Here is a 72,089-nt window from a genome sequence, read left to right on the forward strand (position 1 = left end):
GGACCGGTCGGCTCGGAGTCAGTATGTCTGGTTGAGGTATTCATGTTAAACTGCGGCATGGTATAACAGTGTGCTACAAATCGGCATCAGTCCGGACTAGTACAAGCAGACACACACACACACACACACACACACACACACACACACACACACGTACGTCGCTATATAAGTGCAATAATCTTGGACGCGACGTTAAACCCCATTTCACCTCACCCCCACCGTAACTGAAATACTAATAAAAAAGGTGATTTTTCTTTGAGGCAGGATATATTTCGGTCACTGCTTCAAACCAGGCAGTTAACTTTTACCGAAAAGAGCCAAACAATTTAAATTCAATTCACTTACACGTTGATGTGTTTTTCTCTCCACCATGTTTGTAACCAATTAATTTCCGGATTAGTCACAGTCCGGTTGACACAGATACCACTGTAGTACGTAACATTAAGGTTATGTACTTTCCGAACCAACGCGACGTAATTGTTCTTTTTTTATTAATGCGTTCGTGTTTTCGTGACCATGACACATTTGTTCTACTTGTCAGATGATCTTTAGCGCGAAAATATCCGAGTATCGTCTTGCATTATTTGTGCCCCGTGAAGATCCGGGGTCTCTAGCAAAAAATGCTTGCCGTAAAAGGCGACTGTGCTTGTCGAAAGAGGCATCTAATTATAACGGGGTCGAAGGGTCAGGCTCGCTGACTTCGTTGATGCATGTCATCGTATCCAAAATGACGTAGATCAATGCTCATGATATCAGTCACTGGATTGTCTGGTGCAGACTCGATTATTTACAGACGGTGTCATATAGCTGGAAGATTGGTGAGTGCGGTATTAAACAACAAACCAAACAAACAAAACTTGTATTGATTGAAAATCTTGACGTGGCGTGGCTCTCTTCAGCGTGGTGTGTGTGTCTTTCTGTGGGTTTCTAGGAATGTTGTATGTGAAGCGAAGTGACTTACAATTTACCTGGAAGCAGTATAATGTGGGGTATAGGTGGTTTTATTGGTCCCGCGTTAGGAATTATACCACGAGCCGGAGGCGCATATATCCCGGGTGATACAATGAGAGCTATAACGAATTTAGAGAGAGAGAGGGGTGGGGGGTGGGATTGGTGAGAGAGAGAGAGAGAGAGAGAGAGAGAGAGAGAGAGAGAGAGGAGAGAGAGAGAGAGAGAGAGAGAGAGAGAGAGAGAGTTCTAACTCTTAGCACAATGTAGTAAACATTAAGTTAGTGGAGTAAGATTGAACTCACTTTTAATTGGCATATTTTATTTGAGAAGGCAGAGTGGACCAGGTGTTTTAACCGCAAGGCGAGAGAAAGAGCCGCTTTAACGACTAGGCTTCTTAGCTTATCTTTTTACTTGATACCGTTTTCATCGGATAAAAAGAGTTCGCCTCCAAAACAAGGTAAGTCGCTTCACAGGAAGTTAAAAAACCCACTGTGCTCCGCCCTCCGCCCTTTGGTGCCATTGTGGACTAAACAACCTCATGTGTTAGAAGGTACATATTTCCTGATGTGATGGGAAATGACTAATTATAATTAACAAATGAAGTTACATAACATGTTTCCTTTAATTAATATTCCATACATATATGTATGTGTAGAACATATGGTATCTTGAAAGTCCTGAAAATATCAACTCACGATATATGGTTAAACGCACGATGATATAAACACGTTATTGGCAAGGATCGGCTGCTCCCCCTACCCCCCAACCCGACCCCTTCACGGATTCATAATATGGATAATAGCCTCCCTCCACCCCCACCCCCCACCCTGCACAAACACACACTATTTCATACAGCATCATCATCAGCATACTCATCGTCGTCATGAATCAATTATTTAAATGAAACAGCATGTTAAGGTTTTAGTATAAATGACAGGATCTGTTCTCATGTTGAACTGCGAAGATTGAGATAACAAATCATGCTAATGTACTTGTTAGACCGGTGAAGATTCCTGGGTAGAATAGGTCTTCAGCAACCCATGCTTGCCGTGACTACCCTTGTCGTAAACGGCGACTAACGGGATCGGGTGGTCAGGCTCGCTGACTTGGTTGATACGTGTCATCGATCCCAATTGGGTGGTTAGATGCTCATGATATCAATCACTGGATTGTCAGTTCCAGATTCGATTATTTACAGACTGCCGTCATATAGCTGGAATATTGCTGAGTGCGGCGTTAAACAACCAACCAACCAAACCAACTTCCTTGTTAGAGCGTATAAAGTCCCAAACACGTCACCCCAATGATCATTCAGAATGGCTGCGGGTGTATTGGTAGTTTTCATGCTGGCTCTCGCTGTTAGACACTCTGTTCAATGGAGCGGGTAAGATATATAATTTAATTTAGATGATTAACTTTTTTCACGAAAATTGAAACAAGAAGTATTCTAAAAGCAGAATTCGTTTTAGCGTCCTACTGATAGTGTTGTGTGTTTACTTCAGGCGTTTAAAGAGAGACTACGCCCAACTGTTCAAAGACCATTTTCATTCCTAACCGTTGTAATATATGTCGTATATCAACCTGTTATATGACTGTGATTAATGGCGGCAATGGTTTGTCGAAAATTGTTCTACAATTTTAGATTTGTGTTAACAGACAAAAACATTGATCGTTTGTACGAATTCAATCAAATGTGCAGATCAGTCAATCAGTCAATAAATCAAGCAAGCAAGCAATCAATCAAGCAAGCAATACTTTATTCAGTATGAAGGCCATAAGCCCATATACAAATAACAGTTTACAAGAATGGTAGAGGCAACATACATAATTTGAAACATTGTTTAACAAATACTTTCTTCTTTCATACGCATGATAATTAAACAGGCAAGTTGATTTTATTTTGTTCTGTATCGTCTGTGGCAATTATGGTTTTAAATGTATGCATACTAACATTAGTTATACATGTCTTTGGTAGATATTTACTTCTGCTGGCATCAAAAGTTGCAGATACAAGTAGCAAATGAAATTCGTCCTCTATACCTCGATGACATAAAGGACAGTTTCTCATGCATATATCGATTTTTTTTGCCATCTACATTCATTTTATCTCAACCGTAATAGTCCACCTCTAAACTCCACTAAAATATTTCGAAGCTATAATTCGCTAATTGCATAAAGATATTTTTCTGGTTCTAACAAACTTTTAAATTATCTATAATGGTTATAACATGAACTGTTATAATAGCAGATATACAATTTTGATAAAACATTATTAGCACCCCATTTCTGGTGTCCCCCCGCCGTGATATTGCTGGAATTTTGCTAAAAGCGGCGTAAAACCGTACTCACTCACAAACTATTAATAGCACAATCCATTAACGTTCTTATTGAACATGTTTTTATCTCCAACTGTTTGTGACATTCAAATAAAATTAAAACCATGAGAAAAAAGAAGATATCTAGTATACGAACCGCAAAAGAAACGTCACCTGGTATTTGTCCAAACACTGTAATGATACTTTGAGACATATCAAAAAGATGAAACTTGGCAAAACTGATCATCAAGGTTAAAATTAAAATGTTAAATATTCTTAAAGTGAAACACAACACTAGTCTCTGAGAAAATGGCATCACAAGTCAGTATCTCGTGTGTCAGCCATGTGCATTGATGACTGCCGTGCAACGTCGATACATGGAATGGATGAGGCGGTTGATGAAGGCCATAGGCACTTGAGCACACTCTGAGGAACGCCTGACATAGTTCAGCTGTAGTTGTCGGCCTTGGTCGGACGTCATTCAGCCGTCCTTGAATCTCGTCCCACAGGTGCTCAATGGGATTTAAATCGTGATTGAGGACAGGCCACTGCATGGTTCTGATGCCATTCTGCTGGTGGAAGTCTTTTGTTGCTCTCGCAGTTTTGGCACGGGCGTTTTCATGCTTCAACTCGTGGTTGCGGCGACGTGCCAAATGAGGAATGGCGTGTGGTCCCAAGACTTGATCAATGTACCGAGCTACTGTGACACCATTGCCTCTCCCTGGACCGATGTTCTGGAAGACCACAGGGCCGACCTTCTGTGCAAGACCAATTCGACCCCACACCATGATTCTCGGACCCCCCAACGAGTCTCTCTCAACAACACAAGCATCCAAATAACGTTCCCCACGGCGTCGCTAGACTCTCACTCTGCTATCTGCTGTTGAAATGCAGTAACGGCTCTCGTCTGTGAAGAGGACTCTTCTCAACTGCTGGTGGCGCCAATGCTAGTGCTGTGTTACCCACTGAAGACGGTACTGGCGATGATGTGGTGTCAGAATGGGTCCTCGGTGTGGCCTGTGACAGTTGAGGTACCGCTCGTCAATCGTCGACGCACGGCCAGTCGAGCAGTTTCCGCAGCAGTAACAAAGCGATCTTGAAGATGCTGTCGCACAATTTGACGATCCTGACGTCGGTTGGTGACCCTTGGTCTTCCAGTACGTGGTCAGTCATCTGTGGTGTTGGTGGTCCTTACCGTTGCTGGAGCCTGTATATGGTCCTTACGTGGACTTGAAATGCATTGGCTACTTGCCGGGCGGTTTGTCCAGCTTGCAATCGTCCAAGGTCTTGGTGTCGCTGATTTCTTGTCAATCTTGGCATGTGGTAGCAATTCAATAACGAATGCATGTTTTCGGATCTGGGTGTATTTATATAGGGCATGAAATAGGGGAACACATGTGCATTTCAATTTGCATGGAACTCACGTGCATCGGGTTACCATGGCCGTTGCCGTGATGCGTTTGGTCGATCGGTTTTATTGTCATCTGCTTTGTTTTTTTATCATCAAATTTCATTTTTTCCGGACAAGGTATGTTAAATTTTAGAAACTTTGACAAATATTACCCAGGTATTTAAATGACAACTGTCCATGCAATGTTACTTGGGGTGACGTTTCTTTTGCGGTTCAGTATATTTGAAGCCAACTTTTTATATCTAAATAAAGTAACATGTTGTACCCTTTTTTATGGAGGGGTCATCATGCATTGATAATATTTTACACCAGTATCCAGCACTACGAGCCAGTGAGTTGATATACATTGGATATCGGTCATATTAACCAATCACCATAAACTATATCATGTTGTTTTTGTGGTCCTATGTGAAAGTTCCTAAAGGAGATTGTACAAGGCAGTCAGTGGGTTTTCGCTATACTCTCAAATCTATTGATTGATTTGTGTACAAAAGAATAGGACTTATCTGACATCCAATAACTTTAAGCGTGTTAACCAAGGCCAGTTCCACGGACCTATCTAAGTGTTAAGACGATCGTAACCACAATACTTTAACGTAGACTTATTACAGTCATAACGCTAAAATGGCTTTGTAGGACGGAACACTGAGCTCACTTTGATCCAAAATTATTGTTATTGCCCCCGTGACTGCGTTTTTACAGAAATTATATGGTAGACATTCAGACAAATTAAAATTTAAGTAAAAATGATACATCACGTGTCAACATGCTATGTTATGCTGTCCCATACTGTGACCGTTACATGGACTTTACACACATATTTACGCACTGGAATTTACAACCCCTAAAGATCCGGTTTAGAAAAGGTCTTCAGTAACCCAGGCCTGCCGTAAAAGGAGACTATGCTTGTCGTTATAGACTCAACTGTTCACAGAGCACAGTCACATGGCTGGAATATTGCTGAGTGCCGCGTGGAAAAACAAACAAAATCAAAACCCCAAAATACAACCTGGTACTGACGTTAGAGCATTGCATGCTTACCATTTTGACGAACACCTGATGTCGTCACTAATTCATTCAAATAATTTGCACCATATTTTCCTTTTAACGCCATATGAAATCTGATTCGGCAGATATTCGAGAGGCTCGCTGATTTGGTTGATGCATTTCATCATATCCCAATTGCGTGGATCGATGCTTATGATATCAATCACTGGGTTGTCTGGTTGAGACTCGATTACTTATTGCCCAGTGCGGCGTTAAACAAACAAACAAACAAACAAAGATATTCGAGACTGATTATTCTCTGGCGTTGACGTTTTGAATTAGATATTTCATTAGTCTTGTGACTGCATGTCCTGCCCTGTTGACTATGTAAATGCAGTATCTGTTAGAGGTAACTTACATTTGTAAAAGACCCGTGAAGATTCCGGGATAGAATAGGTCTTCAGCAACCCATGCTTGCCGTAAAAGGCGACTATGCTTGTCGTAAAAGGCGACTAACGGGATCGGGTGGTCAGGCTCGCTGGTTGATGCATGTCATCGATCCCAATTGCGTGGATCGATGCTCATGATATCAATCACTGGATTGTCAGTTCCAGACTCGATTATTTACCGACCGCCGTCATATAGCTGTAATATTGCTGAGTGCGACGTTAAACATCAAACCAACCAACCAACCAACCAACCAACATTTGTGAAACCGTATTAATAACTGGCTTTTTGAAGCTGTAGTATCAATGATTACAGAATTGACTAATGGATTATAACAGTTCTTCTTGTTGTACATGCAAGGAAGTGGTTATCGTTTGGTAGCGGAGCGATACTACACAAAGTTTGCTGAGGATCAAGTTTTGATGATATTGAAAAAACATCCCACAAATAATCACTGCTAATCACAGACTGTGAAACGTTGGAAGTTTTGGCCACTGCACGCTGATTTCTGCTAGTTTCTAGCATGTCAATAGCCAGTGGACGCTCCATGCGCTGCAGATGCGCCCGTCGCTCGTTCAAACACAAACAATGAATTACATCTCAAGTAAATCACAACTGTATGATAAGCAGATTGACAGAAATAATGATCCACAGAGATTAGTCGATCTTCCTTGAATGTGTCCAAATCAGGAATGACACATTACGCACGTGTATGGCGCTACTGTTGGGTGTGTTTTGGTGTTATGTTTTACAGATATAAACTTTCTAGCATCGTTTTGTTGTTCTTATATTTGGTTTTAGGATTTGTATTTCATATCTACTTTCTTTTAAGTGTATATATGAGGTTGGCGCATGGGTAAAGTGTTATGCAGGGTGCCGCCAAGTGTTTGACGAGGCCGGAAGTACTTAGCAAGAGTGAAAAAACCCGGATGTTGAAGGTAGCTTTCGAGCGTCCATTTTGTAAAAAGCACAGATGTACGCTTTATGTAACAAACACTCAGGGCACTATACAACGTTAAATGGAATAAATTGTTTGGTCTGGGGGACACGTTAAATCATGATGGTGTACTGCTGGTCGATGGCCGTTCCGTATCGTAACTGTCGACTACGTTTATGGACTTTCTGTTTCATTGTTTGTTTGTTGTTTAACGCCGAACTCAGTAATATTCCTGCTATATGACGACGTTATGTCAATGATCAAGTCTGGATCAGACAATCCAGTGATTGGCATCATTGATCCACACAATTGGATCAACCGAGCCAGCGCGACTAACCCGATCCATTTAGTTGCTGAAGACCAATGCTAACCCAACTCTTCTCGGAGATGTTCTGTTTTAAAGTCGCGCTGCTTATGAAATGTATTTGCTCTAAATGGAAGTGATTTAATTCAAACGAAAGTGCGTTTAACCTTCATATGATTGATTGGTTTGTTGTTTAACGCCGCACTCAGCAATATTCCAGCTATATGACGGCAGTTTGTAAATAATAGAGTCTGGACCAGACAATCCAGTGATTCATATCATGAGCATCGATCCACGCAATTGGGATCGATGACATGAATCAACCAAGTCAGTGAGCCTGACCACCCGATCCCGTTAGTCGCCTTTTACGACAAGCATAGTCACCTTTTACGGCAAGCATGGGTTGCTGAAGTCCTATTCTACCCCGGAATGTGTGTGTGTGTGGATGTGTGTGTGTGTGTGTGGATGTGTGTGTGTGTGTGTGTGTGTGTGTGTGTGTGTGTGTGTGTGTGTGTGGCTGCTTGTACCAGTCCAGACTTATGCCGATTTAAAGGGTTAGCTCACTGAGAAACCATGCCACAGTTTAACCTGAAATACCTAGTACTCATACACAGTATACTGTTTTAGCCCCTTAATGTCGAACGCCAGGGAGGGTAACAATAAGTGCCATCTTTTAACGTCTTTTGCTATGACGCAGCCGGGGATCGAACCCCCGACCTTTCGATCTCCGGGCGGACACTCTACCACTAAACCACGGAGGCGGAAAACGTTAGAACTACGTCAATTCTGGACTAATTTCCTCTCACATGAAGCTAACGTGCAATGATATAACAGATATACTGCTGTAATGCAAGCGGCATAATCCACACTCACACACTCAATATCAGAAATGTGATTCAAAATATTATATTGCAAAACAGTGGATGTATGAAGTAGAGTGAGTGAAAAGGTGAGTATAGTCTTATGCCGCTTATAGTGATATTTTCCCTTCAGTGATATATTGTACGATAAACAACCCCGATTCGTTGTTTATTTCTTAAGTAGAGGGGGCGGTCGGGTAGCCTAGTGGTTAAAGCGTTCGCTCGTCACGCCGAAGACCCGGGTTCGATTCCCGACATGGGTACAATGTGTGAAGCCCATTTCTGGTGTCCCCCGCCGTGATATTGCTGGAATATTGCTAAAAGCGGCGTAAAACCATATTCACTGTTAAGTAGAGTATCTTACATGAATAAGTCCCACGTGTATTGCACATGCGTTCCTGTGTTCACTCAGTACATTAAAAACGAATTCTTTTTCCAACAGTTACAAATTCTTCATTGAAAATATTGTGTTCTTTTTACTATCCATCAGTCAATAGTGCCAAACCGCAGTTTACCATGGATACCAGCAGGCTTAAAATACATTTTAAAGCGTATTTTGGTATGACAAAATAGACACTATTTATGGACTGAGAGTCTTTCATGACAACGGTATAAGGATCTATACCGAAATGTCGCTTTTTAGAGAATTAAAGAAGTTGTCATCCATAAATTGTGTCAAGTATGTCATCCATCAGCTTCTAAGTAATGCCTAATATCAAACAATTTATTTTGGCATGGTTCGGCCAGGTAGACACATACGCGGCGTGAGCTATATCGACCAGGCAGAGTATATTTGAGATAATTGAGTTTGGATCCGACAACCAGTGACTGATATTACGAACAACGTCTAACCCCATTGGGTATGACTGTATGTGAATGTATATGTAACCGTATGCGACTGTATGTAACTGTATATATGACTTATGTATCTGTATGTGTCTGTATGTGACTGTATGTGACGATATGTGACTGTAGTGATTGTTCATGTGACTATATGTGACTGTATATGTGACTATGTGACTGTGTGTAACTGTATGTGAATATATGTGACTGTATGTGACTGTGTGTAACTGTATGTGATTATGTGACTGTATGTGACTATATGTAACTCAATGTGACTGTACATTTGACCATATGTGACTGTATGTAACTACATTACATGTGACTGTATGTGCCTATATGAGACTGTATGTGACTGTATGTGACTGTATGTAACTGTATTATATGAGACTGTATGTGACTGTATGTAACTGTATTATATGAGACTGTACATGTGACTATATGTGACTGTGTGATTCTGTGACTGTATGTGACTATATGTAACTCTTTGTGACTGTACATGTGAGTTATGTGTCTGTATGTAACTATATTGGACTGCATGTGACTATATTTGACTGTATGTAACTGTATTATATTTGTCTATATGTGACTACATGTGACTGTATGTGATTCTGTGACTGTATGTGACTGCATGTAACTATATTATATGTGACTATATGTGACTGCCTGTGACTGTAAAACTGACAAATGTGTGAATGAGGATGAAGTTGCATTAACGCAGGTAACGTGCACGATCTCCCATATCCTCCTGCAAATATTGAAATAATCAGATATTTGATGTTGGGGGTCACACATTTATTGCACATCTGAACACATGAGTGATGACATATTTCACACAGGACAGCAGTGGACACTGTCCAATATGAAGACATTACGGAAGGAAATGGACTGATCACACGTTGGGGAATGTTAGCCAACCCAGGCTGTAGTGTACGTACCTATTGCACCGTCTCTGGTTCAGGATGACGATGTCGCACCAGTTCATCCCGCGTGTGTTTTTGTTAGGTTCCAATCTGAGGCTACGTGGAACCTATATGTTTTGGTTCTCAAATAATGCTGCTTGGACTCGTGATGTATAGCGTCTAGCAATGTTGTGTTGAAAGTGACGTCAGCCTGATTCACACTAGAAACAACGTGCGGCTGTAGGATTTCATAACACAAGCGTTGGACCAGGGCATATCAGTAATACCAAGGCGGTACTTTTTTATGAGTATTATAAACTGCCGGACAAAATATTTGACCACAACAGGACAGACATCATCAACACGTTACTAGGCTGAAGACAGTCATCGAAACACTGCAAGCTTATATAAGGTTCCAAACACAACCAAGATACCTGTATCAAATACATCACCATCGAATACCATTTCTTGTTTGTTTCATTAATAACCACCATCAAGCATGGGTGTATATTTTCTTTTGCACGACAGTATACTTATTTTGGTTTGCAATGACCTTTTCGACGGTCTGACCTTTCAGTATACTATTTTAGACTATCCACACAATAACTGTATTGATAAAATACTGCTAGTTCGTAGAAACAAATTGTTATGTGAATTAGAGTCACAATCCCATCACATGATTTAGGCTTCATACAATAATATCAATTGTATAAAATGAAACACTGTCACATATATAAGAAAGAAATTTTGAATTTTCTGACATTTGATTTTGGAGTCAGGCATACATTAAGCTTCACAACAGTCTTGTACAACGCGTATATAGTGGGCATCATCCACATTCACCTCTAACAACATCATTTGCAGTTGTAGATTTACACTCTGCAGGCGCTAACATGACAACATATGTACAGTTTCAATTTCTTGAAATAATTCACGATTTACACCCCATTCTGCTGCCCCATAAAGTAAAATTGGACTCGTCTTTGCGTCAAATATTTTGAAAGAATAAAAGAAACGGTAACGGTTTTAGTATTGACACACATTTAAAAACACCATATAGAATCCTTCTAGCTTGCAAGGGAACATCTTTAACATGTTTGGACCATGATATAGATTTAGTAAACGTAAATCCTAAGTATTTATATAGGTACACAAACAAGCGGGTTGTCCATCATACTTCTTCCTCCATTCTCACTCACCTTTGTCTTATCAAAATAAACACAGAAACGGTAATTGTCACAACAAGATTTTAAAGCATTGATGCGTCTTTGTAGCTCGTACACTATATCAGAAATCATGATAACACAATATGCAAATAACAATAAAAACAGGTTCAGGGTGGAACTGGCACAGGAAGCCAGTTGCTACTTCATTTGTTAAAAAAGTGAATAATAGAGGACTTAAAACACAGCCTTGTCTTTGTCCTAAAGGACACTCAAAAGTATGGGAAGTAGCTAGCAAAGCCTTTAACACATTTGTAAATAGATTGCGAAGCTCGAAGTCATTTTAAATATATTCCATAATTTGTTAACATATTCCATTATTAATTAAGTCTATATACAAGGACAATGCCTTCAAAAAGTCAACAATAATTTCATATAATTTCCACTTTGTTTGACAGGTAATGTTGGAGGACCGCTTGTAAAATATAAATATTGTCAATATTACTATAGCGTTGTAAAACCTGCGTGTGATTCCACAATATTATCTCAAGCGTTGGACCAATAAGCTAACCTATTATTTAGTACTGCTGTAAATGTCTTTCTAAAAACACTTAACAATGTTATTCCTCTGTAATTGATCGGGGAGACGAACCTTTTCCATGCAATGGAATAACTACGCCAGTGCACCGTGTAAAGTGGCCTTACTTACAGTATATTAAATACATGTTCCATATATGGTAAAAAAATGTCTTGGGCAAGTCTGAAACAATTCTGAGATTACATATTCATGCCTCATTTAAATCATGTTCAGGAGTGTCAAGTAAAGTTATAAAATGTTCAAACCACTTTTCAGTCGTTATTGGCGATTTATATGGAACTTTGAATTGTTTTAGTGTCCGACAAAACGTTTAGGCAACATGCATACAAGAAAAATAATTTATCTTTCATATTATCAATGGATAATTATTATCACAGATATATATATACTCACACGCTAAAGAAACGCAAGTGGTTTTAAGCAAATAGGTAACAAGCACGGAACCATAAATTGATACGAGTTTTAGCATTTTGTGAAGCCTGATGGTGTTATCAGTATTTTTGGTTGCATTTTGGAAGCCCCGAGTAAAAACGCAACATAAAAAACGAATCGCCAAAATGCACCATTTCAATGAATATGTGGGTATCATGCACCCATTTCTCGCGAAATCACTGTCACAAACTGTAGTGGGTATAAAACTGTGGCCGATGCTTGGACCTACCACTCCTTGGTCAACAATGCCACGCCTAACTCAAATTCAGAGAAACCAGGCTATCGGACGTTTGGAAGCTGGAGAGTCTGTCCAAGGCCGTCATTTCAACGTTAACATATCCACAATTTACCGTCTCCTGCATCGATACAGTGCTACACAGACCACAGATGAGCTTCCTCGGAGCGGTCGTCCTAGGGTCACCACACCTCAACAAGATCGACAGATTACCCGTCAACACCAGCGACATCCGTTCCTAACTGCAAGTGCTCGAAAGACCATAGGAACATATAATCGACACATTAGCCGGGACCCTGTGATTCGACGTCTCCGTACCAACAACCTCAGATGTCGCCGACCAGCACGTCGTCCTGTTCTCCAACCACGGCATCGACAAGCACGACTTCAGTGGACACAGGGTCATCAAAATTGGCGTCATCGTGAGTGGAGGCGTGTCATCTTCTCTGATGAAAGACGCTTTTGTATCTCCCATGCAGACGGAAGAGTCAGAATTTGTCGGCGTCGAGGAAATCGTTTCGCAGACAGAAACGTTGTGGAAAGGGATCCATGGGGTGGACCTAGCGTCATGATATGGGCACGGATTTGACTTAATGCGAAGCTTGGACCCATATGCTTTCTGAATGTTGGTCAAGGTCGGGGACACGGCTTCACTGCTCAACGGTATATCGACCAAGTGATCAGACCCCACGTTGCACAACATCAACAACATATTTTCCAGCAGGACAACGCTCGTCCCCGTGTTGCCAGAGCTACCATGGCCTTTCTGCAACAACACAACATCCGTGCTCTACCGTGTCCAGCCCTCAGCCCTGATCTGAACCCCATCGAACACATGTGGGATGAGGTTAAAAGGCGTCTACACAATGTGCGCCCAGTCCCTACAACTGCCGATGAACTACGGACAGCTGCTCTGGATGTGTGCAGGAGGATCCCTAGGGCCTTCACAAATCTGATCCACTCAATGTACAGGAGATGTGTGGCAGTGATTAATGCTAATGGTTGTCACACCAGGTATTGACTGACATTTTGGGTATTGACCCGAAACTGTGTAAGCCCTTAACATTTGAATTTTTTTTTATGTCATCTGCCTTTAATCCATTAAGCTGTCTTCAGTCAAATTGTTGTGAATCTTGCCATATTAGTATTTCGTGTCTCTACTGTTGAAAATAAATAACATTTATACTGCATACTCGACTTGCGTTTCTTTTGCCTGTGAGTATATATTCCGAGATTTGATGTACAATTGTAATGAGACATTACCCTTGCAACACCTAAAACATTTAAGCAGCCTGTCTCTTTTCGTCCTATAATATGAGAACATTCATTATCATTTGATTGTTAAGGATACAAGATAACTTCATCTTCATTGATTCCGCAGCGTTACATAGTGCTGGTAAATAAATGCACATAGCCATTAATTTCAACTAAAGCTTTTTCAGAACACAAGAGTCGGATTCTTCTATTGAAAAAGTCCTACAGTGGGTGGGTTCAAAGTTAGGATGATCCCGTGACTGACACGTGCACGAGATCGGCAAATGAACGGACTCGCCACATGAAACCACGCTAAAGTTGTCACATTTATAAAAAAAGGTTGCTGGATACAATAACGTAATCAATAGAGGTTGTTCCTGAATAGTCACATAATCACTAAATGTAGATGAATAGTGTGTACGATCCAACATGGCATCTTTGAATAGTTCGAGCGTGATGCCCATTTTCACTTACGATCTTTCCTAATGCATGATTGACATATTCACGCTGTTTACATTCCTTGGTGAGATCATGAACATTTATATTCAGGAAAATTCCCCGGAGCTCTGACACCGGTGACTCAATCAACAGAGGAGGTAATCGAATACTGTTGCAAGCATAGTATTATATTGGGGGAAACATATTTATTTAATTAATAATAACATGAATGTTCTTCTTTCAGACATGCATGTCCCTACACTATTGTCTCATACACATCAAGCTACGTGTGTAGTTGTCCCTGTTGGTGGTGGGGGTAGGTTTCCGTTTCTATATTTACCATTGTTTATTATCATCGAAAGGACTTTGTCGCTTTTGTGAACATGTTGCCACGGACTAACTACAGGGATAGTAATATATTTCGGGTTTCCTTGATTTTCACTTTGAAACATGGTCATGTTTATCAACAGGAACCAGCGATCAGCTTTGTCCCGAACATAGACTATAGCTAGAAGTAGTGTCCCAAAACAATGTCAAGTGATTGTGGACTATTGTCTCTCGGTGCAAACAAAGATTGGAGAGATCTTCAACCAGAGTGCATACTTTGATATTAATGCTATCAATATTCCATGTTTCAGTTGCTGTGCTCACGCATTGGTACACCAACCCATTTACACTACAGTGTACAAGTGTTGTCCCGGGTGGAGGGACGATGGAGATGAAAACTGCAATATCGGTTTGTATGGTTTTAGAAAATATGAATAGGTCAGATAAATGCATGTTCACAGTGAAAATGACTTATATGCAGATGTCATGCCATTTATGTACAAGCATGTGCTTCTGAAGTTGTTGTTGTTGTTTGTTGTTGTTTAACACCGCATTCAGCAATATTCCAACTGTATGACGGCGGTCGGTAAATAATCGAGTCTGGACCAGACAATCCAGTGATTGACATTATGAGCATCGATCCACACTATTGGGATCGATGACATGCTTCAACCAAGTCAGCGAGCCTGACCACCCGATCCTGTTAGTCGCCTCTTACGACAAGCATAGAGGCCTTTTACGGCAAGTATGGGGTGCTGAAGACCTTTTCTACCCCGGATCTTCACGGGTCGGGCTTCTGAAGTATTTCAAAATGAAGAATTAGCTCTGTTTGCTTTTCTTTTTGAAATACAGTTCTTCACTTGTTAGGTCAGTGAACACGTGGGAAAAGATTACATTTTCAGACTGATGAATGGTATGTTGTGAAATGACCTTAAAATCACAATTAGTTCACTTCGATGAAACATTACCTTTTTTGTTTTGGAGCAGTTTCCAAAAGTCATATAACAGCAACTTCACCCGTGCATTGCCTTGGCCTTACGTCGTTTAAAGGCCTGTTAAATACAATAGCCACTTTGTCGTTTCTTTTGTAAAGTACTCAATATAGAAAGTCACAATATCATACAAATGAGAGTCTGTTTGATGAGAGGACATGGGCAAGCAGGAATTGTTGCATAAAGACATGCACCATAACTTCATGAAGTTAGATGTTGCAGAAGCTGATGACATTGTGGTGAACATCATCCATAGTCAACTTCTTTCAGTGGCATTTAGAAGTTGGTGTGATGAAGTAGGACGAGTTCTATGGATGAACAACTTCTTTATTACAATTAGTGCGACGTTTCGGTGTAGTTCCTAACACCTTTATCAAGCAAGTACAATTAGTGCGACGTTTCGGTGTAGATCCTAACACCTTTATCAAGCAAGTACAATTAGTGCGACGTTTCGGTGTAGATCCTAACACCTTTATCCAGCAAGTGCTTGATAAAGGTGTTAGGATCTACACCGAAACGTCGCACTAATTGTAATAAAGAAGTTGTTCATCCATAGAACTCGTCTTACTTAATCCATAGTCAATTTCTTTCAGTGGCATTTAGAAGTTGGTGTGATGAAGTAAGACGAGTTCTATGGATGAACAACTTGCACTTGCTTGATAAAGGTGTTAGGATCTACACCGAAACGTCGCACTAATTGTAATAAAGAAGTTGTTCATCCATAGAACTCGTCTTACTTAATCCATAGTCAACTTCTTTCAGTGGCATTTAGAAGTTGGTGTGATGAAGTAAGACGAGTTCTATGGATGAACAACTTGCACTTGCTTGATAAAGGTGTTAGGATCTACACCGAAACGTCGCACTAATTGTAATAAAGAAGTTGTTCACCCATAGAACTCGTCTTACTTAATCTATAGTCAAGACGTACAATGTAGTTTCTCGCTGGTAATATTACAACACACTCTCTGCTGAATTGCTTTCAGCAATCTGCTACCCTGGGTGCAGTAATGGAGGTACATGCACGTCCCCAGGAAGGTGCAGCTGCAGGAGCGGATATACTGGAGCGACATGCATTGGACGTAAGTGGGATAGTGGTTCGTGTTGTACAATATCAACTCGATCGAAATTGTATCAGAGTATATCGTTTACTCAAAAACGTGTCCTTATCAATAAATTATACATGGTTTTTATATTGTGTAATTGTATGCAGAAAGATTTATAAACACCGTGTCGGTTTTGTTGAATTGAGCACGTTCCGCAACACTTACAAAATTCACCACGAGAAGGTCATAATCGTTTTGAAGGATTTGGTATTTAATCAATATCATTGTGTTTCCTTGAAAATTATTATACAGCAAAGATCTAAAATTAATTGTTTCCAGTCGACTGTAATAATGAGCGACCATGCTATCCAGGAGAATGCCAAAGAAATGGTGCTGCGGTTGTCTGCAACTGTATGGATGACTTCGATGGAACGTTTTGCATACGTCGTGAGTCAGTTTTGATATTTTGCCAACTGACACGTGGGCAAGGAAATATTATTGACATTTCAAAACACTGCCTTCACTTTGTCTCCATGTGTCTAATGGATAGACAATATACACACAGTTATACAGTAGTTATTACACTTACATCTTTAGAATCAATAATCGAGGACAGTTTTCTTTCTGTTCATTATGTGTGTCTTCTACACTGGTTAGTTGGTTGTTTAACGCCGCACTCAGCAATATTCCAGCTATATGACGGCGGTCTGTAAATAATCGAGCCTGGACCAGACAATCCAGTGATTGACATCATGAGCATCAAACCGTGCACTTGGGATCGATGATATGTATCAACCAAGTCAGCGAGCCTGACCACCCGATCCCGTTAGTCGCCTCTTACGACAGTCTTCTACACTGCAACAAAATAGTCCGTCACAATTAAACTAATTTAAACATATGATTAGTAAGATGTTAAATTTCTACAGGACCATCTAATTTATGTGACGCAGTTGATTGACCTAAATGATGAATTGTACTGGCACTTCAGCTAGCATATCATTGATGTGGGATGCTGCAATACACATTTGTGGACGCTTAGTTACATTGAAAGAAACTGTTTTTTCGCATTTAATACGTTCAGCATGAGTGAGTGAGTGAGTTGGGTTTAACGCCGCTTTTAACATTATTCCAGTCATATCACGGCGTGTCAGCTTAATGTGGGAGGAAAGCCCGAGGTGATGCAGGTCTCAGACGTTTACCACTCCAGATAAGATACGGATGTAAAATATTCCACAGGGTCATTCCTTAAAAATGCCTTTGCCTGAAGTCTCAGTCGCTCACATATACGTCAAGGTAGTGACAAGGAGTCAATGTTGAAAGTGTGCATTGACACATTCCAGTGAATGTATTAATATTATTGGATTCATTTGAATGATATTTCATCATACAGTAAAGGAGACCCAGGTACCTGAGGTCACACAGATACGGGCACAGTTTTCATACATGGAAGATGACGGTCAGATGAGCAAGGACATCTATAGCCTCATAGCAGATGGCACGGAGGAGAAGGAAAAGGTCATCGTATGGACAAATCGCCAACAACTGAACAAGCTGAACGTGACGGCCAGTGCTATGTTTAAAGGCAGAGATCTGCCATATCCCCCTGCTTATATCCCCGAAGCTAAGACTGGAATTGCGAGAGCATTTTTCAAATTGAGTAAGTAATCAGTAGTGATCGAATTCTTGCTGATTTTTAGCGACTGATCCATTTATATAGTGTTCACTGCTATTTTGGCTTTTACGCTTACGGCTTTTACGGTTATGATCTGACACCAGGTGTTCGCGAAAGGCATGTTAACAAAGTGAAAGTACTTTCAAGTCTAGGTTCTGTCCAGTGTTTTCCCTAGGTGTACGTACATCCATCATTCAGTGTGTTTCCTATTTCAATCACTAACTCAATCACTCACTGCAAATAGGGGCGGTCGGGTAGCCTAGTGGTTAAAGCGTTCGCTCGTCACGCCGAAGACCAGGGTTCGATTCCCGACATGGGTACAATGTGTGAAGCCCATTTCTGGTGTCCCCCGACGTGATATTGCGGGAATATTGCTGAAAGCGGCGTAAAACCATACTCACTCACTCACTCACTCACTCAGTGCAAATAAGCCAACAACCGTTCCCGCTGCCGCGTTATTATCGTTGTCTAAAATGAAGTACATTCATGTAACGTATTTATGTTTTGGCAAGGTGGCCCTGCTGTTAACTCACAAGACAAGGAACACCAATGTGATGATGCGGTTGGCTCCGAAAACCCCAAGGAAACTGTCACCTGTACCTTTACTACAAGTTACACTAATCCTTTGACAGATGGTGACAAGTAAGTCATACTGCTACATCTACAGTGGCCTTGCAGGCCTTGCAATGTGTGTGTGTGTGTGTGTGTGTGTGTGTGTGTGTGTGTGTGTGTGTGTGTGTGTGTGTGTGTGAGGTGAGGTGAGGTGAGGTGGGGTTTAACGTCGCGTCGAAGATTATTGCACTTATATAGCGACGTGCATGCACGCGTGTGTGTGCGGCTGCTTGTACTAGTCCGGACTGATGCCGATTTATAGTGCTAGCCCACTGAGATACCATGCCGCCGTTTAACATGAATACCCCACTCAGACACAGTATACTGGCTCCGAGCTGACCAGTGCTTGTTTTTGCCCCTTAATGCCGAGCGCCAGACGCGGCCGGGGATCGAACACCTTGCACTCTCCGGGCGGACGCTCTACCACTAGACCACGGAGGCTGTCATGTGTGTGTGTGTGTGTGTGTGTGTGTGTGTGTGTGTGTGTGTGTGTGTGTGTGTGTTTTGGTGGTCAACCCACTTTACCTTACTCCTCCCTTCAGTGTTAATATGTGTATGACCATAAGGACGTGACAATACATATTCCCCAAATGCCCTACATGATAACTGTACATTACACTGTTGCTCACAAGTACTTACTTTTTTTCATTGGAAATTATTTACGAGAGTTTGGCGATACCACAGCGGTACAAAGCGGAAAACATACTACTTTACTTCCGTAAATGTACCGAGTTCCGCAGTCTTGCACTGTAGTGCGATACAGAGGTAAGTAAGTTGTGAGCAGTAGTGTAGTACTACAAAGTCATGATCTGATTAAACTCATGACATTGGTAAGATACTCACAAACCGAGGGGGAAAGAGGATTCGAGGTCACGATCATTAGACCCTGGCATGCGTAAGGGACGCAACTCCACAGAATGAATTATGGTAAAAAATCCAACGTACTTTCTGAAAACCAATGCCTCTAAACAAAATATGTGTTTATCAAGGTTGACCTTGACCTTCCGAGTTTCAAGTGGTGGCTTCCGGAAGCTAGTCGGAACAGGTACTACAGCCACACAACACTATACCGGAGAGGATGCTGTCAGCACTGTAGCCTTCCACGTTGACACGGGTGAACCGGTGTACAACAGCCCCAGTGATGCTTTTCAGATTCACCCAGAATTCACAAATGTAAGACTGTTTATCGTACTCTTAACCTCACATACAGCATAAATGTATAATAATTATACCATCAGGCGAATTTCTTTTGGACTCAACATTAGTCAACCAATGTGAAAACGACCTTCAACAAAGGCATATCTGGATAAGACATTGGTTTTGTACTGAAACCATGTGACGGTAAGAATTGCCCAATGATTATAATTAATTGAAATTCGATTACATAGGAGTAATGCATGGCCTTTTGGAGAGATGGCAGTGTCTTTCTAAGCTACTAAAAACCGCATCGTTTGAAAAAAGCTAGGTAAGTGATTCAAAGATCACAGTGATGATATCGGTTGTTTTACCGCATGCTGGTTTTTATCATATAATGGGAAGGATTTCGGCAGGATAAAGCCAACCGATAAAAACGGTATCCGTTGGGGCCATTATGGATAAAGATGCAAATATGAAAGATCAGGTAGGTACTACTTTCAGTACTTACAAACAAAGGTGGCGTCGCCCTTGTCAATCGGCGACCGAATCAGAATGAACCATCGTGAGTCTGGGGAAATTACTGGGATAAGTATTATCATTATTAAAACAATAGTATAATATGCTGAAAATCAGGGGCTGACTGGGACACAGCTGAGGCATTTTACAAGGTTTGGTCACTTTAGAGATGTAAATTGTGAAACTATTTAGCCAGGATACTAGACTGACTGGCCTTGCAGGATCAGTTTCCATATCTGTGCTTGGGACCTCTGCGGCTTGGTGCCTTTTGCTCAATTTCAAATAGTTGGGTTTGGCAGAAATTTCCGAATTTCGTACTTTTTACATGTTTCGCTGTGTGTCTTACACAATATTGTGTCCTTGACCTTTGTAACCAAGTGACATTGTTAACTTTCTATTGTTAAATGAGTTCTTCAAACACTGACAATCGAAACTGGTAACTTTCGTTGATTGCAGCTAACTTTTATTGATGATTTTGAATATATAGAAATGTTTGGTTATAAAAAGCAAACAATTTCATTCAGCTTCCAAATAGTTGACTTTAAACCTTTCCATTTATTTTTTACAAAACAAACAACACATTGATTTTAAATACTTGCCAGGACTTTTGAATACAAAAATACAAAAGTCTTGATAATCATTTTCTTGTTTCAGGGAAAGGTTTGATGACATTCTGTCATCCTGTAAGGAATTGGATAAAGAAAATTTATTGTTGTGTGCTTTATATAGATGCCAGTCACCATGAAGTGGGAAGGGTGGACCGATGCTAAATCTAGAATGGACAAATACACATGGGAAGCCTTCAAACTTGAACCCACTGGGAACGGAAGCTTGACGGAAGTAGACAAATTGAGACCTTTTGTTCACAGACAAGTTGACCACACCGACCCCATCTCCAACCCTCTCCCCTATGCCCCAACAAGACCAGGGATGTACTCCTTCGTCCTTGAAGCCGTGGACAAGGCCAATAACTCTGTATACATGAGAAGGTTTGCACTGTACGACAAAGAGTCAGAAGTGACCACTGATCCAAACCATGCCCTGTTCATATCATCTGCTGTACAAGACCAGGGCTTCCAGTGGATGACCGATGCCTCCAAGCCACTAGTGATCAACTGGCAAAACCATTTTCTCAATTATGTCCATGAAAGTGGTAAATTCCTCAACAACATCCTCCCCTTCAAGGTAAAGGTTGTAGAAAATCCACCAATCTACAAGGAAGTGACGTATGAAAATGATGATCATGATGGCAGAAGAACCACAGCAGCTATCTCCAATGTACGTGGCATTGTTAGGTTTGAGTGGACACATGCTGTTAATAAGACAGGGGGTAGCACACAAGCCACACCTCCCAACTGGGATGAGATCCCTGGTCTGAACACTACAATGCAAAAAGAACTTGGTGAGTACATTATACACAGTAGGTCATCAGTTGTTCAAGATAGCTATGAAACAGCTACTTCATTTTATGCATTTTGTGTGACATTTAGACAAAGACGATGTTTTTTCTTTATGTGCATGTATCGTATGATCGATCTTGAGTCTGAACAATGCATTGGCCCTGGAAAAATACCTTCTGCGAATATTCTGTGAATTGCTTCAACTTGTTATCACATAGGGTACATCAATGTATCGTCATTCGGACCCCGACTATCCGTAACCCCGTTTTTCGTGATATTACAGAAACTCGTGATTCGTTAACACTGAATTTTGTCAATACGGACGATTTCACCTGGAGCATAGATGTCCGGATTTATGGCGTTTCGCATATTTCAGACAACGTTACCAGCGGGAGCACCGTTACTGTGTGGATAAGGGCCAGGGACGTCGTCGACAACAAGAAAGTGGACTTCACAAGAGTAACCTATGACTTGACTGAACCACAGTTCAGCAAAATGACATTCCATCAAAACGAACTATCAACCATCCCTTTCAGCTCAGGGTAAACATATTGATTAAACTATACTCTTATACATGTTTTTGCTGAATTTTATGTTGAGCGTATTGTGATATTGGCTAGTAGGGTTTGAAGGAAATGATTAAACCAGTGGAATATGCAGTCATCCTTCAGATGGAAAGCTTGTAATTAACTCTCAATCCATGATTTAACAATCTTGGAAAGAGAAACTTTGAGCTGGGTTTAACGACTCGTTGAACAGTATTAATATTATAGCAAGTCACACAATTTCACTCATGTCTCAGAAGTTTTTGTTTTTTTGTGAAACCTACCATTCTGTTTTTGAGTCTAAGGTCGTTGGATATTGGGACAGAAAAATGTCATTGGTCATTCGGGATATCTGCTTCAACCAAGTCTAGATCTCGTTCTCCGAATTGTAAATGAAGATAGTATTTTGCTTTTAATGTTCCCACTGTTCACAGGTTAGAGGTGACAATGAAAGACCAGGAGAGCGGGATTGATCACCTTGCAGTCAAAGTCACAGAGATTGGTGACGGCCATTTAATGACCCACAAGAACTTGACGATTGCTTCTATTCTGGTGAATACAGCCTTTTTAATGATGGAATCGTGAAGCTATGCATATCATAGGCGCTAACATATTATATGATAGTTGAGACATTATTGTCAAATTATTATCATATTTAATGGTGTTTGTTTTAAAAATCACGTTCTATAATGTTACGCATATTAAATTAAACATTCATGAGTCCATATATGTCCTTTCGAAACGCTGCTATATGTGCCTCGTATTCATGCTTTAAAGCTTAATATTATTCTTATTATTAGTAATTCATAAAAAAATACATTGTGGGACCAAGAACCCGTCCATCTTCTTTTTCAATTGAATGTACATAAGTGTTCATGTGATTGTAATCACTGCAGCCGCACAAATGCACGGACAGAGTACACGACTGCTACTGCCCTAACGCCCTGAACGTGTGTTACAAACGAGTGTACAAACTGTTCATCAGCAACTGCTGGCTGATGGTGGCCAAGGACGCCCTCGAGACTGCCCATGTTCAGATGGAGGTGGGCGTGGTCAACAGGGCGGGGTTGACGACACGCAGGGTGCACCCGGTGAGTACTGGAAAACATTTGAACTACAAAGAGAATAGCAGATTTGCACATTGCGAACCGGTTGATGTGCCTTTTATATTAAAGTGTTAAACAATAGAATGTCATTACTGACTGTCGTCTCAACTGGAAGCGCTCGTAAAATCTAGTTAATTAAGACCATTGTTACGTTGTGAATGCAACCAACGTAACGGTTATATAAACAGGTGGTACGAGTTGTAGTTACCACAAATCCAATCTGGTAATTCGAATAATCATTAAACTATTTCATTATCATAGATAAGGAATCTCATGCAGCTCAACGGAACAGAAGCATGTAAGTGGTACCATTATACCATTATTTAAGAATTCTACAGCGATTTAAAAATATAATACTTGACATTTCAACGCAACACCCCTCTACCCTCCCCCTTTACTTTCCATAATATTATGCATGATTAATTTTTGTGCATGACATCCTTATAAATTGTACCTTTAATACTGATTTTACACCATCTTAAAATACCATTCAAACCATCAGGGTTCCGAGTAAGAATATATAGTTTCGTTTGTTTGGTTTATTTGTTGTTTATGCCGCACTCAGCAATATTCCAGCTATATGACGACGGTCTGTAAATAATCGAGTCTAGAACAGACAATCCAGTGATTGATATCATGAGCATCGATCCACGCAATTGGGATCGACGACATGTATCGACCAAGTCAGCGAACTTTGACCACCCGATCCCGTTAGTCGCCTCTTACGACAAGCATAGTCGCCTTTTATGGCAATCATGGGTTGCTGAAGACGAATTCTACCCCGGATCTTCACGGGTCAAGTATATCTAGGTCCCCATCAACCTATGCTCGTTTTAAGACAATATGGATTGGGTGGTCAATCACCGTTGCTTGGTTGAATGCATGTCATCGAATCCTAGTTGTGTGGATCTATTCCCATGGCAATCAATGAATCGTCTCATCCAGACTCTATTATTTACATACGGCTGGAATACAGCCCTGAATCCGGCGTGAAATAACCAACAGACAAAATTATTCCACCCTTCATTAAATATTACAATTCAGACAGTGCTGGTAAAATTGGTGTCACACTCTTGTCTAATATAATTTGGACCATACTTGAGATTAGAAATACGACTCTCTTGGACTTTTTGTGACGTTTGCCGGGCCTTTTTTTCTAGTCTTCGGCCTTGAGAATGTGAAAACAGAGAGGGTGAGGGACACAACGGTGCGTGTTACCTGGGACCACGCCCCAAGCTGTTACGAGAGGACCGCCATCTTGGTCAGCTACGAGTGGGACTCGGGAGCGTCTGATCCTGTGCGGGTCTTCAAAGACGCTAAATCTTACGACATCGTAGGCCTTGAGCCCGGCACCAAATACAGAGTCTCTGTAACAGCAGAGTATGGAGACATTAAGAGTGTACCAAAATCATCATATTTCACCACATGTAAGTTCTATTCTGATTTCGTTCTAAATGTTTCAACACACAAAAATAACGTCGTCCAATACTCGACGTCTGCGTGTTGCAAGCGCATATTCGAATCTCCAGAAATGAATCATGATAACACAATATATTATCGTGAAATAATCCACACTTCGTTCTCCATTGTTCTTTGCGATTTATCGCGTAGCTATGTTATATCATAAGAACGACTCTCTTCTTAAGTAGAATTACGCCAGACATCAAAGGGCGACAACTATAAGGGAGATAACTCCAGCGAACAAGATGCAACTCCTATTACATATTGCGTTTTTACACGTTACATCATGCCATTCAAATGTTTGAATTGTGCACTTACAGCGGATCTGTCAGGCATTGGTGCAGGCGCTGTAGCAGGAATTGTTATAGGTATGAGCAGCTGTTCATGATTAAATTACTATAATAAAAAAATAAAAATATATAAATATTTATTGAAGATGAAAGGCAAGATCAGCTTATTTGCCAGGTGATAAGGTCAACAGGCTTTATTTCGCAGCCATGAAGGAACTGGTTAGGCAAAGAAAGATAACTCTTCCTTGAAATTCTGGGACAAAGACAAACACTTCTGAACACAAAATGCTCTGGCACCTTAAATGGCCAGAACTGTGCTGAGAAACATTTGTGAGATAAATTTAACTAAACTGTTTTATTCCATATTTTGGATCGTTTACTTTCCTTGAGTAATGCCTCTGACAACATGTATTCCCCAGCGCTTCTCCTTATACTTGTTGTGCTGGGAGCTGTGTTCCTGCTGTGGAGGACCGGCAGGCTGGCGGTGCTCATCAAGCAACGTGAGAACAGACAAAGTCGACGTGAAGGAAACGTGACTGGGAGGATCACCAACAATCTTGGAACTTCAAACAATAGAGGAGGAGTTTTGTCCTATCAGGTAGAAGATACAGTGATGAGTGAAAGCGTGATTAACACCATATTTAACATTCATACAGCTTTAGAACGGCGGTTGATTATTAATGGAGTCGGGATCAGACAAAAGCAGCGAATGAAGGTCAGACTAATGATCCATGTCATCTGGAAGACGACGCCACGTAATCGGTCTGGTCACAGAACCTGACCTCGGGCCCCTTTCTGCTTTATCACTGTAGAGGACAACGGGCCAACCGTGCGAAAATCTGATAATGTAATTAAGAAGCTTTGCTAAAAGACCACAGGCACACAATTCTGCGATATAGTACAGGTCATCATGGGCTTACGTCGCTGTTCGACTTGTCTGTCCCCGTGATCTAATGTATCCTTGGTAACAGTTTTCTGTCATCCAATCAAGATGGCGCATCCACGTCACTAATTGATAGGATAGTTTTTTTTTACTTTTTGGATGAACATTATTCACTGGGAACAAATATGACAAAATGATTTATCATCCAAACTGGCTCCCACAGGAGATATCGCTTATTTGAGATCAAACATTGCAGACCATTGTGACGTCATTGATTACCATGACGTCACAATCAAATGACATGACTAATGGCTCTGCTACTGAAGCTGTTAGCAGTACTTTTTACACTTAAGACACTGCTTATAACTTTCTACAAACTGAAAAAGTTGGAAGAATGATGTTGGATGATAAATAAAATCTCACCCTCGTGTCTTTTGATATCAAATATATCAACACTCGTTGATAAAAGTGGAAAAAAGTCTTCGGCAAGCCTCGGATTTTTCCCACTTTTATCAACTAGTGTTGATATATTTGATTTCAAAAGACACTCGGATGAGATTCTCTATGTCAACTATTGCACAAATGTTAAAGGCCAGTCGCATGGCACCGGTCCCCTGACGCACGTGATGACCTAGGCTTCCTTTGTATTATTGGCTGTCCTGGTATGCCTTGCTATAGGATTTGTTCCATGTAAAGCAATGTGATTTGCTGATAAGTCAGTTTTAGGATATGTAATCTGTCAGTGGAATTTCGACAGACGCCAAGAAGTCTAATTAAACCATGTTGCCAAGTTTATTGAGATCCCACATCATTCCGCAATGCACAGTTAAATATATCGGACAATAGGATGTGAGAAACTGATAAACACAGAGTAAGTTACATTCAGTATTGGTTTGACAGTGGGCATTGTTTCGCGTACCAGTTGTGTTTATATCCCTCAAATGAATGCACAAATTGTCACATGCTAGCATTGATTCTTAACTGAACATTAATTGCTCTTTCACCAATCGACTGATGGTTTGAAACTTATGTCCCTCACAGAACAATGCATACGACGACGAAGACATCTACCTCTACGGCGGCATGACGTTCGCCACGGCTCAGACATGGCACATATCCATGGAAGACCTAACCTTAAAGGACAAGCTTCACACTGGAAGATTTGCACAAATGTATAAAGCTTCTCACAAATCCGGAAAAACAGCGAGCGAAGTGGCAGCAAAGGTTATCAGAGGTAATCACAGTAGTGTCACATTTAGAGTTTAGTGATCTAAGTGATGATTTCGGCATGAACAACTCAAGTCCGTCTGAGGGTCCACAACTGCTTATTTAGGCAGCATGTCTGTTAAGTCTCGGGTACATTAATAGTAGGTTCGAAGGTGAATGTTAAAAGCCCTTACCAGTACAGTAATTATTGCTTTGGCATGGCGACTGTCCACCACCCAACTACGCCGCTGACTCATCTGCAGGTATGATTAGGAGACAAAGGTTTCCCACTGACCAATGCATCAGTAGTGGGGGAAGCAATCTGCGTACTTAGTTGTGCAAGAAAAGGTTTCTCACTGACCAGTGCACAATTAGTGAGGGAAGCAATCTGCACAATTAGTGGGGCAAATCTGTCACCCCCTTACCCCTGATCGTAAACACATCAAAGCATTGATTTAATATTGTTTTGTTGTGAATAATCTGTTTCACACCTACATGTAACTAAACATATCTCGCTCTGCATATTCTTAGTGTTTGTCGTCATCTTCTTTACTAAATTGAAAGTAACTTAAAGGTTAGAGATACTACTTGTATAACGACAACTAATGTATTTTTACTCTACACTCCATTATCTTGCTTATCACGTGTAACTCACATTCACCTCTTTCGGAAATATCGTTATTGTCAATGTGTATATATAATGAAGGATGTGCTTTATACATCCTGGCCCGATGTGTTCTCAGATCTTCATGCTAAGAAGTATCTCTCCGATTTAAAGCTCTTATATTAATGACATTGTGGCGTTAAACAACAGCAAAATAGGAGAACTTCTTTAGACCAGACTTCATTAAATCAGAAATCCAGACCTCCAGATGAGTTATACTGACAGAAAACGTGTATAGTAGGGAGATTATTACTCACAAACGATTTATCAATCAGGAAATTCATTAACCAGGACGGTTTAACCCACAATGGCACTGTCAGGTTTGACGGGATTTAACTGCTCACCTTGAATACAGCTTTAATGATCGGTAACATTACAGATACACCAGATGAAGAAAACAAGTTGCTGATGATGGCCAAGATCAACTTTGCTGCAACACAGGTCGGAGAACATCGCAACGTGCTGAGATTTCTTGGCGCTGTAGTCAACAACGATGCACGTGAGTGTTATTTGTACGCATGAATGTAGCTGGAAATATGCGTTTAAAGTTGGAAAGAACTTACACAATTATACATGGTGTGTTCATGTTCCCCTCGACTGAGCCACCTTTTGGACAGAGAACCCGCTGGAACAGCGAAAGGTCGGTGATTCATTCCCTGGCCCTGTCCAACCCATCTTCCCGAGGTAAGAGAGTTAACTGACTTTAAAAGTCCAATTTCCACCCTTGCCAAACTGGGATGGAATTCCTGGGCTCGATCTTAGCGCCACCGGTGGCTATTACGAGTTATTGTTCCTTTTAAGCCACTCCCAAGGACCAATCAGATTCCACCCCTCGTATCACTTGCATTTGCTTCAAACAAAATGGCGGCGCCCAGTCAGGATGATCTGATCGATAATCAAGATCTATATTGTAATAAAACGGGTCTTACATCGTGAAATGCATCAAATCACGTCAGCACATTGATTAAAAGATTTGGAAAATATCTGTTGACAACGAGTTGGCGGTGCAAATCCTGCAATCGACCGAAATCTGCATCACAGTTTACGAACCGGATTTCGATTTCGTTACGCGATTTTTATTGGACAATGCATAGACTGGTTAGTACAGCCAAAATGTAACTCCATAATACCATCCTAGTTCGGCAAGGGTGGAAAGTGGACTTTTATTGTCAGTTAACTCTCTTTGCCTCGGGAAGATGTGTCCTACCAGAGTTTGAAAGATGTTAATTACTGTTACTTGTCTGGCGCTCGCCATGATGGGCATAAGAATGTAATGTCCATTTCAATGAGCTTGCACTGTAAGGTTGGACTACAAGCAGTATTACACAGACATGCACGCCGTTTAAAAAAACACGTAAGTGCAATAATCTTAAACGCTGCGATAAACCCCAATTCACCTTATAATCATCTCCTTACGGCCAGTTGGTTTCCGAGGCAGACTTGGTCCCCAACACCTCATGTTCAGGCGTATCGCTACCTTATCGTTGCTCGTGTTTGCTGGCAATCATGATATAGCTTGAATATCTTCCTTCTGCGTGAAACGTTCATTCAATCATTGTATGATCAAGTTGTTGTCATCTGGAATATCAATAAAGCAGGATTTACCCCTCCCTAGTCATTGTCCCTGGCCCTGGCTATCTGCTTCTTAATCTACCGTGTCTATTAACACGAGCTACATATCTTCTGTCGGTCGTCGCGAATGGCAAGATTGCTGATGAAGCGCGATACATCATTCACACGGTCACTCGATCACACGCTCCCCCACTCACTCTTTCAGGCGGCCCAATGATGGTCTTAGAGTACTGTGAAAATGGTCAGCTGGACACGTGGCTCAAGGACAATCGGGACAAAGTGGACATGGACGTTCTGGAGAGGATTCAGATGTTTGTCTTGGGTGTTGCCAGAGGAATGGAATTTCTGGCCAATAAAGAGGTATGTGTTTCCTTCAGATGCTTTCCTACCCAGAGATTCTTGCTTAGAACCCAGCGTATCTACCACATACCAGGCAGCTGCAGTGGTGAGGAATCGTTCCAACACAGATAATACTTGCAGTAATTAATTAGTTTCATCATAGACATTTATAACTATTCTGCACATTTGGATAATCATAACTTAGAGCAAAGATCATGACACATTTCGTTAGTTTACATGGGTTGTACGTCACAACAGGCACGTGTCAGATCCTGAGTCAACACAACAGCTTTTCGACTATTGTATCTGTGGGCCTGGTTGATATGGCAGAAAACCCCAAGGTGGTATTGGTGGGATTCATTTACCCATTTGTTGATATCCACGAACTCTGGCTTGTTGCTGACAGACTGAAGGTCATAATCAGGGCGAGACAAGGATTCGGTCCAACCATCAACGAATTCTGGAAAGTCTGGGGAACGGAACTCTGCACAGCAGGGACTCCAACCGCTATGTGTCACCCTTACCCCTTCCTCCAAAAAACATGTATATTTTATTGTGTAGATTGTTCACCGAAAACTGGCTGCACGGAACTGCCTGGTAACATTTTTATACGAGGTGAAGATCAGTGGATTTGGGCCGAGCTGCATGGACGACACCAACGACGATGACAACACCAACAATGCAAAAGCGGTAAGCCGACTACCATACCAATACTTTGGATTCCATTTTCATATTTGATTAATACCAACATCTACATTGAAATCCCACGGGCACGGAATTGGAATGAAACAAGATTAAATATCTTTGAAATAATATTATTAACAATTTTATCACCAATGATATGGTCCTTTGAAAGAGTGTGACTTTGTTCGAAATTACTTTGAAATCCCGTTATTTTAGAGTAATGTCTTTGTAACGCTGTGGGTGTATATGAGAATGAAAATGAGAATAAAGGATGAATGTTTGATTGGCATTCTAGAAATTGGTAAGTAAATTAAAAGTTAACAGATGTTATCCATTAATCTTCAGCCTGCTGAATTGTTTTAGCACAAGGCGCTGTAAATAGGGTGAACGATTTCAAACAGTCGGTGCTTCATTAACATGGGCCAATTGAAGATATATTTATTGGCAGATTGGCACATTTATTCCCGAAAGAAAACTACACATTACCTTGTAAAAGTATCCTGATGTTTTCAATCTTACCAAGGTTAAGTTAACAAAGCGAATAAAAAATGTGTAAACTTACTTGGTTTACGTTATTGAAAGTGGTTTGCTTTTCCAATCGTTAAATTTGTGCAAATATATTTCAATAATCATATCTCCGCTATCTTGATTTTAACTAAGTATAAATTCGATTTTTTAATTGGCAAATAACAGCGCGATGGTAAACTAAGAACCCTTTCAGTAATCGTATTATCCAAACGTTAAACAGAAAAAAACCTCAATTTCCGAGGTCGTCAAGTTAGTTGCAGACATTTAAGTGAGTGAGTGAGTGAGTGAGTTATGATTGAACGTCACATCGGCAATATTTCAGCCATATCGTGACGACAACTTGCAGAAATCTAACGTGTCACGTTATAAAATTTGCAGGAAACAATTAATGACAATAAATTTTCACCAATCCTAATTTCAAGTGTTTTGGTTGAAAATTTACTAAATACGAAAATACAAATCCCGTGTCATGATGCAAGCAGACGTTTGAAAATCAAACATGGCGCGCTTCGTCCACCCTCTGGATAACATTTTACTATTTTGATATCAACAAAACTTACGTTGCCTTCCTCAATATGCACCGGCGAATGTTGACGATCTTCTCAGTCGAAGAATGTTTCATTTGTCTTCGAAAATAACGATCGTGAATTCTGAGAGCAATATTTCAGTAAGTGCAAAGGTCACCAGATGTGATGTCACAGGCAGGGGTAGTCTGCTGATAACCTTTAGTTCCAAAGCACCGTGGATGTGATCGTGGATGATGACGTGTATTTGAACATAGAACTGAAAGTGGACATGAACGTGGATGTGGATATAATTGTGGACGTTGTTGTTGATATGGACGTCTCATAGAACATAGAACTGAAAGTGGACATGAACGTGGATGTGGATATAATTGTGGACGTTGTTGTTGATATTGACGTGGATAATTACGTCTCATAGAACATAGAACTGAAAGTGGACATGAACGTGGATGTGGATATAATTGTGGACGTTGTTGTTGATATGGACGTGGATAATTAAGTCTCATAGAACATGGAACTAAAAGTGGACGTGAACGTGGATGTGGATAAAATTGTTGACATTGTTGTTGATATGGACGTCTCATAGAACATATAACTGAAAGTGGACATGAACGTGGATGTGGATAAAAGTGTGGACGTTGTTGTTGATATGGACGTGGATAATTAAGTCTCATAGAACATGGAACTAAAAGTGGACGTGAACGTGGATGTGGATAAAATTGTTGACATTGTTGTTGATATGGACGTGGATAATTAAGTCTCATAGAACATAGAACTAAAAGTGGACATGAACGTGGATGTGGATATAATTGTGGACGTTGTTGTTGATATGGACGTCTCATAGAACATAGAACTGAAAGTGGACATGAACGTGGATGTGGATATAATTGTGGACGTTGTTGTTGATATTGACGTGGATAATTACGTCTCATAGAACATAGAACTGAAAGTGGACATGAACGTGGATGTGGATATAATTGTGGACGTTGTTGTTGATATGGACGTGGATAATTAAGTCTCATAGAACATGGAACTAAAAGTGGACGTGAACGTGGATGTGGATAAAATTGTGGACGTTGTTGTTGATATGGACGTGGATAATTACGTCTCATAGAACATAGAACTGAAACTGGACGTGAACGTGGATGTGGATAAAATTGTGGACGTTGTTGTTAATATGGACGTGGATAATTAAGTCTCATAGAACATGGAACTAAAAGTGGACGTGGAAATGGATGAGAATGAGGTTGCGGACGTGTGGATGTAGACGAGGGAGAGAATGAGGACAAGGACGAAAATTTGGATGTTGATGAGGTTGACTATGTGGGATTTTCTCCGTATTGTCACATTAATTCTTCACATTCGTAACAAATAATTATTGATAGCTTCTAAACAAGTCATGCTTACACTTCTCATTAAAATGAACTGCTGTTTCAGGATCGAATCCCTGTGAAGTGGACGGCTCCAGAGTGTCTTCAGTCTCTGAAGGAGGCCAACGAGAAGAGTGACATCTGGTCCTTTGGCATCACTATGTGGGAGATACTTAGCATGGGTAGGTATATCAAATAATATTGCAATACTGTTGGGAACTGTAAGCTGCTATGATCTCATGAAACCGTTTCTCGTGACAGTTGCAATATAGATCTTCATCTCAAGTATCAAAGATTAGAAATAATCATAACAGATAATTTTTTGCCAGCAAGAAAACAATTATATAGTGTTCGAGGAGAAATGGCCAACTCAACTTTTACCTGTACTCAATAATGTGTGTTACTGTATCTGTTTTTCTTGATCATGACTTTGTTTGAAAAATGTATTTGAATTGTGTGTAAGTATAAAACGTTTGTGTGTGTATATGACACATGTATGTACCTAACTAAATGAATAAAATAAAGTTGACAAAAATAATTCTATACATGAAGTTCCATGGATCATTGAAGATCAAGCAGAAATGGTTTGGGTCTGAGAAATAGAATTAAATGAAATTATACCTTACGAACTATCAATTTTTAGGGTTCTAATGATTCTGTTATGGAACCGTTTCGTAATGTTCTTGTCAAAGAAAGAAAAGATAATTATGTACCCAAGAAATACTTTTCTAATATACAACTCAACGACTAGACTCCACAGAACAGTGAAGATCCAGGGTAGAAGAGGTCTTCAGCAACCCATGCTTGCTGTAAAAGGCGACTGTGTTTGTAAGAGGCGACTAACGGGATCGGGCGATCAGGCTCGCTGACTTGGTTGATGCATGTCATCGTATTCCAATTGCTTGGATCGATGCTCATGATGTCAATCAGTGGATGGTCTAGAAAACTATGATACAATGGAAAAGGTACATCTAAATGCGTGTCAAAGATTTTAGGGGTAAATTCCAACACGCCAAATGTTACAGTTTATGGGGAATGTGGGACATGCCCAATGTATATATATTTAGTCACATAAAAATAATAAGATAATGGATAAAATTGTTTACAATGCCAAGCACCAGATTCCAAAAGAAATGCTATACCATGATGATGCGTTACGATAGTAGAGGTAAACATAACTGGGTCTCGGGTGTCAAAACGATTCTGCAATCTTGCGGGTGTAATTACACGTGGTACTTTTCAGTTAAATCATAACTCGTGTTTTAAATCTTTCATTCTTACTGAAAAATATCTTTTGGACATAAATGTTAAGAAATTCCTAACAGCACTACCCCGTTTCGGATGTAGTTCCAATGACTTTCTAACAGAAAAATGTAGATATTAAGCGATAAAAGAGAAAACATATTGTGCAAATATTGTACTTGTCATAATAAAGAAGATGAATACCATTTTTTGGTGGTCTGTCCATTGTATGCAAATATCAGAAAAAAAATACATACATACATATTTTATCTGAATCCTAGAATAGACAAATTTCATATGCTCATGTCATCTCAAAATCAAACAGTCACAAAATATCTTGCAATCTATATATACCATGCTATGATCCTTTGCATTACAGATGATATTTAGTTACGATATATGTAATTCCTATTGCACCCATTGCTACTATATGTATATATGTACTATAGGCCTATGTTCTTTTCAGTACTGAAATAATGATTGATTGATTGATTGAAGAATAGGCTTGACCATTTAGATCCGAGGTTTACTCGTTGAAATGGTCATCATGTTGATGAAAGTAGCTGTTCTTTATTTGGTTGGTTTGCTGTTTAACGCCGCACTCAGCATGATTCCAGCTATATGACGGCGGTCTGTAAATAATCGTGTCTTGATAAGACAATCCAGTGATTAATATCATGAGCATCGATCCACGCAATTGGGATCGATGACGTGCATCAACCAAGTTAGCGAGCCTGACCACCCGATCCTGTTAGTCGCCTTTTACGACAAGCAAGGGTTGCTGAAGATCTATTCTACCCCGGGTCTTCAAGGGTCTATTCTCTAGGTACTTATGGCGTAACGAAAGGATGAAATGGACGACAGCATTTGTATTAACATACTTTTATGTTTCACATAATGAACTTCATGCACTGATGTCAAATGCACACGTGGGTACGAATGTGCTTACTAAAAATGCAAACACACCTATCAATAAAATGATTTGTTAATTGTTAGAATTTATTAATTTATTTATTTGTTGTTATCCCCCGCCGCGCGAAAGCGCGAAGCGGGGGATATAGTATTCACGACCGTCCGTACGTACGTCCGTACGTCCCGTACGTCCGTACGTCCGTCCGAACGTCCCACCTGTTTGTTGCCGCGATATCTCAAGAACTAAACACTGGATTGTCTTCATATTTGGAACTATGGTGTATATACAGACTCCGCAGACACCAGTCGGTTTTGGTGACCTTGATCCCATTTTCAAGGTCACAGCAGGCAAATCTGCTTTTGGAGTTGGAAAACGGTGTTGCCGCGATATCTCAAGAACTAAACACTGGATTGTCTTCATATTTGGAACTATGGTGTATATACAGACACCGCAGACACCAGTCGGTTTTGGTGACCTTGACCCCATTTTCAAGGTCACAGCAGGTAAATCTGCTTTTGAGTTAGAAAACGGTGTTGCCGCGATATCTCAAGAACTAATCGCTGGATTGTCTTCATATTTGGAACTATAGTGTATATACAGACACCGCATACACCTGTCAGATTTGGTGACCTTGACCCCATTTTCAAGGTCACAGCAGGCAAATCTGTTTTTGGAGTTGGAAAACGGTGTTGCCACAATATCTCAAGAACTAATCGCTGGATTGTCTTCATATTTGGTACTATGGTGTACAGGCGGGGGATATTTCGTCACTCTGTGACAAATACTTGTTTAACGCCGCACTCAGCAATATTCCAGCTATATGACGGCGGTCTGTAAATTATCGAGTCTGGACCAGATAACCCAGTGATTGACATTATGAGCATCGGGATACGCAATTGGGATACGATGACATGAACCAACCAAGTCAGCTAGCCTGACCACTTGGTCCCGTCAGTCGCCTCTTTCAACAAGCATGGGTTGCTAAAGATCTATTCTACTCCGGATCATCACGGGGGTGTATGGTTAGAAACGACCTTTGTGTGCGCGACGTTCTGATGAGTTATTTACGATTCGACAATACTATTCGTGATACATCGATGTCTTTGAGGTTTAAATAATGTTTATCAATATCAGGTCAGACGCCATATCCTGACATTCGAAGCAGAGATCTACCTGCCAAAATCAGGAACGGTTACAGACTCCCCAGACCTGAGTATGCTGAAGACATGTAAGTGATTGATGACAACACTTGCAGGAATGAGTCAGAGTAAATATGTGTTTAAGGACTTGAGTTGAGTTTTTCGCCGCTTTAAACAGTATTTCAGTTATATCGCGACTTGTGACCTTTATATGGGAGAACGCCAAAAGTGATGCAAGTCTTCACACCTGTGTCCCAGCTATTTACGAAATGTTATGCTTCCAAATGCCCCTCAAAGAAGTTAAATGAAGTAAATTAAATTTTGTTGATATTATATTTAAACTCCCTCTCTCGACAAAGACCGCCCCCGTGGTGATGTGGATATGAGCATCTGTCCGAAGAGTGGAATGTCGGTGGTTCGATGCTCCTGAAGATGCATACCAAAAGACGTTTAAAGATAGATGTAACCTTGCCTGGCGCTTTGCATAATTAATGGGATAAAATAAGTGTCACCGGGAGTTAAACCCCAGCTCGTAGTGGTCCAGCTCGGAGGGAGCATCCCTCCTCTCCTCATGATCAGCCGCACGACTGAAGATCTTTGACTTTGTGTTCACTTGGGCAAGCGCTTGAGAATTTGTTGTCCGTAAATTTCAATCTCTAACAGTTTAATCTTATACTCTCATCATGTGTTGATTTTATATATGCTATCTCCCATGCGAGTACAAGCATATTCACATGTTGAACGTGTTTCATAATTTTGATGTTCACGCATTAGCGGGATTTCTCATATAGTTATAGTTAAGTTTGCCATCCTACTAATTGTACATATCTGGCTGTAACTGTTTAATGGTACGCGTGGGTAATACTGTGTATCAGTCCTTTATTTGTTTTTGTATTGGTTTTGTAGTTAGTTTCCCTACTGAAGAAAGCACAATTCTGTTCGCTTGAGGGGCTAGATGGCGTTCACGGGCAGCTTGCGATTATAGCTTTCTCCGAGGCCAGTCAAGCTTAAATAGCTCAGCGCTACTAATTGACTTTATCTCCAGGAATCGTAAGACCTTGACGGGTCGCTCAGTTACTGTGTGATCGGTCGAACTTAATTTCGACAGCAGGTGGTCACTGGGCAGTTTGGATCTTATACTGACTTACCCCTGTCGTGACTGCAAAACTTACAATCTAGGGTATCATATTTGAATAATGTACTCCTTGCTTTCCGTGAACAACTAATTTCTACTTTTCAGGATAATCTAGCTTAGGTCAAGTACCTTTTATTGTTGGAAGTAAAGTACCTGTAGGTCAAGTACTTGCATACTCTGGAAGTCAAATATTTCGTTTTTCGTCCAAGAGACGGTTTTAGGGACAGGCCCACAGTGCCAATTTGTCCAGATTTAGTCAAGCTTAGGTTGCCAACTCATTAGGAAGTGCACAGCAAAACTCCCGAGTGATCATTGGTCTCACACTTAATCTGGTTTCTATGTGTCTGGCTGATTGACTGGTCAGAGTGTTGTTTTACCCATCTTTTGTAATAGCTGGTACACGGCTGCTTAGTTAACGTGAATATCCGGGGTAGAATAGGTCTTCAGCAGCCCATACTTGCCGTTGAAGGCGACTATGCTTGTCGTAAAAGGCGACTAACAGGATCGGGTGGTCAGGCTCGCTGACTTGGTTGATACACGTCATCGATCCAAATTGCCTGGATTGATGCTCATGATGTCAATCACTGGATTGTCTGGTCCAGAGTCGATTATTTTACAGACCGCCGTCATATAGCTGATATATTGCTGATCGCGGCGTTAAACAACAAACAAACAAACAAAGCTTAGTTGACGAGCTTGCATATCCCTTCATTGTATTAGAGATCTTTGCCTGTGACAAAGGACGTTGTCACTTTATATTGTCTCTCGTTAATTATATCTAGCTGTTAATGATAAAACTGTGAACATTTACTACATTGTATATCATTTCTTTATTCACATTTATTAACACCCTGATCCAAGGCATTCAGCCCCCTGACAATTAGAAATAATAAAACTGTGAACATTTACTACATTTGGAATGTCCATTCTAAGAATTGCTTTAATCCCCCTTTGATCTACTCGGTCATACTTTTCTTTATTGATCAAAGTAAAAAAGACTTGACAAAATACACTAACCGTCATCTAAGTATTAATTATACTCCAAAGATATTTTAGTTATAAATAGTTTTATACTCGGACCTGCCATATTGTGCATTTTTTGGTTATATTTTCAGCCACTACAACATGATGGGCAGTTGTTGGGAGAAGAATCCTCAATCGAGACCTACCTTTGTAAAAATTGTGCAGAAACTGGAGGTGTCCTTCGGCTTAAGACCTACCTCTGAAGCTGTGTATTATTACTGCAAATAGCTGTCAAGTCACCAAGTTTAGAACGTGATAGAAGTGTCTGTGTTTCAAGTACATAATAAGAAATGATCAGCACATAATGTATAGTATCAGTCAGTCAGAGAACGTGATTTCAACGATGAGTTGTTGTTTTCATAGAGCTTTTATAACCTAAAGTATTTAAAAAATGTCAATAGTTTTGACTTTGTGTATGTTAAAACATAAAAAATCAATCAATGTACATACGTAAAGGTTTTTGTTATGTATGGTAGTCAGATCCAATTAGATTAATGTAATTGCATCCATCGAAGACAAGTGGTGACAATTGTCCTACCAGTAGGACGCCACTGTGACCTCCTTTCAAAGTGATGTATGCCACAATTTCGTTGTGACATCGAATAAATCATAGTCCAACTAAATATTCTTAACATATAACTTCTATATAAGGTAAAATTTACTTACACAAGAATGTTATGTGAATATAAGTTACTGCTTGATGCAACATTTATCTGATTGTGTGGTGTTTACGCCTCTTTGAATAGCATTCAGTCACAACATCATTTAAATTATGTCACTGCGTGTCAGGTTAATGTGGGAGGAAAGCCCGTAGCAATGCCAAAAAACTACTTTGGCGAATAACAAATGCTGACAAGTCAAAAGCGAAAATCAGGATGAAAATGGTAATCAAACCCACGTCCACAGTCATAGGATTCTGGCAACGCCAAAGGAACGCAACTCTTCACATGGTTGGGAGGGTGGGGTTAAAATGTGTAATGGTGGATTATAAAGTGTATGTGCCTGTTTTCCTGCTTTATTTTTTGCTTGCACGAATATGTGACATGGATAAGTATTAGCCATCAAAACGCACAATGAATAACTTGTGGATATATTTGCAGTCGTTAAGCAAGGTTTTTCATATTTAAGATGAAACTTAAAAAACGAGCTCTGTGATTAGGACAGTTGCTGATATGGTCCGAAATGGCTGATTTACTGTCGGATTTAATGGTGGAGGTTTTGTGCTCTTTAATTCTGGTTTTGAAGCCTAACAAACAGAATCCAAACCAGTGTCTACCGGAAGCCCACCCTAACCGACCAGTATATCCACTTCAACTCCAAACATCACCTTAGAACCAAGACTGGCATCATCTCCATCCTCATCAAACGAGCCATCAATCATCAAAGATCAAGCCTATTTCTTCCCATCCGCCTACTATGAACTCATCAAGCAATAATAACTTATCCTGTTTAATTGGCTTCATGCCCCTGTTGGCTTCCACATATGTGTTCTCTGTCCATCGTGTTGTGACAGTATTATCCCCTTGGTGTCAACACCTACCTATGTTATCCCACTCATATATGCAAATGTTGTTGCTTTTAATCCTCTACTGTTAATCCTCCACCTACTACATATATTCTGTACTATGTTCCTCATTCAGTCTTGCTTAACAACGGTATAAGGATGTATACCGAAACGTCGCTTTTTACAGTATTAAAGAAGTTGTAATCCATAAAATTGTGTTTACCTTGTCAAAAGGTTTCCAGCGTCATAATGAAGTACTGTAATACAATTTGGGTATCAAGTTGTTCAACGGATATAGGAATTTATCAATGAAAACAGTATGTTTCTGTTTACTTTCAAACCCTTTTCTAGATTTTACTTGAGATTAACTTTAATTGATGCTCGATGTTGTGCTCCTTATTATAATTTGTACTTTAAAAATAAAGATGTAGCATCACGAACTCAATCTTTTATCTTGAGACAGAAATAAGTCTCTGTAAATGGTTGCAAATGGTGGATCTCACTTTAATAATGCGTTTGTAATTTGAGGCTTGCAACATTTTTTGCATTTTTAATTATTGTTTTTATATCGCTGAGAAATATACACCAAGACACCAAAGTTTTGATTTACATCATATATTGCAACGATAGAAAATAGAAATGTTAACTCCAAACTATTTACATAGTTGCTATAAGTAAAGTGTACATTTAGAATAACCTGCCAAAATAAAACCCGCATTTGTATGTTACCATCAGTATCGATATTATCGATATTGTTGTCTAGACCTTCAGTTGTTACAGTTTGATCCCTCTTGCAAATCGTTGCCGAATGTCCCATAAATATAGACCCCAGTCAGACTAGTTTTGAGTCCCAAGTACGAAAGCCTATTAGTCCTGCTTTCGAAGCGGTGTCCTCCCATTAGTTAGACGTCCCAATAGTTAGACAGCTTATTACAACACTTTAAACGGTTGAGTGCACACTAATCCTTATGCTTGTTACCTCAGACTTTAAAATGGAATAGTCCAGATAAGATCTGACAAACAAAGCAAAGCAGCTTTAAATAGATACTTTAATATTATACTTGACATTTAATGGCACTTTACATTTGATACATTTTATACAGTTTGTAACAACACTTTGTGACAGTTTCTGGTAATGTGCACTTTACATTTAATAACGTTTACAGTTTATTTATCCCAGACGAAGCAAGTGTCCACAAGCATCGAAATACTCAATAGCAGATCATTTTCATTTGTTTGATAAGCAGATAATCATAACTCAACTCCTTCAACTGATCATACAGTAAGACAATTAAGCTACTCCACAGTTTACATAGTTAATCTCATGCCTATTGAACCTGTGCTGAGAGTTAGGTAATTTAAGTTAATTAAATGAAATTGTAACATATATACTCCCTAAACTATGAGTCCCCTATCCCTACTCAGTACTTTAATCTAATTAGGACTGATCCATTACACCTGTAGGTATATTCCCTCTTTGCCTAAAGAAAAATGTCTAACAATTGGGACGTCTAACTAATGGGACGTCTAACTAATGGGATATAACCTTCGAAGCATATTCATTTTTGTTAAATCGACCTTTCTCGCTATTCCAATCATGTTTTCTGGAAATTTCGATTTCGACGAGAAACTAATTGAAATAACAAGAAAATAATTGAAATAAAATAATGATTTAAAATAAACAAATTTATCCTTACAATGTGGCCATTGGGCTTTCGTATTAAATAATGATTAGTATCAGTTATAATAGCATTATTTACTTAATGAATGAACAATAGAAGTCTACTGTTGGATGTACCCATGTAACAATAGTTTGTCTTAGTGTCATTAAACAGGGAATATTTCATGAGTTTGGAACGGATAAAAGATCGATTTAAATGAAGGGTTGTCTGATCCCCCCCCTCCCCCCCCGCCCGATTATAATGGTCAGACAGGGTTGAACCAACGGGACTTGAAATTGTCTGCCTGTTAAAAGCTGTAATATAAAATGTGTCAAGCGGCCTCTCAGACCAAAAATGTGTAAATGCTTAAAAATGTCATGCTTCAAGGTAGTGTCATAAGCTTTCTCAAGATCGAAAAATATTAACTCTGCATGTTGTCTGTTGACAATAACATTTTTTCACAAAAGATTCTAATCATACTAAATGATCAATAGTACTTCGATTTCTTTCTGAAACCACATTGAATATTTATTATTAAATTATTGGTTTCTAAGTACCAAACTCATCTTCAAGATGGTTCAAGATACAGGGAGGTAATTTTAGAGATCTACAATGGCATTATGCCACAAAGGAGGACAAATCCCGGACGTCCATGTTTGGTCAAATATATCTTAAAGGGTTTCGAGACATGATTTAGGCAAATGCTTCAGGAGCTGACAGGAGCTGAAAGAAAATACTTCATTCTAGTCTTCCCCTTATCAGGGTTAAAATTAATACTTATCTTTTCCTCAAGTTTCTGATATATATTCAATTCTAGGACATAATTAGACGAGGACGAATGTTTAGCCAAAGTTTCACCAAGTTTATTGGCAATATCTGATTCATCAGTCAATAACTGATCACCTTCCTTATGATGATGAACAGAAGAATCTGATTCTTTGTCTTTGATTTTTTGTATCATGTTCCAGACCTTGGACATCAGAATGCGGCAATTGATTTTCGGGGCATAGTTACTCGATCTAAATTATGAACTGTAGGATGTCGGCGGAAGTACTTTTCCCTGTCTCACCAAGAGAGATGAACCTCCAATGTATTTGTCACCTGTAGGGGAATATGAATGATATCAACTACACAGCCTATTATCAAATTTATCTGTACTTCTAGGGTATGTTTCCTGAAGACACAAAGCAAGTAGCTAAAATGATAAATCCGACAGAACACATGTAGCATTGTAAAACATGATCTACAACAGTTAAATTTACTGTAAACAAAGTTTCAACCCTGAGCCTTAAATGCCTTCTCAGTTGAATGCCATACAATGTTTCCAATTGTTTCACAATAAAATGATCCAAACAAAATGTCACCATAAAAGAACCTTACATGCCAAAGTTATGTCAAAGCATAATAGTACATTGTGAGCAGAAATAGCTGCACAGTGGACATATATAACACATGGTAACTATATTGAAAATCGAACCTCCAGAATAAATTCAGAAGAAAGCATATGAAGATTCCGTTGTCACTGGGTAAGTGGTTGTACTGAGGAGATGTCGTTTATAGAACAAGAAAAAACACTTCTAGAGATAATACGAACATGGTCAAAATTCAAAGGTGAAATACAGGTCCAAACTTAACATTTTGCAAAACATAGAACATGTGTCTTGAGATCACATATATCAATATATTTTGAAAGCAAATGGCTAAGTAATGACCTTAAGAAATTTGAGCTTTCATTATGGTAGAATGGTAGATGTGCAGAGGTAAATCAAGGTGAAATATGAGATATCGTAAAACACATGTTGAACCCCACTTCTGTCTACACATATACCAAATATCATTACTTATTGAACAACACCTGGTGAGTTGTTCCGTATACAGGTTCTTCAATATGCCTGCCATGGCGGACCAAAAGAATTTGAATATTGATTTGAACACCTTGATCGATTATTATGATTGGTGTGGAACAAGTATGTGAAATTTAAGCTTAATTGCCCCAGAAGATGTTTACAATCTCAAGGCACCGACAACCAGGACGCGACTTATATTCAGGTGAGCTAAAACACATTGAATGCGCTAAAAAGAAGTCAAAATTAACTAAAACGCCTATTTTCTAGTACGACTGGAAACTGCCATCTCAAGGATAAGACAAATATTGCAGAAGGTCACGACATCAGTGGTAAAGATTTACAACATATGAAAACAAATAAAACTCTTCATATTTACCTCTCCTCCAAATAGGATATTTTCCTCCACAGGAACCTACTCCAGGTGTATAATCTAACATACTCCCACCATCAAAAGAGCTCGTGGGGTCTCCATTATTTCCAGAATCCTGAACATATGGCCATCGCAAGTTGAAGTCGGCAAAGGCACCCGTTGACAGAAACCAAGATTCAGGAGGGTTTGTTATCGGCAATGGATATTCCGATGGGTGTTGCATAAGTATCCAGTGGCCAAAAACCACCCGTTTGCTGCTGTGATGAAGCTCAGAAAAGCCAGGATGCATAAATTATCCAAAACATTATAATGGCACAGCCTTCGTTATTGACAATCATGATATTTCTTCAAAATACATTTAATTTTATATCCGAAGTAGGTGAATTTGAATTATATTATTTAAGAATTGAGTATTGGAGTATGAAGGTTCATACTCCAATGAACTCACACAAAGTGAAAGTCAATTCTTATAATTTTTTATCACAATTTCTTACCTCAAAGGATGTAGGCTAATATCTAAACACAATTTTTTTAGTACGTGTGACGTCATGTTTACACTGACAGCAATACAACAACCAGCTATATCGTGGAGTAAAATAGTTCCTCAAAAAGAGAGGTGACATGAGCGTATGGATGCACAACTTGCTCTTCAGAACATCTTACGCAGCACGTGTTCAAATCATATCCCCATTAGATGAAAAAGTTCTGTAAAGAACTACCTCAGTAAGTCAGTCACAATGACAGTGCGTCGTAATACATTTACTTCAAGTACTAGACGTCAAAATGGCCGACACGATAAACGTGACGGGAGAGATTTCCGAAGTTGTTAATGAACCTGTGGCGGTAAAGGTTCAAAATGATCGGAAAGAACGCTTATGTATGTTTTCGTGCTAGAGAATTCCCAGGGGTTTCCCCAGAAATTTGGAAGTATCCGTCAGTGATTACGTCATTTCAAGAACACGGTCTCGTGAAAAACGTATGAACGTCAAATTGTGTCGTTCATACACTTATGAACGTCAATTTCGCGGTCATGTGACCGACCTCTCGTCCAATGGAAAAGCCGTATATCGTGTAAACTTCAAATTAAAAAATTATAATATGGTGAGATAGATGAAGGACTGAAGAGCGAAAATGAATTAGTTGTCGTGATACAAGTTAGGGCCGTCTGCTAAACTCACATTCAATTTTAGTAAGAAGGCAACGACAAACGCTTAGAATGTGCAAAGCGAGATACGTAATTTACATGTCGGTTAGAAACAGCTTAATTCACAACAAAACTTAACTTGCCACACAAATAATATTAATTATAAATCAATGCTTTGATGTGTCTACTATCAGGGGTGGGGGATTGCCAACTAGTAATTTACTGGTCAAGGGGAAACTTTTAATTGCACCACTTCTTTCGCAGATTGCCTGTTGTATCGTTCGAATCGGGCTCAAAACTAAATGTATATTGCCAAATATGCAGAGAACTTGATAGGACATAGTTTACGATTTATCAGTTCGGAAAATACAAACTTATATTTACATCATTGTCTTTCCTTTATAATTCACATTTGAATTCATGTGTCCATGAGGGGCGATGGGATGGCCTAGTGGCTTATCTCGTTCAAGGGTCGGATTCTATTCTACATGTGTACAATGTGCAAAGCCCAGATCTGGCATACCGCATGCTTGCAGTGTGCGAAGCATACTGGTGTCTGGTGTCTCTCGCTGGGATTTTGCTGAAATAATGATACCACGTTGTGATATCCACCTCACTCAATCATGATGATGTGTATTGGATATGTATGGGATGTGTATTGGATGTTTATTGGATGTGTCCGATCGTGGTAGGCTGATCTCGTCCTTTCAGTCTGTTAATGTGTTGTGTTTGATGCTGGTTGCTGATGTGGCGATAGTGTTAGCTGAAGTTATCTAGATATTGGTACGACCCGTGAAAATCCGGGATAGAACAGATCATCAGCAACCCATGCTTGCCGTAAAAGGCGACTAGGCTTGTCGTAAAAGCAAACTAAAGGGATCGGGTGGCCAGGCTTGCTGACTTGGTTGATGCATGTCTTCGATCCCAATTGCGTGGACCGATGCTCATGATATTAATCACTGGATTGTCTGGTCCAGACTCGATTATTTACAGACCGTCGTCATATAGCTGGACTATTGCTGAGTGCGGCGTTAAACAACAAACCAATTAACCAACCAAGATATTGGTATAACGTACAGATTTATATAGAAAACGCCGACTCCCAGAATAACATTTTAATATTATCATCGCTTTGAAGAGGGTTATATTTGTTCAATATAACTTTGGGTGTTTTTTGTGTGGATATTTTATGTCCGTTTCAGTTACTCCGTCTGCAGGGCCACGATCACATCACATCAATGCAATCCAATCTATACAGTGACACCCCGTTAATACGGACGGTATCGTTTCCTAAGAAAACGTCCGGATACACAAATACTCGGAATAATGAATCATTGTCCTTTGTATTTAATTATGAAGATGTTTCAAGCAGAATTGTCCGGGGGTTGCTGATTAACAGGATTCGGACAAACGAGGTTCAATTGTAAACGTAATTGTCTCGGTCTAAAAGAATTAATATTCAGGGCATTTAAATTATTTTACCCAGAAGCATATTTTATGAACATCACTGTTGTAGTAATTATTACTGATTATCGTATGAATCGACTGATGGCGGTTGTACGGTAACATCGATTACCTCCCTTTGGATGCAAATGTTTACATAAAAACCTACACAAAGAAGGTGAGGTGAGGTGAAATTGGGTTTAGCGTCGCGTCCAAGGTAATTGTACTTATATAGCGACGTGCATGTACGTGTGTGTGGCTGCTTGTACTAGTCCGGACTGATGCCGATTTATAGTGCTAGCTCACTGAGAAACTATGCCGCAGTTTTACATGAATACCCCACTCAGACACAGTATACTGACTCCGAGCCGACCAGTCCTTGTTTAAGCCCCTTAATGCCGAGCGCCAGACAGGGTAACAACAAGTACCATCTTTATAATTAACGTCTTTTGGTATGACGCGGTCGGGGATCGAACCCCGGACCTTCCGTTCTCCGGGCGGACGCTCTAACACTGGACCACGGAGCTACACAAAGAAAGATGACAACCCTGATCTATGATGTGGTTCAACATTAACCTGTAGATTTACTGGGAGTGAGCTTGCTGGTACAATATGATTACCAATTAAACTGAGTATGACTGAACAGCCGCTTTTTAGGCTGCAGACGAGCCGGATTTTTTAACACGAGGAATCTGAATGATTTGACCTGTCAATTTCAAGATTTCACGGATTCTAACCCAGCGTGTGAAAGCAATGAGACAGTTGTGGCCCAGAAATAGTGGTTTGCGTATGTTTTTCTTCATTGTACGTGTTCTGAAATGAATTTCAACAAGTTTGATAAGGTGTAAGTTCAGTGATGTCGGGACATAGCTTCGTGGCCTTTCGGAAGGACGAGTGTTTTCTGGTGGATTTTCAAATCCCCTCCTGCCAAATCCTTACGGTAGTGGTTGACGGAGATGGCAATGAGTTTCGGACATAAAAAGGCTTGTAAAAAACATGTTGTCATGAATAAGGTTTCTTCAAACACATTTTTATAATGCTATATATTACTATCATTGTCGGTTGTTTCAATGACAATCGAAATTTACTATTCTGAGTCTGTTCGCTTCGAACATGTCCCACACAGTTTCATCAACATTTCATTTGTATGCAAAAGATATGCTTTCGTAAAGTCTTGTTATCTCAGCACCGGAGCAGTCAGGATTAGCCTACGGCCTAGAACAACATTTCGTCGCTAACAACATCCCATATCAAACTACCGTATTTCCTCTATTAGTCGCTAGGCTGTCTATTAATTTCGCGAGAACCATTTGGCATGTATTAGAGACCTGGCTTTTATTAGAGACCAAGCGTATAATAGAGGAAATATCGATACGGTTTACAGTCCCTGTTGGCGATCGATCGACAGCCATTTTTAATCGATATGTAAGTTATCGATGTATTCATGCGCATGTTTTATGTGTGAAAAGGCTAACTATATTAAAGGTTTAAAGAGGTTTACCAACATGATTTACGTATATAATAATACCCCTTAGTCCTACTTTTGTCTATTTTTATGTTATCAAAATTTATTTCCTGAGATAAAATTGAAATCTGGGACGCTTTACAATGTCACAGATATTGAAACCAAAACCAAAATGATAATGTCAAATTAACAGCCCAAAGATTCTGTAATAATATAAAAAAGGAATTTGAACAAACATGTAGACTGAGAACTTATAGAATGAAATCATTAGGTTGCCAAACAACTGTGGTAGTTTATGAACTGCAACAGGTCAGTGTTGAAGTGTAAGATCCCCGACTCGATAATAGATCCATGACCAAAACATTTGTGTATGAAATGCAGCATACACCCACTAGGTGTTTAGCAACGCATGCTTGCCGTAAAAGGGGACTATGGTTGTCGTAAGAGGCGACTAACGGGATCAGGTGGTCAGACTCGCTGACTTGGTTGATGCATGTCATCGTATCCCAATTACGTGGATCGATGCTCATGATATCAATCACTGGATTGTCTGGCCCAGACTCGATTATGTTACAGACCGCCGTCATATAGCTGAACCATGCTGAGTGCGGCATCCTCAGAACTAGACATACACATATACTCACAGACACACGTAACAGTTGCTGCATTTATATAAATTTATTGACAGCTAAGATATATAATAATTAAGATATATATTGTACACAACAAACAACTGACAACGGATATTAACAATGTTTCATCGTGACTTGTGTTTGGCAGAATTAAAATTCAGTTAAATATTTTTTTTAAAAGCGTTGGCGTCCGGGTTACAATTACAAAACAGCGCACATCAACATTAATGAGTTTTGAATATTGTGCCTCTGGAAATACTTTTAAGGTTTTCATTTGTGTATACAATATTGGAGTATGGGAATAATATGACCATAAGAACAAAATAGAATAGATATGTAAAACAGGACAACAAGATAATGTCAAAAAACATTGTACGAACAAAGCACGAAAACAGCTTAGACATATAAATTATATATTTGTATAGGACCGGCCTTTTTATATTCCGGAGATAGGAGTTGCATGGGTGTGCCTGAAAACGTATTTGTCCTTATGTGTTATTTATAAAAATAAATATTTGCTGACTGGACATGCTCGAAGTTAGGAAATTAATAGGTTTTGGGTTAAAAAATAATGTCTGTCCTGCCTTAAAAAGTCCAGCTCCTGTTTCAAGAATATTAACAGGCCGGTCCCGATTGTTAAATGTGTTAACCGTAATCTACCGAATTGATTGAGTATGATAACGTGTACATTTGTTTATCCTTTGTTCCACAAAGTCTGTTTTTAGGTTGACAGGTCAACGGTTCGGTTTACATTCAGTTTTCATTTTCAGCTCAATGGGGAGTATGCAAACAAAGCTGTCGGTTTTGCATTCACATGTCCATCTGAATCTACCGGGAACCTTTTTACTGCTGCTGAAGGAACAGTTCAAAGTTTAATGAAGAATGAAGATACTTCAGGTAGAAACATACCGGAAGATAGGTAGGTTTTTTTTAAACTGTTCACATCCACCAACAGATTTTTTGTCAAGCGAACCCTGACTCTCAGTGAATCTTAAAGCTGAAGGTGATGTAGAGCCTTCAAGTAAATCAAGCTAACTGCTTTTTCACTTTACTCATTTCTTATCTAGTGACGATGTCGGCCACTGTCAGAGTGAAAATATGACGACTAGAGCTATTATTTATTGACTTGTAAAAACAGTAAAAGGTTTATTGACTCGGATAGAAACCCAGCAGTCCATTTAACCATCCCACCCCATCATAAAACTCATTGAGCAATTTAGATTTTCATCCCACATAGAACGTTTGAACTGAACTAAGGATATACCAGGTGTAATAAGCCGTGGAGCAGGACCGAAGAAAGAGAATCCAAAGTCAAACGTTCCGAGCGCGGTTACCCATCCAGTTACTCTCCGCCGCCGGCGAAATTATCCCCCCATGATTTGTCACCTGTGCAAATCAAACTTGACGTTTTGTTACATATCATCGTCTGTAAATTTATTTTGGTCCAAATCATTTGTGTTCTTTTCTCGATATAAGGTCTAGCCTATAGGTGAGCTACACACCGTTTCCACTTACAAACAGAAAGAGAACTCAATTAATGGCCTACGTATTAAGGCATGACATCTAAATTCAAAACACAATTTTTTGTCTTGACTCGATACAGATTTAAATGGCCGTCCAGGAAGCGACATCTTCAAAGGAAGTAATTATTAATCGGCGTTTATTGGTCACCGGTGTCATGGAACAATGTCTGATAATAGCCGTGTGAGGAAAGGGCGAACATACAATCAACTGGTCCAGAGGTGAGTGTTCGTCTTTCCTGAAGGTCCCCTTCACATAATTTGTGGCCGTCCGCGACAACAAGTGAGTATTGACAAAGCAACATTCCAGCATTATTACAATGAATGCAAAAAGGGCTTCAAGCGTTGTACCCATGTTGAACTGGGAAAGTTTTAAGTTGTAACGAACTCTTTAAGCGCTTGGCTTCCCCCTCACCCCTAAGTACACGTCTCTGAAAAATGCACACGCTGTATAAAAAATGCGTCTAATAGTTAAAGAAATATAAAAAGACATATAAAATAAGCTAAGTAAATTTGCGACCTATTCTTTTCAGAAGGTGTCAGATGTATAACATCTGCATGCATTAGGTAGCTGTGTAGTAAACCTCCCCAGACTCCCCAGGTCTATAACCGAACGACGTCTCCAGTTTTTCCACTATAATCGCGAAAGTAGGCCTCTCTTTAGGGTTCTGCTTCCAGCAGCCTTGCATGATGTCCTGATGTCTGAAACATGAATGAATGAATGAATGAGGGTTGGGTCAGGTAAAGTAAACAGAAAGTTTCTCATAATCGCCACTTGAAACGATTTTGGTGAGGATGAATTTATTTTGGGTAGAGTGGGCTAAACGCCGCTGTAAGCAATATTCCAGCAATACTCCCGCGATTGAAATCAAGAATGGCCTTCACACATTGTACGCATGTGAATCGGAAAGGGGCATGTTGGATGCCCTAAAAGGGGCCGATGAAAGTACATGATTGGACCTTAAATGCCAATTTGCTCACATTTCCTCAGCATACTCTGGATTGGGGAGTCTGTACCCATTCTTGAGTTTGATTGGTAGATCTCTGCTCCGCATGTCAGGGTAGGGAGTTTGACCTGAAAAGAAATATTAGGCCTTTCTGATCCAACTGCATTTGACTCATTCAATGATTAGAAAGTATGAAACATATTTTTCGAAAAGTGCTAAGTGCAAATAAAACAACATTTTGCCAGCGAGTTCATGTCTTTGGTATCCTTGTAATTGGACCTTTGTCATATGGGGTTGTTAGCATTTTAACGACATACTATGTACCATTTACATAGTTTTGGTAACATTTCAATTTTTCAGCATGAAGGATACTTACCCAGACTGAAGATCTCCCACATTGTGATCCCAAAGGACCAGATGTCACTCTTCTCATTGGCTCCCTTCAGAGACTGAAGACACTCTGGAGCCGTCCACTTTATTGGGATTCGATCCTGAAAAACATCCACAGCTGACATGTAATGAAACGAGCAGGAGATGAGTTTGTTCCAAGCGTAATCATAACCATTTAACCACACAAAATAGGTGTAAACGTTTAACACCATACACAACAAAAGTCCATGTGAGTGCGACGGAATATGTGTGCTTAACGCCAGAGTCAGCAACACGCACGCAGACTGGTCATCATAGGATCCAGACTAGGCAAACCGATGACTGAAAGCATGAGCAACGACCCATGCCAATCGGGTACGATCAGACGCAATTAGCTACGTGTCAGTCCTAAACGACACAACCGATTCTGCTCAGGCTATTGCGGGTTCCACCATCGATTCCCAAAGGGGTCCCCATAAAGCCAAGAAATCAAAAGATAAGTGGAATTGAACCTCGAGTTATTTATGTAGCGACGTGCGACTTAGAGACGTGCATGCATGTGTTTGTGTGTGGCAGCTTGTGGTAGTCAGAACAATCTGTTGTGGTCCGGTTTTACAGTGCCAGCGCACATTCGGCACAACTCGCCCCTTTCCATAACCTGCAAGAAGACTCGTCCCCCTTTCGATGAATGTTATGTGCGAAAATACGACAAACCAATCAGAATGCGCGTATGATTTCAAGTTCTTCGTCAAAGAATCCCTCAGAAATAATTTTTGATTTTACATATGTCTTGCATCTAAAAATATACCCAAGACACAGTTAAATGTGTCCAATCATACTGTATAATTCCGCATGTCCAGCTGTGCTTTAAATTGCATCTGAAATATATATAATACATGGGGAAATATATGTGAACCATTACGCAACGAGTTGACAATTGTTTCAGGTCTGCCCGTTTGCGCTAAGACGGAACCCGGTCGCAAAAATGGCCATGAGAGGGGCATGAGTCGCTATTCGGCTTGTCCCGGAAAAAACACGAGTTGGTCACGAATGTGCCAGCGCACTGAGATACAAGGCCGCAGTTTAACATGATTACCCCACTCAGACACAGTATGCTGACTCCGAGCTGACCAGTCCTTGTTTTCGGCCCTTAATGCCGAGCGCAAGACAGGGTAACAATAAGTCCCAACTTTTTGTAAGGCGTGTCTGGGAATCGAACCTCCCTGTAACCACTCTCCGAGAAATCAAAACATAACTTAATAAATTAATAAAACGAGTACGGAGGGGTCGTCTCACCACACTAGATGGCTCCTCAAGGAACACGCGCGTGTGTGTGTTGGCGTCACAAAACGTAAGATTTGTATTTGACATCAAACCTGTGATCTGCTCTCTTTCCCTTTGGAATTGTCCTCGGCTGCTTCTTCAGGGCTGGATGGTCCGAATCCGGAAATCTTGATATCGTTTTCGGGAGTTAACAGACAGTTCCTGGCAGCGAGCTTCCGATGAACAATCTACAATACATATATAAAAGTATGAAGTTTTTCTGTATTTGTCAAATTAATATTGAAACCTCAAATAAAAATGGCACAGGTCGGTCCTATTGAATTCTGCACTATTGACTTGGAACAATGTTCCGAAATCGCTTTGACACGAAGGCAGAGAAGTTGGGGACACTGCTATGGGGATACAGAACGTTTGGGTGTTATAAGGTATGCTTTTTACAGTTCAAAAGAAAAGTACCACGCATTTTTCCTAATCCCAATATACAATACAAAATAGACTTCGGTGAAATTCAAGTCTTTATCAGTTTTGTGGTCAATAAGTGCCACCATTATCATTATCTAATGGTGAGCATGCATTCGCAGTGTATTTTGGATAATATAAGTAGGTTTGGTTTCCGAGATAAAAGTAGCCAACACAGACATCAATAAATGATTAATTCTTTTAAAAGCGTAAAATAGAATTAAAAAAAACCAAACCTGTCTCTTTGAAAGGTATTCCATTCCTCTAGATATTCCCAAAATAATTCTTTGGATTGTATCCAAGACATCCGTGCTCACAGCCGTCCGTATGGCGTTTAACCATTTGTCTAACTGTCCGTTTTGACAATACTCCAGCACCATGACCGGTCCCACTGGAACAAAAATTGAGGGAGTGATAGAGTCCTGTTTTACACCGCAAAACAGCACCATTACAACCACATCACGGAGATCCGTTAAAAAATCAAATGTAGGCCCAGTAGATCAGAGGATGACAAGCGATTCGCGCCGTACAGGTGCAATGACACAAATGCAGCTTTTACTCAAGCACCATCACAAATTCAACAGGAAAACGTTATGGCGTCACTCAGTGTTGTTTTAAACCGCAAAGAGTGCAACCACTGTGAATGCCAATTTAATCTTAGCCTCCTTACACGTTTTGCCTGATATCACCCTTAAAAACACCGTAAATTGAATCATGTCTTTTCTCATCTGATTATATGTGATGGTCTATACGTATGTGGTGGTCTGAAAGTCTTGTCGTTAAATCTGTAGCTCGTGTCGCCAACGGCCTGATTAGATTTCACGCTTAAGGCACAATTTGTTAAATCCATTTCTGGTGTTCCCCGACGTGATATTACTGAAATATTACTAAAACTGGCGTAAAACCCAACTCACTCACTCTGTATTGATCATTTCAGGCTTGATTTAATTGTCGATAAGACGAAATGTACATGTTTACTGTAGAACCATACAGTTTTGCTGAAAAAGTTATGGCGGTACAATATAATTGAACTCACAAGCATCGTTGCTGACAACTGCGCCAATGAAATTCAGCACGTTGCGATGTTCCCCGACCTTTGTGGCAGCAAAGTTGATCTTGGCCATCATCAGTAAGGCACTGTCTTCATCATGGGTGTCTGAGAACATACATGATATTATTTATGAAGCTATTGCCTATGTGTGCTGTTATAAGGTTTGATGAAAAAGAAAAGTCAAAGAAAAAAACAAACCCAATGATTACGTACAGGTATGTACGTTCTTTGTCAAATTCAGTGGTCTTGGCGACAGTGTAGTTGTAGGTATCATATCATAGATTATACATGACTATGGAAATATATGTACTCAGTCAAGTAGTACCAACAAAAAATATTTATCCCGGCATGATAAATGACAATGAAAATATATGTCCTCAGTCAAGTAGTACCAACAAAGAATCTATATCACTAGCGGCCTATATACGAAGCCGTTTTATCGCTAAGATTGGCGTCAGGCGTCGTAGCGAGAAAGGTCTCAGCTAAGTCTTTTTCTTGAAAGTGTGTTAGCGCTAAATAATCTTAAATTTACAGCAAAAATTAAGACACTGTCGGACCTGTTTGAGGAGCTTACGACAGGCACAATGGTGGCCAAAAGACGGCATGTTGAAAACAAGAAGCCATTAGGTCCTGTGTCGCTCACCTGGATATTTACGCAATCATGACAAAATATGCATTAGCATTGTACATGTATATAATACTAGCCCCTCCATTTCTCCAATTTGAATCCCCACCATTGGAGAATGTTTACAACCAACTATGATTGATATATATCTCTTAGTTCCAGAGAAGAAGTCGTTTAAAGCAATAAAGCCAAATTACCCCTACTTCGCCCCGCCCCTCAGCCCCTTGTTGGGGTGATCAGCCCTTCTATTTGTACTATTTTGAATTCTCACCACCAGAGAATAGTTCCAACCATAGATGGTTGATATCTATCTCGCAGTTCCAGAGAAGAAGTCGTTTAAAGCAATATAGCTCAATTATCCCTATTTGGGCCCTTGGGGGTCAGCCCAACCATTTGTAGAATTTTGAATCCTCACCACCTAGCGATGATTACAGTCAAATTTCGTTAATTTCCAATTATTGGTTCAGAAGAAGAGGCCATTCTAAAAAAAAAATGTTGACATACGGACGACGGACGACGGACGACAGACGGACGCCACGGTATGGCATAAGCTCATCTTAGTCCTTCGGACCCAGTGAGCTTAAAACGATTCAATATAGGTTAACTGTATCATTTCTGACCACAAAAACGAGTGTTGTTTTCGACTTGCGCTTTCAAAACACGAACAACGGAGCCCGACAAACACCGCCGAAACATTGTATGCATTGTATGTAATCATGGATGGGTAGATGGATGGATACATGCATGCGTTTTATTGTTATCTGTTGAGGATTTCCTTCTTACATCCGACTAAAGGATGTTTGTCCTTTTGTTTGATGCAATCTATCTGTTTCTGGCATTAGGCCATATCGATATAATGCACGTATTTCTTATCCTGGTATTGCCCTGTTGCTAGATGTGAGATCCCATACAGTGACAGTCTGCAGGAGATACATTAAACTTAAAGGATATCACAATAAAATCATGCGTACAGGATATTCTAATTTCATTTCTTTTGTGTGAGCTACTGTAGGTATCGACCATTTTCTAATCGCGAACTCTCTTGAAGATATGTTTTAATTTTAGTACTCAAAATATATCCACTAAAATGTCGATACGAACATATATATTCATAGCGTCCAAATGCTTTTACTTGTCCTCATGTTTGTTCATTAGCCCGGGGTAGCATATTTATGTCAAGCTGCAGTCAGAAATAAAATCGTGAACAATAATTTTAGTTTTGTTTGTTGTTTAACGCCGCACTCAGCACTATTCCAGCTATATGACGGCGGTCTGTAAATAATCGATTCTGGACCTCACAATCCAGCGATTGACATCATGAGCATCGATCCAGGCATTTAGGATACGATGACATGCATCAACCAAGTCAGCGAGTCTGACCACCCGATCCTGTTAGTCGCCTCTTACGACAAGCATAGTCACCTTTTACGGCAAGCATAGGTTGCTGTAGACCTATTCTACCCCGGATCTTCACGTGTCGTAAACTGAATCATTTCACTGTGTAGCAGTTAGACAATCTCTTCTTTGACATGAGTTGAACGTGTTGTGTTATCGTATTATCGCATGTTTACACATTATTTCGATTGCAGGTGCGTTTAATAACCGAATGAAAAGAAGGCCGTTAACTTTGAGTCCCCGTATATGTCGCAACAATACGACACATTTGCAACTTCCCGCAATTACGACGTGGCTTATGCAATACTCCCTGAAAGCCAAATCGGTGTTGCGATATGTCGCAAGTTTGCGATCATTGCCTCATATTTACGCATATTGTTTTCATATTCACATTTTCGTTTTCCTTCGGCATCATCCTTTGGAATTCTATAAATTCTTTCTATATATATCTGTAAATATAACAGCTTTACGGTATTGTCCTTCATTGATCATCTGTAAATAACAATAACATGAGGCTACATCATTGATCATAACATCAACATTTATCTTAAATAACGTTTTAATTGTTTAACTTTAAAACTTATCGTACAAGTCACGATCCTGACACCAGATCCCTACTGAATCGACTCTTAGGACAAGCATATCTTACCTTTAAGAACTTTAGCGACCACCTCTTGCTGTGTTTTACCACTTTTCAGAGAAGCCTTGTAAATACGAGCGAACCTGCCACTCTGTATTTCCTTCTTAAGCGTCAGCTTATCAGCAGCGATCTCCTTTGCCTGCAACGTCGAAAACGGCATGCTGGCGTAGTGGTAGATGTCATCGTCCTCGGCGTAAGACTTGTTCTAAAACGAATGCAGTACGTTAAACAGTCTTCCTGTTATAACACAGTGTGTCAGGTTGCTCTGGGAGGAAGTGAGGTGAGGTGAGGTGAGGTGAGGTGAGGTGAGGTGAGGTGAGGTGAGGTGTATTGGGTTTAACGTCGCGTCCAAGATTATTGCACTTATATAGCTAGTTCACTGAGTTACAATGCCAGTGCAATGCATTGAACGATATCCAAATTCAATTATTGGATCAAGCAATCACGCTCTGCTCCAGATTGCAGTGTGAAAACTATTTATCAATCGCTAACAGTACAATACATTGAACGCCATCCAAAATTTATCATTGGATCAACCAATGACACACACACACACACAAACACACACACACAAACACACACACACACAAACACACACACACACACACACACACACACACACACACACACACACACACACACACACACACACACACACACACACACACACACACACACACACACACGCACGTGTGTGTGTGTGTGTCTGTACTGGTCAGGACTGATACCGATTTATAGTGCTAGTTCACTGAGTTACCATGCCGCAGTTTATCATGAATACCCTACACAGACACAGTACATAGTGACTCCGAGCCGACCAGCCCTTGTTTTAGCCCCTTAATGCCGAGCGCCAGACAGGGTAACAACAAGTTCCATCTTTTAACGTCTTTTGGTATGACGCGTCCGAGGGTCAACGCTCTACCACAAGACCATTGAGGCTGTTTGTGGGAGGAAGTTCGAAGTATTAAATGTTAACTACTTTGTTTAAACCAACGACTACGGGTATCGTGGTGACAAACACAGAAACATAATCAAAGTTTGTTTGTGTCACCTACATAACCTGCCCTCAAGGACTACCTTAAAGGATGCCATCCTCGGTCTGGTCGGATCAAGATTATTGGCAATCCTCGCTGTTTCGACTGGTTGTCGTCGACTACTCAGAAAACGATGTCCTCCAGTCCTCCGCAGAACAACGACCACGGCCACGACGACTACAACCCCCAGCCCTGTCGAAAACAATCATAGTCAGTGTGTGTATGACCACGAGTGTCTCAAGACAATTACAATTACAAGACACACAGTAAACAGATATGCCAATGAAAGGAATAAATTGAAAAAAAGTGACCCCTCAAATCAGGCGGCTTATATGTTTTTAAAGACAAGAGGATATTTGTGTGGATATTTTTTCCCCATAAACATCTCGAACAAATTATTTTGTTTACAAAAACATACAAGATCGCAATTATCCAGACATAGAATATGCCACGTAAGCCATTGTGACCTTCTGGTGCGTATCAGTCGATTCGTACTATGAATGCTGGGTGCCTCAGTGGTGAGAGGCAGTCGAGCGTGTCCAAAATTGACGTATCAAAAATACGTGTCACAAGCGTCAAGCAGACCATGCAAAAAAAACCTCACCTGTAATAATTCCTGCGATTACTCCTGTTCCGATACCAGGAGCGTCCACTGGGTTTAAGAAAAAAATAAAGTATTATTATAGCAAAGACAGTTGGGTGTAATAGTCTCCTTCATGACGATTGTATCAATCAAGTGATCAGGCACTTATGACATGATTGTCATTTATCTTATTTGTATGGATCCCCGCTTTGTATGGTTACTCACTCACGTAATCCGAACGCTTGAATTGCAACGGTAAAGGAGTTTCACTGTATTTAAGAACGTGTGAAGATCCGGATGTGAATATAACAGGCGACTATGCTTGTCCTAAGAAGCGACTAACGGGATCGGGTGGCCAGACTCGCTGACTTGGTTGATGCATGTCATCGTATCTCAGTTGTGTAGATCGATGCTCATGATACCAATCACTGGATTATCTGATCCAGAAACGATTATTTACAGACGGCCGTTATATATCTGGAATATTGCTGAGTGCGGTATAAACAACAAACACTGTATTTAAGTGTTCCACGCTGCAAAGAAACAAAACACTGTATTTAAGTATTCCACGCTGCAAAGAAACAAAACACTGTATTTAAGTGTTCCACACTGCAAAGAAACAAAACACTGTATTTAAGTGTTCCACGCTGCAAAAAGAAACAAAACATTGTATTTAAGTGTTCCACACTGCAAAGAAACAAAACACTGTATTTAAGTATTCCACGCTGCAAAGAAACAAAACACTGTATTTAAGTGTTCCACACTGCAAAGAAACAAAACACTGTATTTAAGTGTTCCACGCTGCAAAAAGAAACAAAACACTGTATTTAAGTGTTCCACACTGCAAAGAAACAAAACACTGTATTTGAGTGTTCCACGCTGCAAAGGAACAAACAACTGTATTTAAGTGTTCCACGCTGCAAAACACCAAAACACTGTATTTAAGTATTCCACGCTGCAAAGAAACAAACCACTGTATTTAAGTGTTCCACGCTGCAAAGGAACACAACAGTGTATTTAAGTATTCCACGCTGCAAGGCAACAAAACACTGTATTTAAGTGTTCCACGCTGCAAAGAAACAAAACACTGTATTTAAGTGTTCCACACTGCAAAGAAACAAAACACTGTATTTAAGTGTTCCACGCTGCAAAGGAACAAACAACTGTATTTAAGTGTTCCACGCTGCAAAACACCAAAACACTGTATTTAAGTGTTCCACGCTGCAAAGAAACAAAACATTGTATTTAAGTGTTCCACGCTGCAAAGGAACACAACACTGTATTTAAGTATTCCACGCTGCAAGGCAACAAAACACAGTATTTAAGTGTTCCACGCTGCAAAAAAACTAATACAATCAAACTACTTACTGGTAGTGATGGATACCTGCTTGGGTATACTGAGCATGTCCCCGTATTTTGCAGTGACCTTGACCTTGTATGATGTACCAGGTTGAAGGCCGTGGAGGACATAATGTGTAGCGCTCTGGAAAACTTTCAGCGTCTCCTTATGTCCTGATTCGGACTCGAAGCTCACAAGGATTACCGTCCGCTCATGGCAGCTTGGGGCATGCTTCCATGAAACACGGGCACTCGACGTCGTTATCTTGGTTGTCGTTACGTTCTCAAGTCCAAAATCTGAACGTTTATAATCAATGATAAGTAGAGGATATCTCCTGCTTGTCGCCATAGCATGCAAGGTGTCTCGTTGGATGAAATTAGTCAAGTGACTGTTAACCTTCAAGCGCCTGACGGGCAGCTTTGGATGTATACTCCCCGGGGAGCTGTGAATGACATTCAAGCAAACTGATCTATTGACCTTGTATGATTGTCATTATTATTAGTCTGGCCTAGACAGCATTGTCTTCAAAGGCCATCTGAGTGACACACACACGCACGCACGCACGCACGCACGCACGCACGCACGCACGCACGCACACACACACAATTTCGTAAATTTTACATTTTTATACACACAGTATACTCACATGCCTCGGTTCCGTTCAGCTTCATGAGATCTTTTACCTACAATAAACAGGGGGACACGGGTGGCGCAGTCGTCTAAGGCGCCGCGATTCGCTGTGCAGAGTTGCGTCCCTTGGGCACGCAAGAAACCTATGATTGTGGTTTCGAATCCCGGTTCGCCCCAATTATGTTTCTAGGTTTGTCGGCACCATACCCGTGCTCATGGGTTTCACCGAAGTGGTAAACGTCTTAGACCTGCATCACTTCGGGCTTTCCTCCCACATTAAGCTGACACGCCGTGATATAACTGGAATACTGTTAAAAGCGGCGTTAAACATAACTCAATCACACTTACAATAAACAGAGGAAAAAGTTTCATCACATCTTTTAAGGATCCTTTCCTATCTGCACACGTCAGCAGTACAAGATCGTAATTACACGTATCACAAAGCCACAGGGGGATGGTGTGGTAGACAAGTGGTTTAGCCGTCACGCCTCAGGCCGGGGTTCGATTCACTCACTCAATGTGTTTCTGGCCATCGAGAGGAGAGAGTTTGGTTGAACGCAGCTTCGCGAAGAAGGAAAGCTCTACGTGGTGTAAACTTCACGGGTTTCATGCCCACAAAACCACGTATCACTATCAGGGCGAATCTATGATTCGAACCAGGGTCACAGAAGTTTCTGGCACCCCTCATGGACGCTTCTCAACGCAGCAATTGCGGCGCCTTATATGACTGTGGCACTCGTGCCCCATAATCAATGATACAGAGTGGAGCAAATATCTAAAAGAAATTAAAGAATTATGGTTTTGTGACTGTGTTCACATTTTTAGAAACATTAAAAACAGGAATAAAAAAATATATTAACAAATTAACAAACTGATGTGGTTGGCCCCAGACTGAGTCAAATAGAACTGATTACGGAGAGAGCATGTAATAGCAGACTAATTAACTTCTCTTTAAAAAAACGATACTGTCAGCAGAACGCTGACTCTCGGCAAATGGCTGACCACATATGTTTGTTGTATATAATCTGTACTTTTGTATAAAACGATATTGTAGTGATGGTGGTCAGAGGCGACCTATTCGATCGGGTCGACTCTCTGACTTGGTTGATAGCGTGTCATCAAGCCTCAACGGCGTGCAACATTGCTCATAATATCAACCACTGGTTTATCACAAATATTTACAGGCCACAGTGACCTAGCTGGAAAGTGTGCTGACAAATTATGTAATGATCTAATTATAAGGTGTTGCTCACCACGTGGACCAACGGTGTGGGTGTCTTCAGTCCAGCTCTGTTGACCACACCCACCTCCAGTTTAACCTCGGCTGATTTCAATGCGTCTTTGGCCACCATCAGCCAACAGTTGCTGATGTAAAGTTTGTATACTCGCTTGTAACACACGTTCAGGGCGTTAGGGCAGTAACAGTCAGTCACTCTGTCTGTGCAGGCAGACGGCTGAAACATAGAGTGTTGAGTTTCCAAACATGGTTGATCTTTATAGAACAACGTTTCAATTTCAGAAATATGTCTCTATGAGGTATGTCTCTATGAGCGAATCGAACTCGGGTCTTCGGCATGGCGAGACAACGCTTTAACCACAAGACTACCCCACAACCCTACTTGCCTGGATACCTTAAGATGACTGTCATCTCCCCTACAGATCCTAATAACGTCCCGATATTCATCCACGGACGAAACCATAGAACCCCCCCCCCCCTCCACACACACACACACACACGCACACACGCACATCCGCACCCCCCCCCCCCCACACACACACACACGCACCCCCCACACGCACACGCGCACATGCACACGCACACACGCACGCACACACACACACGCAGAGTAGTTTTATTTTTTCTTTCAACTTATTTAACTAAGGCATTTGTTTATGCCCCTTGTGAAAATAGTCTGGAATATCTTTCAACTCATACTCACTGTTAGACTCGGTACCGTAAGGTTCCTGCTGGACATCAAGTGCCCGTTCCCTGTCTGTATGATTTTGACCTCTACACGTCCAATGCCACTCTCTTTGTCCAGCATGTTCAACTCCAAGCTGAAAATTCATACGTAAGACGTTATGGAACTGTTGCTGTATTACAATTTCCCCCGAATAAGCATCTCTTGTAACTCAAAATAGATTTCAGCGTCAATAAAATATTTAATCACGTTTCATTGGGTTAAAACACTACCAAGAACTACAGTGACTGCGGGTGACACTACATCTTCAAATATAAAAAAGACCGCATACTCAGTTGTACAATTCGTCATTTTCTCTCACCCAGAACTGAAGGGAATGTTGGATATCTCGTTTTCGTGGAAAGCCATCCTAGTGATCTGTGGCTCCGTAAAATCATAGGTCACACTTGTCGAGTCCACTTTCTTGTTGTCGAGGATGTCCCTGGCTCTTATCCACACAGTAACAGTGCTCCCACTTGTAACTCCCTCTGGAGTACAAAAGAAATGTGTATAGATTCACATACGAATGATTAAATCACATTTATTACAAAGTGTTCTACTTGCATTTCCATGAACGGGACGGTCACGTGGATATTCTGGCATAGAATTGGCCCCCAGTAACCAATGCTGGCCGAAAGAGGCGAAATAAGGAATATGGTGGTCAGGCTCGGTGACTTGTTTGATCGTTGTTCATTATATCAATCACTGAATTGTATGTCTGCTGTGAAATAGCTGGCATTTTACTGAGTGTGGAGTTAACCAAAAAAAACCAATGTAACAAAAGTCCAACCACTAAATGAATCACTGAAGTAAAATGAAAGTTTATAAATATGAATAGCTTGATCTTGTAAATTGATCAGTGATTGCTTGGGATGTTTTTAGTATTGGAGTGAGTAGGGTTTAACTGCGCTTTGAAGGGTCGGGTGTTTTGTTTCAAGTAATAATTATAAGTTGTTTAAACAGCCAATTACGTTGGCTTGGGCCACAGTCACCAGCATTAATTAGGAACATAAAAGAGAAACGTACCTGGTTGAAACTGCATGGTACTTTTTAAACCGGATACATCAGACCAATTTGGAGGTGTATCTTGGCGTCGACCTCCAGTTTTATTGACATCATGTGTCCACTCGAACTTCACAATCCCCCGCACATTGAGGATAGCGTCTACGGTTCTTTCACCATAATGATCATCGTTGGTGCTGCTGACCTGCTTGTAGATTGGTGGGTCTTCAACAATTTGAACTTTGAAGGGCAAGATTTTGTTTAGAAATTTGCCGCTTTCGTGGTGATAGTTCAAAAACCGGTTTTCCCAGTTGACCACGAGTGGCTTTGATGTATCGGTCATCCATTGGAAGCCCTGGTCTCGTACAACATATGATATGTTCATAGCATGGTTCGGATCAGTGGTCACCGTTGACTCTTTGTCGTACAGCGCAAACCGTCTCATGTATTCAGAGTTGTTGGCCTTGTCCACAGCTTGAAGAATGAAGGAATACATACCTGGTTTATCGGGTTCATAAGGAAGAGGGTAGGAAATGGGGGAGGTGTGTTTGATTTGTCTGTGGATGATGGGTCTCAGTTTGTCTTCCTCCATCAAGTCTCCGTCGCCATTAGGTTCAAGTTTAAAGGCTTCCCATGTGTACTTGTCCATTTGAGAATCATCATCCGTCCATCCTTCCCATTTCATTGTAATACCTTGCTGTATAATGTAAAAAATACATACGTTGACCTTCATTTATGTGAAGTGTTCGCTAATTTCTGTTCTGGAAAACTTAGAATTCAGGCTTACTAATATCCATGCCTGACCATCTATATGTATGGGGGGCACGGGTGGCCCAGTCGTCCAAGGCGCCGCGATTCGCTGTGCAGAGTTGTGTCCCTTGGGCTCGTCAGAAACCTATGATTGAGGGTTCGAATCACGGTTCGCCCCAATTATGTTTCTAGGTTTGTCAGCACCATACCCGTGCTCGTGGGTTTCACCGAAGTGGTAAAAGTCTTAGGCCTGCATCACTTCAGGCTTTCCTCCCACATTAAGCTGACACGCCGTGATAAAACGGCATTAAACCCAACTCACTCACTGTATGTATGATATTATGTACTGTTATTCCCTTTGAGCGAAATGGATATCTTCTTTACTTTACTTCCATTATCCTTGGTTTTCAGCACCATACCTGTGCTCCTGAATTTTACCAAAAAGTTAAGACCTTCACCATGTTAGGTTTCCATCCACATCAATGGGCTTACACTCTCTGAGATATCCGAATCGCTGTTCATCACGTCTTTTAACCTAACTCACTCACACACTAAATAGTTAAAGTAGAACATTTACGTTGTCATTAATGTGAGGAAGGAGAAAAACGCACTGTGTTTTCATTGTAAAGTTAACTAGGTTACTTGTAGATTTATCGCGCAGTTTATGTACGCATCGTTGATAAATCGTAGGTACCAAAACTGCCCTCTCAGACTTATAATCCTAGCAGCCTAATCGGATAGGCGTAGAAAGGAAAGGCATTCTTGCAGCTGAAAGTCTAGACGGGTAACATAAAAAAATGCAACTTCGGAATGGAAAATAACTCTAAAACGCGGAACCGGAATCTAAATAAGCCCCGAAAAAAGTTTTACAGACAAGGGCCGATTTTGAGGTCAATTGGCGATGAGAAATTAGAAGACGTTTGCATCTAACCTTCGTAAATTCAGGGTGGACTTGGAATGACGCATCGGCTTCTGTGAATGCAGGTTTCGTCAGATCAATGTTAAAGGAAACAGATCGGATCGTTTCAGTTCCGGTGTAGTGTTCCGTGGCAGTCACCCGTTTTTTTCCTGTGTCAAACAGCTCCCTGTACCCGCCGCTCGTCACACGGAAGGTCAACTTAAACCTAAACAAATACATACTTCTGGACCAACTACAAAGTGAATTCACTGTGTTTTTAACTGCTGTAACTTCATTATTCGAAGTAGGCAGACCGATGATTGACAGCATGAACGACGTTTCCTTTGTTCTCCAAGCCCGCACTCAACAATATTCGAACTTTATGACGGCGATCTGTAAATATTCTGTCAATCCAGTGATTGACATCATGAGCATCCATCTACGCAATTGGGAAACGATGACAACGATCGCCTTTTACGGCATGCATGGGTAGCTGATGATATATTCTCTAACCGGACCTTCACGGGTCCGTGAACAACATTCCACTCTTAAACGTACGGTGACACCACTTAACAATGTAGAAACCCAATCCTCATTAGTCGGCTCCTACGACAAGCATAGCTAGTAGTGCCTCGGGATGACCAAATGCTAGTAAACATTTACGTCCTGCATTACGTCGGGATCGTTTGATCGTTGTTCATAATATCAATCACTGAATTGTATGGCTGCTTTGATATAGCTGGCATATTACTGAGTGCGGAGTTCACTAAGATGACCAAATGTTAGTAAACATTTACATCCTGAATATTACCTCGGGATTTCCTACCATGCAGTGCTGACACACCGTAATATCACTCACTCACTTAGTCCTTCATTCACTCCTTCAGCCACTCACTCACTCTAAGAAATGAGGTTTCTCTACACTGTCATTTTGTGAACGGCCCATCTATAGATGACACTAAAGAAAACGCAATGAATGAATGTTATCTTTGAACATGGTCTTACTTGTCGCCATCTTTCAAACGGTTCCTGTACTCTCTCTTGACGACGCATCTAACCATCTTTTGAGGGTGCTCAGAGTCAATAGTCCCCACACATTTGTAATCTTCATCTTCAGACGTCACACGGGGACCACCTGAAAGACACATAAGAAGGTTGCAATTGCTACAATTACGGAACGCCGCCTTGGTATTCTTATGGGGATGGTCACCATAAACCTGGCATGGTTTATTTGTACATATCTATGCTATTATTGTGTTCTGCTAGTGCCTTACCATTACAATTGGAGTAAAGAATAAGTACATATTTTGTTGAATAATTGGTTTAAATTGCACTGTACCTTTACTGTGATGTTGTATTTGGGAGGAAAGGTACTAGACAAAACTGTTAATGTGGAAAATGCCAACTTCGAGTTAAAAGTGCAAAATCATATTGTAAAGTCAAAGACGGGACCAAATGCAAGGCTCGAGTTAACGTTATGTATATTTTCATCTCGAATTCGACATAAACTGGTAAATGTATATGTATTTATATTCAAGTCGGACGGGACCGGAGAAAAGGTTCGAGCTGTCGGTCTATTCGAGAAGACAAGGTTCGATATAACGAGCTTCGGCTGTATTCACTCACTCACTCACTACACTCCTACCAGAGACACAATGCTTTCTTTGAACGAAACAAAAGAGATAACCAATATCATGTGACCAATATAACTAAGCGTTATTTAATACAAATGTGGAGTTAAAAATGATACAGTTATTAACATTTTCTCTATTTGTTTGGTGGGGATGGGAATGGGGGTCGGGATGTATGCATTTAACATTGTACCTTTCCGAGATATGACGTGAATGATATTGTACACATTCTAATGAAAGGCAAATTCTACTAAACTGGCGAACAAATGAAATTATGCATGAATGTTTTATTGCGGCTAAAATTGAAATAAACAAGAAATTGTTATTCGATGGTGATGTATTTGATACGGGTATCATAGTTGTGTTTTGGACCTTACCTTTGCAATGTGTTGGTGACTGCTTTCAATCCTTAACGTTTTGATGAAGTATGTATATTTTTGGTCAAATCCAATTTCTAAATGTATACAATTTTGCCCTTAAGTGTATTTTCCCCTACAGGTTGGGTGGTCATATATCACCGCTATCATTTATATACCGCCCAATTATGACCGTTGATTTGCAGTACCTAATCCACTCACTCCATTTCACATAGGCTCTGCCAATTCCAGTCTCTGCGGTTTTGATGTAAGCCGGGGGATACGGAAGTTCTTTTCCTTTGAACATCGCAGTGGCATTTACAGAGAGCTCGTTGAGTTCGTCCATGTTGGTCCAGACGACCACTGGTTCATCGACCTCTGTGGCATCAGCAAGAACCCCATACTGTTGTCCCCCTTGTCTGAAGTTAAACTCTGCCTGTAGCTGGGTCACCACTGGTGCCTGGATAGCGCCCACTATAAAACAAAATCACATATAGCACAAGTTACAAGGAAGTTTAACTAACTACAGGGTGGATGTTAGTCATATTGGCGAGTATAAAAATATTTTTTTTAAATTTCACCAGGAAAACCAACAACCACAACTGGGCACATTCAGCCCGGATCTTTAATACAATGTCTGTTGTCAAGCATGGATAAGCAGGCTTCAGCTGAGACGGGAGATATGAAAACTACTTTTTATTGGCAATAATAATGAATGCCACATTTCTAGCCTCTTTGTGTAGTGCCACACATATGTCGATTAATGTCAGTATTGCATGTATTCATTTGAGATGCCCATGTAAACGTTCATTTCAATCCTGTAAATGATTTAATGTTCATAAAACCGCAAATTCAAGGTATGAAAATTATCTAGTCGTATAGTTGATGTTATAAATATTAGATACAGAATATATCATACCATTACAACGGCGTCCAATACGAATGAGGGTATTTCTGGTTATCCAACATCCTTGCTTATCCAGGGCATAAACTATATTTCATAACTGCATTCTATTACGATAAATACTCTAGACCCATTCGCCCAATACTTTAATTTTGAACCCGATTCGAACGGAACGACTCCAAAAAGCGCTAACCAATTAAATAACTCCAATGAGCGAAAGAAATTCTGTTCCAAGTTTTGATGTCATTTCCGAAATGTAGCTGGTTCAGGGTATTTATAATCGTAGAATATTTCTTGCATACTCGAGGATGGTTAACCATTATAATTTAAAACTTACGTTCTTTACAATATTCCCCCCCGAAGTCAGGCAAACAGTTGCACACAACAGTAGCACCGTTGCCCTGGCACCCCCCGGGGTAGCATGGCCGTTCGTGGTTGCAATTAGCTACAAATAAATACAAATACATGTGTATTCAGTTAACCGCATTTATCTGCAGTTTTCCAAATGGAATCGTCATGATAAATATCGGGATTAAAGAATGTCTGTCACCTCTGAGATACATATATAAAAACAAGTGTTAATCCGGTTCCATGAACATGTATGTCAAGTTTGTCCGCTTTCTAACGGAAGAGTTATCTTTCCTTGCTTCAACTAAACCACAATGCTTGCCAACGGGTTTGCTATCTGATTTGTTAAAAATGTCAGAAAGGCTGGTGACATGGCAATAGTGAAAATAAACTTCTGACGAGAAACATTACATTTCTAGGCCTTAACCTACCCCCATTGCAGGTGTCGCCCGAATATCCCGATCTGCAGCTGCACCTTCCAGGAGACGTGCATGTACCGCCATTAGCACACGGGCGATTGCACTCCGCTGTCAATAACATAAGCGTTAAATATCTTGAAATTAGTCAATAAAAATCGTACGATTCCCACTCCAACTATATCTTGGGCATGTGTTAATGAATCACAATGAATTGATGAAGACACCAGGTGTTCGCAAAAAGGTGAGCTTATATTATCCTGCCCAACCGATGGCATCCTTCACAAACACATGCAAAGGCAAGTCATTTGGACTTAATAACACATGTCATAAGATGAGCCTAACAATTTATATTGTTTGGAAAAACCGGAGTACAATTTTGTTTTCAAGATCCCCGCTATCCCCAAACACCAAATGGTGCCAAAGTCGTTTAAAACAAACATCTTGGGTTAAACTCCAAATTTGAAATGAGCTTTCGTTCCACAGCCTAAACACCACCTATAATCTAAACATCTGCAATTTTAAGACAGTCACTTCAAACATGTTAACGATGAAATGCATATCAATGATCTAAAATGTTTAGAATTAAACATGTTTAAATAAAGTGCATGTAATTGAGCATTAAAGTCGAATTTGGTGTGTTCTATCTTAACATGTTTTTGGTCTAAACATATGACATGAGCTATGGTATCCCAGCCCAAACACCCCCTTAACACAACACATGTTTAGAATTTAATCAATTTTACACGTTTAGAATTTAAAACATGATTAAACATAACTGGACAAAATAATATCACTGTGTCTGACAATCTAAACTTGTTGAGAAATTTAATTATGGAAAAAATACACATATACCACCAGAACTTGCAATATTAACATAATAATGTGCAAATAAACAAAGCTAAGATGATGGTGGCCCGAAAATGAGGTTTCCCGCTGAGGTTGTAAAAGTGTTTTGTTCATAAATATGGTGTTGCTGCATGACTGTTACAGTATGTCTATCATACAGGACACGAAAGATGACAGCAACAGTATATCTGATTACAACGATAGACTTTTCAAGTTCCCCTTCACTTCCATATCCCAATTAAACGCTAAAAGTTAAACATAATATAAATAAAGCGCCTCTTTTGATATTACCTACAATAAATATCCCCAACAAATAAAGTTATACCCCAAACACGTTTAGCTATTAAACACAACACTAAACATGTTTAGACTGAATATGAGTCAAAGTTGTGAGACAAAGAACAAGCTTAGGTTTGTGTTCAGGATCTGATCACATTTTTACAGTGTATATAAATCTAGTTGAAATGATAACCTAAATTATCAAATATATTGTGTCTAAACACTAGTCTAAACACTAGTCTAAACACTAGGTACACTCTCTTGACTAAGACTGAAAATGGTATCAAAGCCGTTGAGTACATCCATAACGAGTACAAGTATCAGACACACCAATGCGGCAGTTCTCATCTCCATTATGGGTCCAGCCAGCGCAGCATTTCTTTGCCACATCGTAGCGTGGTACAAGAATGTGTCCCCATTCACAACAACTAAAACAAGTGGGAAGAATAACTTGTTAAAAAACATAATTAAGGTCGTGTTACATTTTTCAATTCAAAGAAACCATCACACAAAATATGCAACGCTGAGGACATGTATTCCACTTTCACAGAACATATACAGTAAAAGGGGCCAGAAATTTTAGTTCGTTATAACCGTAGTTCGTTATAACCGTAGTTCGTTATAAGGACATATAAGCCTATATACAACAATTGGACGGGACCAAAAAACAGTTCGTAATATCCGTCAGTTCGGTATTACCGTGTACGTTATAAGCGTACCTTACTATACATGCGTACGTAATACAGTAAACTACGCTTATAACGAACACGCTTATAACGAACTGACAGATATAACGAACTTACTTTTTGGTCCCGACTACTTGCTGTAGTCATGCTGTATATGTACGTATAACGAACTACGGTTATAACGAAATAAAATAAGTTGTCCCTTTGAGTTCGTTATAATCGTAGTTTACTGTATATAGTGATAACAAAAGTCGCTTTTTGTATCAGCATAGACTAACAGCTAGTCTCTGAAATGAACATATCGTACAGAAAAACAACAACAGTTGTTCAGTTATCTTATTCAAATTAATATAAAAGGGAGCCCAGTGACTCTCCTGATACTACAGTAATCTAGACTTGCAAAACATTATAGACTTGCATTGTGTGTATTTGATATATATTTGTATCAGGGTCTGTAAGACAGACTGGTATCAGCAAGACAATACACGGCCTGCTTCCCACTGGAAGGAAACCAACGAGTGCTCTGACTAATGAGATCTCAGATTTAATCTCCTGAACATCGATATTTCATAGCAATGTTGTATCATTGCCTTGCAGCCGTTTGCTCAACACATAGCTTCAATATCAAGCAATGGCAGGGTTCATGCAAGGGGGTTTGCCCCGTTGACTTCCGTGAATTATGAACAGCCTCATTTCATTACAAATGTCAGTCGTGCTTGACAGCGCTATGCCTGTCTATACCGATACGTCGCTATTACTGTATAAAAATAATAGAATTTGTAATGCATAAACCGTTTGTAGTTTTGTCTACTTTGTCAAACGTATGAGGACCGCCTCCGTAGTCCAGCGGTAGAGCGTCTGTCCGGAGAGCGGGAGGTCGTGGGGCCGATTCCCCGGTCATACCAAAATATGTTCAAAGATGGCACTTGTTGTCACCCTGTCTGGCGCCCGGCGTCAAAGACTGGTCGGCTCGGAGTACAAGCACGTCGCTATATAAGTGCAATAATCGTGGCCGCGACTTTAAACCCCATTTCACCTCACCTCACCTCAAGCGTATGTTACGTTACGTTACGATATTGATGAAATTGTTTGATCATTGATGTAAGTCTTTGTGTCGAGAATACATACTGTAAAAGAAGTCCCGTGTCCAAGAGCATAGGTAATTCTTAAATTCTTAGTTATAAAACGGGGTAATTGATGTTTCAGGAAATGGATACATTTATACTGATAATAAAAGACAGTTGTGTGATCCAAAATGAATGAAAAACTTACTTCCACCAACAGTGACTCTGGCAAACATGTTTCTCGTGGTGCGACACGGTGGTGTAAGGACAAACGTTCCTGAAGATAAAATATTAATTTTAATACACCAACTTGAGCAACTCATTAATTCTATTATAAACTCCCAAACCCAAACGTTTACGCCTTAAGCAACTTTGTGGACAAGAGAACCTCTCATTGTAAAAATTGTGTAATCGATGGTTCTGTACTGCTAGAGGGTCCAGATACGAATTTTAACAAAACGAAATGCCAGATACCAAATCAGCCCAGATTCCATTTTTCAAGGAGAGGCTATCTGGATGACGACTTAATCGAGTTTATGTGCAGTGTGTTGAGAAGATCAGCAACCCTACAGAGTTCTTCGCTTGGATGAAGTCGGCTGGCCTGAA

The 72,089-nt window shown here is 40.2% G+C and overlaps 2 protein-coding genes across 3 annotated transcripts in view; one reads left to right on the forward strand and one right to left on the reverse strand.

The window, feature by feature from the left end:
• The first annotated feature begins 2,252 nt into the window (after positions 1-2,252).
• Positions 2,253-40,322, forward strand: LOC125371639. 2 transcript variants are annotated; one of them, XM_048388013.1, is made up of 23 exons: positions 2,253-2,335; positions 14,319-14,390; positions 14,713-14,810; positions 16,377-16,472; positions 16,776-16,883; positions 17,827-18,093; positions 18,621-18,750; positions 19,710-19,893; positions 21,103-21,775; positions 22,150-22,315; positions 22,753-22,870; positions 23,215-23,409; positions 23,686-23,722; positions 24,585-24,851; positions 25,206-25,253; positions 25,595-25,773; positions 27,100-27,292; positions 28,308-28,427; positions 29,706-29,860; positions 30,401-30,529; positions 33,013-33,127; positions 36,235-36,328; positions 38,490-40,321. In XM_048388013.1, exons 1-23 carry the CDS (start codon positions 2,268-2,270, stop codon positions 38,623-38,625), a joined length of 3,648 nt encoding a protein of 1,215 aa, XP_048243970.1. In that variant the 5' UTR covers positions 2,253-2,267; the 3' UTR covers positions 38,626-40,321. The 2 variants fall into 2 exon arrangements, with proteins under 2 accessions (XP_048243970.1, XP_048243975.1); XM_048388018.1 differs by lacking the exon at positions 36,235-36,328 and having other exon boundaries at positions 38,490-40,322.
• An 8,172-nt stretch (positions 40,323-48,494) lies between these two features.
• The window catches only part of LOC124143127, a 24,103-nt gene continuing 508 nt past the window's right edge, over positions 48,495-72,089 (reverse strand). Inside the window, exons 2-22 of the mRNA XM_048385528.1 lie at positions 71,692-71,760; positions 68,621-68,716; positions 68,179-68,286; positions 67,160-67,411; positions 65,956-66,085; positions 64,984-65,176; positions 63,327-63,999; positions 62,623-62,788; positions 62,280-62,397; positions 61,593-61,793; positions 60,356-60,392; positions 59,739-60,005; positions 58,392-58,439; positions 57,831-57,979; positions 56,763-56,958; positions 54,079-54,198; positions 53,279-53,433; positions 52,676-52,810; positions 51,307-51,421; positions 50,965-51,058; positions 48,495-50,685 (exon numbers count right to left, since the gene is read on the reverse strand). Of these exons, the coding sequence (XP_048241485.1) occupies positions 50,547-50,685; positions 50,965-51,058; positions 51,307-51,421; positions 52,676-52,810; positions 53,279-53,433; positions 54,079-54,198; positions 56,763-56,958; positions 57,831-57,979; positions 58,392-58,439; positions 59,739-60,005; positions 60,356-60,392; positions 61,593-61,793; positions 62,280-62,397; positions 62,623-62,788; positions 63,327-63,999; positions 64,984-65,176; positions 65,956-66,085; positions 67,160-67,411; positions 68,179-68,286; positions 68,621-68,716; positions 71,692-71,760 (3,461 nt within the window). The 3' untranslated portion in view covers positions 48,495-50,546. The remainder of the gene's footprint in view (positions 50,686-50,964; positions 51,059-51,306; positions 51,422-52,675; positions 52,811-53,278; positions 53,434-54,078; positions 54,199-56,762; positions 56,959-57,830; positions 57,980-58,391; positions 58,440-59,738; positions 60,006-60,355; positions 60,393-61,592; positions 61,794-62,279; positions 62,398-62,622; positions 62,789-63,326; positions 64,000-64,983; positions 65,177-65,955; positions 66,086-67,159; positions 67,412-68,178; positions 68,287-68,620; positions 68,717-71,691; positions 71,761-72,089) is intronic.

This window comes from Haliotis rufescens, unplaced genomic scaffold (genome assembly GCF_023055435.1).
Source record: "Haliotis rufescens isolate VD_foot unplaced genomic scaffold, xgHalRufe1.0.p SCAF_10, whole genome shotgun sequence".
In the NCBI taxonomy this organism is placed as follows: domain Eukaryota; kingdom Metazoa; phylum Mollusca; class Gastropoda; order Lepetellida; family Haliotidae; genus Haliotis; species Haliotis rufescens.

What these genes read in the sequence shown, in the direction of transcription:
- LOC125371639 (XM_048388013.1), top strand. Translation starts at nt 2,268, where the DNA reads ATGGCTGCGGGTGTATTGGTAGTTTTCATGCTGGCTCTCGCTGTTAGA. An exon ending in TGTCCCTGTTGGTGGTGGGG is followed by an intron (nt 14,391 to 14,712) that starts GTAGGTTTCCGT and finishes TCCATGTTTCAG; the next exon opens with TTGCTGTGCTCACGCATTGG. An exon ending in CGACACGCAGGGTGCACCCG is followed by an intron (nt 23,410 to 23,685) that starts GTGAGTACTGGA and finishes TCATTATCATAG; the next exon opens with ATAAGGAATCTCATGCAGCT.